At 41.1% G+C, this 60,948-nt stretch overlaps 2 protein-coding genes and 1 pseudogene across 4 annotated transcripts in view; all 3 read left to right on the forward strand.

The window, feature by feature from the left end:
* Positions 1-8,012, forward strand: part of ACTR6 (actin related protein 6) — a 19,121-nt gene extending 11,109 nt beyond the window's left edge. Inside the window, exons 7-11 of the mRNA XM_060245237.1 lie at positions 3,177-3,275; positions 5,117-5,195; positions 6,513-6,684; positions 7,259-7,397; positions 7,751-8,012. Coding sequence (XP_060101220.1) covers positions 3,177-3,275; positions 5,117-5,195; positions 6,513-6,684; positions 7,259-7,397; positions 7,751-7,880 — 619 coding nt within the window. The 3' untranslated portion in view covers positions 7,881-8,012. The remainder of the gene's footprint in view (positions 1-3,176; positions 3,276-5,116; positions 5,196-6,512; positions 6,685-7,258; positions 7,398-7,750) is intronic.
* A 4,552-nt stretch (positions 8,013-12,564) lies between these two features.
* On the forward strand, positions 12,565-59,815 carry SCYL2 (SCY1 like pseudokinase 2). 3 transcript variants are annotated; one of them, XM_060245238.1, is made up of 19 exons: positions 12,565-12,762; positions 15,992-16,196; positions 22,730-22,887; positions 23,734-23,878; positions 24,986-25,135; positions 26,058-26,279; positions 28,607-28,723; positions 30,700-30,825; positions 31,574-31,750; positions 33,237-33,248; positions 33,371-33,493; positions 36,931-37,044; positions 38,112-38,244; positions 45,182-45,300; positions 47,127-47,227; positions 51,201-51,267; positions 51,380-51,469; positions 55,920-56,039; positions 57,472-59,815. In XM_060245238.1, the coding sequence occupies exons 2-19, from the start codon at positions 16,020-16,022 to the stop codon at positions 58,090-58,092; spliced, it is 2,772 nt and encodes a 923-aa protein (XP_060101221.1). In that variant the 5' UTR covers positions 12,565-12,762; positions 15,992-16,019; the 3' UTR covers positions 58,093-59,815. The 3 variants fall into 3 exon arrangements, with proteins under 3 accessions (XP_060101221.1, XP_060101222.1, XP_060101223.1); XM_060245239.1 differs by lacking the exon at positions 33,237-33,248 and having other exon boundaries at positions 31,574-31,762; XM_060245240.1 differs by lacking the exon at positions 33,237-33,248 and having other exon boundaries at positions 12,566-12,762.
* Positions 46,331-46,458, forward strand: LOC132576718 (U2 spliceosomal RNA; annotated as a pseudogene).
* Positions 59,816-60,948: the final 1,133 nt, after the last annotated feature.

Raw genomic sequence — 60,948 nt, forward strand, 5'->3', positions numbered from 1 at the left:
TCTTATGTTCTTATGCCCTCACTGACTGAATAGCTAGGGAGGGGTAGGGAAGTTATGTTGTCTGAGGCTCATGGGCTGTTGCCATGTAGCTCCATGGGCTCACCCTCTCAGTGGTTACCCTTGACTAAAGGAATCTCAATCATCTGTGTTCTGTGCTACCAAGATGCACTTTGGTGTAAAGTGCTTTTCTCACACCATTAATAAAACTTTTAATTTTTTTCATAAATGTAGCTTTCTACATTTTTCTCTTACTACTGTATCACAATCTCTGCTTATTTTTCAACATGTTAATATTTTAATTCCCAGCCACATCATTCATAAGCAAATCAGACATCATGTCTGAACATTTTTATAGAGTTCATACTGCCTTTTAGTGTCCTTGCAGCTTAAAATGTTACAGCCTCATGTCATATTACAAATTTTATCATGTTGCAGCATCTTACCATTGCTCTGAAAATCCAGTCATGTTATACCAAATTGTTTCCAAATATCAGCATTACAAAAAAGTTTCAACTATCTACCTTGTCTATCATTGTAAAAAACCAATTTCGGTGATGAGATTTCAGAACTTAAAATATGTTTTATACTATCCCATGCAGTTAACAAGGACTCCTTCAAAGGGTATAATAGGTTGGTTCTTGTATTCCTCAAAAGCTGCAAAACACTAGATTGTCAAACTAGCCTCTAGTTACAATTAGTTGAGAAACCAGACAAAGAAGTGCAGTGTTAGCAGTTATTTTTCCTCTTATTCTTTGGTTTAATAATTAGTTTGTCTAACTCTGAACATAAGAGGGGCCCTGCTGGATCAGACTAATAATCCATCTAGTCTAGCATCTTGTCTCACACAGTGGCCAACCAGTTCCTCTGAACCAAAATCACACAGACACTAGGCAATCAAAAAATGGAAATAAAGTTCCACATAGATAATGTCTTAGCCCAAGTTCTCCAAACGGAGACCCAGGTGCTTTAATTTCTCCATTTCAATTTCTTTTACAAATCTTCAACAGTGGTTAGGCTAAGGAAATTAATATTAATAATCAATTAATGAAATCATTATACAGAAATTAATTCAAATTAATTTCTGTATAATAATTTCATTAATTAAAGCACCTGGGTCTTCGTTTGGAGAATCTGGGCTAAGACATTATCTATGTGGGATTTTATTTCCATTTTTTGATTGCCTATGTTATAGGTCATTCGTACCTATGAAGAAAACTCCAAACGAATGATGCAGCAACAAGCAGGCTTTTTTTAGAATACATGGTTTGCAAAGCAGGTGTGGTCTCTCTGAGGTCTGTATGCAATACAGCTCATTTTTAAGGCTTCCCGAAGCATAGCTCCCCTCCCATACTAGCTCACCCTCTAGCCAATCCTGGCTGTCGATGGAGGGCGTACAATTTACCTTGTGACCGACGCAGGATGACCCCATATGGACATTCCAGCCCCTTTGTACGGCATCATTAATACTTGCAGAGATAGCATTATAAGAGTTGGGACTTTCCATGACTAATGGCACAGAGGCAAAAATAGTTAATTGCAAATATTGAAGATTTAGCAAAGTTCCGGGACTTTTCTATGACTAATGCTAGCGAGGCGTTTTCTGTTTGTTCTAATCTTGAGTAACTACATGGTTGCTCTGTTTCACATGATCAGGCCCCTTGCTGACCAGGCCTGCAATGGTCTGCTTTGTTTCACATGTTCAGGCCTTTGTTGACTGGGCCTGTATTAACCAGTTCAGGGTGGTGTCCAGAGACCTATATTTCACCTCTATCACTGTCCCGCCCAGCCCGGGCGAGGACTACGCAAGGGGGACCCCCCGGTGCCTGCCAGCCGCTCCTGGCCCCCGCTGCCGCCCTGAGAGCCTCCCACACCTTCCCAAGCCCCCATGGCGGCCCCACCCCCCACCTGGGCTGAGGGGGTGCCAACAGCCGCCCGAACGACGCCTCTCAGCCAACGAGCCCATCTCCGAGTCCGAGGAGCCTGGCCAGAGCGAGATGTCGGGGAGCAGGAGGGAGAAGCTGAGCCCAGCGCTGGGCAGAGAGGAGGAGAGCCGCCTGAGTCGTGGCGGCGAGAGACGCCACACCCCAGCACGCTGCAGAGGTCTGGGACGCCCGAGGCACGCCCAGGCAGCCCAGCCCCGGCTCGCCTCTCCCGGGCGTCTGGGGCTTTGAAGGGGGGGAGGAGCCAGAGAGGGGCAGAACCCAGGAAGGGGGAGGACTGGGCCAGGGAGATAAAGGAAGGGAAGGAGGAGGTCAGGGAGGTAGCTGGCCGGTGCTTATTGAGGCTGCCTCGCGAGAGAGAGGGACAGGAGCCGCAGCACAGCCAGGAGGGGAACGGGGGCCTGTGGTGAAGTAACCCAGCTCCCACCCCTGTTTCTGAGACCTCCGGGGAACGCCCCAGAGAGCCCGGGAGGGGCGACGGCGGCGCCGGGAGACCGGGAGGGGTGCCCAGGGCGCGACAATCACCTAGTATCTGTGATTTTGATTTGGGTATTGTATTGTACTGTTACAGACACTCCATATTGTTTTGGAATACAACCTGTTCCTCTGGACAGCCAATAACAGAGCATAGAGATTAAGGCCTTCCTTTGATGTTGCCTCCTAGTGCTGGGATTCAGAGGATTAGTGTCTCTGAATGTGGAGGTTTTCCTCAGTCACCATGGCCAGTAGCCATTGATAGACTTATCCTTGGTGAATCTATTTAATCCCCCTTTAAAGCTGTTTATTCCTGTGACCATCACTACATCCTCTGATAGCAAATTCCATATTTTAATCATTCTCTGTGTAAAGTATTATTTCCTTTTGTCTGTCCTGAACCTACTACCCATCAACTTCATTGGATACCTTTGAGTTCTATTCTTTTGGGAAAGGGAGAAAAAATTCTTTGTAAACTCGCTCCACCCCATGCGTAATTTTATGAACTTCTTATCATGTCACCCCTTAGTCATCTCTTTCTAAACTGAAAAATCTTGGACTGTTCAGCCTTTTCTCATAGGGAAGGTTGCTCTAATCCACTAATCTCTGCATTTTGATTGAAACCTTAGATTAGTTATGAAAAAACTTCAGTCATAGGTAAATCTTCATTTAATTTAATTCTAGATAATAGATGGCTAATTAAAATGAGATAAAGGTAAGCATACATAGCCTTAGTTTCTGAAGTTCTTGTAATTTTCTTAGGCAACTCCATGTTATGGATGAAACCCATGTAATTAATCAAGTGAAAGAAGATGTATGTTATGTTTCACAAGACTTTTTCAAGGATATGGAAATTGCCAAGTATGTATTGTATGTTATATACTGTCTAAAGCCTATAAAAGTATTTGTTACTCAATATAAAGTCTCATTGACACTGAGAATGTAGAGTGTTTTACCTACTCCCCACCTCCATCCCCAAAAAGCTATCCAGCCCTTGAATTTAAGGTTGAGTCCATCAGGGCTTCATCCTAAAACCTGTTCTGATCTGAGCTCTGCCTGAAACATGGTGATATAGAAACCATCTTCAGCATGTGACCGTAGCCTTTAATAGACCACAACTAGATATCTGTGAGCAATGCAGATGTAGTATTTCCTTTCTACTTATCCACATCCAGTGTGGTATAAGAGTGTTGGACTAATATATTAGATCCAAATTCAAATCCCTACTTGTGCAATGGAAGCTCACTGTGTAACTTTGAGCCAGTCATACTCTCTCAGCCTCACATACTTCACGGAAGAAGATTGGAAGAAGAAAATATTGGATTTATATCCAATATTTATATCCAAAGTCTCTGACCAGTCACAATCTCCTTTACCTTCCGCCCCACACACAACAAACACCCTGTGAGGTATGTGGGGCTGAGAGAGCTCTGACAGAAGCTGCCCTTTCAAGGACAACTCTGCGAGAGCTATGGCTAACCCAAAGCCATTCCAGTAGCTGTAAGTGGAGGAGTGGGGAATCAAACCTGGTTCTCCCAGTTAAGAGTCTACACACTTAACCACTACACCAAACTGGTACAGAGTTCTTGTGAGGGTAAAACAGATGAGATGAAAATGATGTAAATTGTATTGGGTCTCCTTTGGGGTTAAAGGCGGGGTAGGAAAGGAAAGGTTCCCTGTGCAAGCACCAGTAGTTTCTGACTCTGGGGTGACGTTGCTTTCACAACATTTTCATGGCAGACTTTTCATGGGGTGCTTTGCCATTGCCTTCCCCAGTCATCTACGCTTTCCCCCCAGCAAGCTGGGTACTCATTTTACCAACCTTGGAAGGATGGAAGGCTGAGTCAACCTTGAGCCGGCTACCTAAAAACCCGGCTTCCACCGGGGATCGAACTCAGGTCATGAGCAGAGTTTAGGACGGCAGTACTGCAGCTTTTACGCTCTGCACCACAGATGAATTAAATTAAAAAATAAACTAGTCCTCACATAGTAAGGATAAAGATCTTCTAAAAGCATTTTTACTAGAGTTTTTATGCTGATTTAAGTGTTTCAGTCACTAAAACATCTGCACTATATAACATTTTTCCACATCATTAAGGTTCAGTATCTATATTTTCCCTTTAAGTTTTATCTCCTAATAGCCTCACTTTATCTGTCTCTTGTATCCTGACCTACTTTGTATACTACTAATGTAGTGTGACTACTTTTGAAGAATTCTTTATCCTTAGGGATCCACATTGCAGCAGTTATATATCTTATCAGTATAGGTGGGAAATCATCATGCAACTGCTGCCCTCTGGATTCCAACCATGCAGAAACTGTCAGCAGTTTATTCCACACCAGTGACTTTGAATTAGGTCTCATATTTTCTTTGTCCCACTTCTCTTATAATTATGCATGAAATAGCCTGTTCCTCCTCCATACACCTTATGAAAATCATCATCAAAATCATTCTAAGAAACCTAGCCTTACCTTTTCTGCATTGTGTGCTACTTATGCATCCTTATGCTTGCTACTGCTTTTCTACTATGTTATACCATTTGGCCAGAAGTAAAGTGACATGCAATATTTTTGCATCTTTTTGGGATGTCTTCACACTTTGAAAAAGCTGAACCTAGAGCCCTGTTAGGGCAAAATGAGTACATATTTATCAGTAGTGATATAGTTTATAATCTGTTTTGAATTTTGAAAATCTGTTCCAGATTGAAGGGGGAAGAAAATACAGTGATGCTAGATTATGTGTTGCCAGACTTCAGCACGATCAAAGAAGGCTTTTGTAAGGTATTTGTGTAAAATCATCTCTTTTTAAAAATAAAGTGCTAGAGAAGAACAAGAAATGATGTAGTTCTTCCTAAATAAAGGACTTCTAGGTCAGGAGTGGCCAAAGAGCCACACGGAATAAATGTCCGATGTCTGAGAGTTGCTAGACATGAACATCAGATGATTGAGAGCCGCAAGAAAAGAAGGAAGGCAACCTTAAGACAGGTGAAAAACCACATCAAAATGTTTACACAAATAGAATGAATAAAAACCTGTTAGAGAGAATTTAACCCTCTGGCCCTGTATCGCTACTCTTAATTCTTGCTTCATGTTTTTACTGTCCTCTCAACAGTGCAATCCTAAGAATATTTTCTGGAAATAAGTCCCTTTGAGTAGGATTTTGATTAGACATAGTTAAGATTGCTCTATTAATGTGTTGCTCAGTACATGGTGCTCAAAGATACCACAGCATTCTGGTTTCTTTTATCTTCTCATAAAACAGCCTAACAGATTTATCTGTTTTTATCCCATCTTCCTGCCATAGAGCTCTGGTCATGGTGCACGGGTCATCTTCGATTTCATCTTCACCATTCTGTAAAGTAGATTAGGCAGAGATTTGCATTCTTTGAGTCAATTGGAACTATGCTAGAATAAATTTTGTTATTGTTTAAGGTGCCAATGAACTCCTTTATTCTATTCAGCTGTACTCATTTTTATTCAGACTAGCACATTCTATCTATATTTACCCAGCTATGTTTATCTACTTCTGATGGCACTGAATGGACTACATTCACCCAATGTGTTTCCTGGATGGGTAGCATTTGAATCTAAATTCTAGTCCACCAAACCAACAACTCTCTGACTTTTCTGAGTGGAAAGGCAGGGTATACAATTCTTATATCAATTAATTGGTAGGAGAACATAAAACTTTCAGATTAGGATAATGTTACTGATTTGGGTTGTGCCAGTGGTACTTGGGAATACTTTTGTACTAGAAATGTTGGACATTGCACCCTGGATCTACTATAGGCCTGATTAAGTGCTTGCTCATGCTTTGTAAAGCTTGATTTATTGATTGCTTTGAACAGGAGATCTCCCATCCCATCAATTTATTTTTGAAAGTCTTCTCATTAAGTAATTTGTCCTGTGGCCCAAGTTGGCTGATATTTAAGAAAGACAAGCCCAAAAATATAGCTAATTTTTAGATCCTGATCGCTGTACAAGAAGACATGTGATTTTGTTTATAGAGTCATACAGATCAAGCCAGTGAATAATGTGAGAAAAACGAAAGCTGGAATGAGTTGTATTTTATATGTTGTTTATATCTGTTCTCTTTAGCCAAGGGAAGAAATGGTGTTAAGTGGAAAATACAAAACTGGTGAACAAATACTTCGTCTTACAAATGAACGATTTGCTGTTCCAGAGATACTCTTCCATCCTTCAGATATTGGCATTCAAGAAATGGGAATTCCTGAAGCCATTGTTTATTCAATTCAGAACTTGCCTGAAGGTAGCTGCATAAAGCAATGTAACGTTCTCAATGTAACTGTGGAACTTGTCAGATGTTCCACAGCCTGTTTTGTTTCAAAAGCTCTTATTCAAATCTGACCTGTTGTTACAAAGTTATAAGATCACAAATATAAAACATAGTTATTAAAAACTTACAACCTAAACTATCTTTTCCCCCTCTAAATTCAGCTATTCTTAGCCTTAAAGAAATCCACTTCTGAGATTTCTATCAAATTTAATAATAAAGGCCAGCTAAATTTCTTGTTAAAATGATATGACATATTACACAGAGAAAAAATGACATGACTTGTATATTACACAAAGAAAAACACTTATCAGAAGTTATCTGTATAATATATAGGCAGCTAAATTAAGGCAGTTTAACTGCACTACAAATTGCTTGAATAGTTCCGCTTCATTTTAACACTCCACTCCTAAATTTAGAGATATGTAATGTCCAGTATGTGACAAGATCAGGCACTGGCTTAAATGTGCAAGTGATTTTCATTCCAGGCTAATACAAGAAATAAAGTTCAATAGGTAATTTAGTATTCTGAATTATCTCTTTTCAATAGAGATGCAGCCTCACTTCTTCAAGAATATAGTTTTGACTGGAGGGAATACTCTCTTCCCTGGCTTCAGAGATCGTGTTTACTCTGAGGTTCGATGTCTCACTCCAACTGACTATGATGTTTCTGTTGTTCTTCCAGAGAAGTAAGTGGCTTTGCATTTCCCCCCCCTCAATTTTGTTTTATGAAGTTATTTAAATTTCCATTTTTCTAATATCAGTTTAAATGGCATCCATTGTGGCTCTACCTGATTATGGATTGGCTCCTATCAACTTTTATGTTGGTACAATAGGAAGACACCCCACCCTATCCCCCCAAAAACGATTAGGTCCTACACAGACAGAAGCATCATGTGGAATGGGGCTGAAACGAGGGGGCATGAGATCATTCTTTTAGTTGTGTCAGAGGGAAAGCTGTGAATACATATTAGCGCTTTTATCAATAATGTTTGTTTTTAATACATGACCAAATTTAGGATTGTTTTTTATTTCCTTTCAGTCCTATTACTTATTCCTGGGAAGGTGGAAAGCTAATTTCAGAAAATGATGATTTTGAAGATATGGTAGTAACAAGAGAAGACTATGAAGAAAATGGACATAGTATATGTGAAGAGAAATTTGATATTTAAGTGTTCCATTTCGATAGTGACATTATGTTGTATATATTGATCATTAAACTTGAAACTTTTCTTAAGGTGGACCATGTTCTGGCTGTCTTTTAGCACAATTGTACTATGTATTAAAGTACATATTCATACGTATGACTAGTTCAATGGTTTTATTGCTATTTCCAGACAATCAAATGCTGGCTGAACTTGAATAACTTGATAGATTCAGGTGGGTAGCTGTGTTGGTCTGAAGTAATAGAACAAAGTTTAATTCTGGGTGAATCCATAATATATTCATCATATCCATAAACTGCTTCAGTTAATAATATTACAATATTTAATAGCAAATTGAAACCACATGTTTCAATACTGCAGCCCACTTTTTTTTAATTGTAGAATATCAAGCAATTATTAGTACAGTAACTGAAGATAGATAGCAGTAGCAACATGCAAGAGCTATATTAGCCTCTGGTTTCTTAACTTTTTGTACAGATATAAAATGCTTATATATGGCAGTAGAAATAAAATTTAGTTATAAATCCATAAACTAGTTATTTCATAATCGTTTTGCCTTCAACCCTAACTTTATCAGGACCACCACAAATAAAGTTGCTAGTGAAAGTGATAGATGACTTTCACTTTCCGTGATGATTTTGCTTTCATTTCATCGTTCGGAAAAATTAATTTGATCAGAGATGTACAGTTGGCTTACATTATGGAATTGAACTTGGATGAAAAACAGGATAGGACTAAATGAATACAAGCTGAAGGAAAATAGGGCGAGTTCGTTAGTTTTCCACCCCTGCTGTAAACAGATGGACCTGTAACACAAGACCTCTTATAGGTCTATGTCTTATACCGTAAGTGTAACAGACTAGACTATGATCCAGTGTACCAGGTGGTAGAGGGGATCTTTCTGAGCAGACCTGCTAAAGCTTGCCCCCCTAGTGTGGCCAAGTGAACTGTGCTGAGCTGCCATAGTAGATTAAATCTACCTTTCTACATTTTGGTACTACATGCTTTAGCTGTCCCTGCTTAATTTTATTTATTTTGCATTCAGATGGGATCTTTTCAAAACACTGGTTTGATATTAGAGTTTTTCATGGTACAGCTTCCCCTGCACAAGGTCTTTAGAAGTTTAATTTGAGGGCACAGCATTGGACATAACTTTTCCTTAGTACGCATTAATGTACATAAATACTAAGGCATGCAGTACATCTCTGCAGTTTTGGTACTATGCACCTCTCCAAGCGGTAAGAAGTTCCAGGGATATCACTTACCATGGTCAGTTCCATTTTAAAGGCACACTGGTGACTTACAGTGTTTTGTAATATTGTACTGGTACAGAGAATGGGGAAGTCAGAGAGGCACTGCTACTACACAGATTCCCAGAGAGATTCTGTATCTTTAGGGTACTTCAACCAACTCAATAGTACCCACTCATGCCAGACTCAAAGTATTCTTTTTTTCACACACAGAAGTACACCTGTTCCTTCCCATTACCTAATTGATGCTCAGAGGGAAGACATCCACTCCCTGAGGTCACAGTTCTATGATGGGGAACAAGTCCTGTTCTACTCATTGTGATTTATATCTGAGTAAGACCTGCTTTAGATTTCTCTCTTAAAAACATTGTTTTTATATGCTCTGGCTGCTCCAAGGCATCAGTTTATTCTAAGCCCATTAATAACAACCAACAAAACCCATGATACTGTGTGACTACAGCACAGCAGCAATGTTAGAGCATAGTCAGACTCAAAGGGCATATGATGCAGCTGCCATATTGAAGCTAACCAAGTTTGGGTTTCATTGGAATCTTCAGTGGAAAAAAAGTATTTTGAATAATTAGACAATTATGTTCCTTTGAAATACATTTTTAGCCAAAAAGAAACAAATGAAATCTTAACTTTGCAGTCAATGGAGAATCAACTTGAAGAATAGCTAAATGCACTGACTATAATTTTCAGTAATGTGTAAGAATGTTGACTGATTCCTGTTCTTATGTGTAAAATCTTAGAACCATAGTATCTGTGTGAGACTGGGAGAAGGTAAAAGAAGCAATAAAGATATCCAAGCCTCCACAAGACAGAAGAGTGGCCTTTAATGAACAGCCCCATAGTCTTTCAGGGTCTTGAAAAGACCATCATAATCATGCTTTCCTACACCATTTTTACAATGCCCTTCTTGTGTATATGTATTTGACACTTCTCCTTAGCAGCAATATGGTGGTGAAAAGTGCCATTGTTCTCTGGCAACCCCATAGGGTTTTCAAGGCAAGATGTTCAGAGGTGGTTTGCCTGCCTGCACCTAGCAACCCTGGACTTCTTTGGTGGTCTCCAACCAAAGTAATAACCAGAGTCAACCCTCCTTAACTTCCCAGATCTAATGGGATCAGGCCAGTTTGGGTCATCCATATTATTTAATAGGCTTATATTCTGCCCTTAACCATAATGGGCTCAGGGCGGATCACAACATGAACTGAACAACAATAAAAACCTACAATTTAAATTTTAAAACAATACAATAAAATTAGAAACCAAAGACAATAAGACAACAGAACAAAATAAGTTGCAACTGAACAAAATAAGGCGAGAAGGGTACATTTCACAGAATACAGCAGTTTTCAGCCCAAGAAGATGGTAATAAGATACAGCACCACAAGGCTGTAAAGCAGGGGTGGCCAACGGTAGCTCTCCAGATGTTTTTTGCCTACATCTCCCATCAGCCCCAGCCAGCATGACCAATGGCAGGGGCTGAGGGGAGTTGTAGGCAAAAAACATCTGGAGAGCTACTGTTGGCCACCCCTGCTGTAAAGCATGATGTCACAACAAGGGAGGCCAACTGATGGAATAGTTGCTGGAATAGGACGGCCGCTGCCTCAACCAAAAGCCCTGCAGAATAGCTCCGTCTTACATGCCCTATGAAATGGTAGTAGCTCAGGTAGGGCCTGAATCTCCATAGGGAACTGATTCCACTAGGCAGGGGCCAGAGCCGAGAAAGCCCATCCATCCATATACTATCAATGAGTTCAACACATAGCCAATAAAATATTGATGAATAAAGCAGATTCATTTACTTGTAAGATGCACATGCCACCTCTCCAGACCTTGGTAAATGAAACACAACACAGTAACTAAAACCCAGTATAAAACAAATCAGCATAATAGTAATCAACACTTTTCTTTTTAAAGAACTAGGCATCAAACAAGTTTTGGCCAGGCAATTTTTTCATATCCAAAGTACGTCCACTTAAAAGGTTCTGCTTGTCATTTTGCCACCTATCTTAAGTCAGAGGGTTCAAACACACAGAAGAAAGGTTTAAATGCTAACCTTAAAAGGCTCTAGGCTGTGAAAAAGCCATTGTTTATTTAATTTTCCTTTTAAAAAATCCAACACTGAATTTGTCTTTTTCATTGCCACTGCATATCAAATTGTACTTGCCAATAAGTCATCCACCATTATGAACCCTGTATGTTCATAATTCAGAACTAATTGGTATAGATAGGATTTTTTTCCTCCAAAGTTCATCACTTTCCACTTACGTTGACCCTCATTATTTGCCCAGTTTGGAGACACCCTTTTGGAACTCTTCCTATATCTTCTGCTTTGGATTTCAGCATTCTGACTAGTTTAGCATCATCTGCAAATGTGTCTACTTCACATTTACCCCTATCATTTATGAATGCAGTCCCAATGTAGCTCCCTTATGGATCCAGTGGCTTACTTCTCCCTTGGGAGAATGCCATTCCATGTTCTGAAAATGCTCAGGTGTATGTTTGAATTTTACATAGGAATGCTACAATCTAAAGCATTCCATGATTTTTTAACTCCATCATTCACATTTGTTTTTGTATTCCGATTACTGTGAAAATATTTTGGTAACTGAAAATCCTTCTTTTACATCTGATTAAATGGCTTCTAACCGTCAAAAGCTTCAATAAATATAGATTCAGGTGGGTAGCCACGTTAGTCTGAAGCAACAGTACAAAGTTTGAGTCCAGTGGCACCTTTAAGACCAACGAAGTTTAATTCTGAGTAAGCTTTCATGTGCATGCACTCTAACAAGGGAGAACCGGTTTTGATTCCACGCTCCTCCTACATGCAGATGCTGAATGTTCTTGGGTCAGTCATAGTTGTCAGAGTTATTCCCTCAAGAGCAATTCTGGGGGAAAAGCTCTCTCAGCCCCACCTACCTCACAGGATGTTTGTTGTGGAGAGGGGAATGGAAAGATTATAAAACGCTCTGAGACTCCGAGTGAAAGGCTGGGTATAAATCCAACCTCTTTTTCTTCTTCTGATGCTCATAACTAAACTTCGTTGGTCTTAAAGGTGCCACTGGACTCAAACTTTGTTCAATAAACGTGTTAGCCTTCAAGAAGCCCTGCGAATTAAGTTATTAAAAATAGTTGCCGATCCTCTGCTACCGCTGCAACTAAACTCCCACCTGGAAAAAAAATCCCATCCCGATTTAGAAAAGGAGGAAAACCAAAAGCGCACGGGAAAGACAAAATAAGCAGCTACCAACAACCGAGCAACACTAGCTAGTACCAGGACTAGCACACCGCCACCACATACTCAGCTCGCCCTGCCTCAGGAGCCACTTTAAAAATCCGAGCGTCAAACTTGCCGCCATGGCCCGTGTACGCGCGAGGCGGTGGGCGGGGTTTCCTCCAGCCCGACTTCCGGCTGCAGCTGCCGCGTCCTGTTTTTCCTCTCAGTGACAGCGGCGGCGGCGATTTCTTGTCGGCGGAAGCGAAAGAGAGGGAGAGTGGCTGGGTGTGCTAGAGTAGACTGGGTTATGTGGGGTTGTGCTGATCTGGCCGCCGCCATGGAGTAAGCGAGCCGGGTCGGCGCTGGTCAACCACGCCCCACTGTGGGGGCAGCGCCCTTTCTTCAGGTGGAGGTGAGCCGTGGGGCCTAGCGCGGAGCCCTCGCTGTCGTTGGTGGAACTTGGGGTGGTTGGCCTGGATGCCCTGGAGAGGAAGGTACCACCCACTCCTCCACAAGCGCAGGGCCTGGCTGGCTGGGGAGCGCGGACAGAGGGGAGCTGGGGCCTCCACGTCATTCTCCATCCCAGGCAATTCGGACTGTCAGAGGACTGAAGGGGAGTGGTAAAGCACTGTCCTTTCTGCTAAAACGCCTTTAGATCCTCTTCAAGTGAAGAGGGAAGGGCTGCTCCAAGTCTCGTGGTGGGCTTGTTCGATATAGAAACGCTTACGGAAGTGTTGCTGACTTTATTCAACCACAGGGATGGTTTGCGTGTTTGTTGTAGTTCTAATTTCAGCAGTCAACATGTGAAAGGTTTTTTAAAAGCAGTTCTGCATTTAGTCATATGATTTACCGTACTTAACTTCCTGCCTAAGCTGTTGTAATAGTGCACACTCTCCAATATCTTCTGTGAATTAACAAAAGGTGTGATATTCAAAAGGGAATTTATTTGTGTGCATGCATATGTCACATCTCATTTCTTCACTGGACAAAGCTCATAGGAAGACAAGTGATTGTGTTAAGTCAGATCTCTTACTGTAAGGAAAATGGGTTTTTGTTGTAGAATAGGAGGGTATCATGAATCTCCTGTGTTTCATATGGCAGAGGCATTGAAAGTTTTATATTTTTGCAAATTTCCTGTGATAACTCATTTTTAGTTGCTCCCTTTCTCTCACCCCTTCTCCCATGGGCAAGAATCTATTTGGGATCTACCCCATTGAGAGTGAAACCTTTGTCATGTCTGTACTTCATTGTCAGAAAGCTCTAACTGGCATCAGTGTTCTGATAAATGTACACAGAATGCAATAAGAGCTGACTTTCCTGTAAGAGGATCCCACTGGAAAGTTGTTCTAAATTCTAGGGGCAAGATCCAGGACAGTATTTTCTTGTTTCCAGAAAAAAATGCCAGCCTGTGATGATTAGCATAGCTCCATGAATTCCTTTCTTTTTGCCATCAAATCATAGACAACTTGCAACAACCCAATAGGGTTTTCAGGGCAAGAGATTTTAGAGAATTTACTGGATTATGTGATCTCTGGCATATGACATGGTGTCATATCGTCAGTGGATAAATTGTAACCCCTTCCCTCTCTTCTGAATTTGCATTACATGTTTTAAAATTATAATTATTTATCCATTATAACCTTTTAGCAAAGCTAAACATGCCCAGTTATGTGAGCAAATTTGAGGGCATTTGGCTTTCAGATCCCTTGTCATCTTCACTAATCTTCCAATTGTTGACGTTTTCATGAAGAGTATATTTTCTTTATAGGTCAGCTTCTAAAATATTTAACAACCTTTTTATGGGTATAGAAACAGTCTCAGTTCAGAGGATCTACCAAACCATGGTTTAGCATCAGAAACAAACCATAAACTTGTATACTATCTTCTTGCCCATCTGTTTTCAGTTCAGCCATATCATCTGACTTGGCAAACTATTATTAGTGCTCTCTCAAAACCCAAATTGGAAACCCATTTTGAAAGATGGTTTTCAGTTATTGTTTGGAGGAAAAGTACTACCAATAGTTTGCTGATTTAAATGTCATTTCAAATTATGATTAGCACTAAACTGCAGGCTGAAATTGGCACTACATACAAAGGAGTCCATGAGTCTGTGGCTCATCTGTTTTACTCCATTTGGAGGATATTCTGAACCAAGCCAAGTTTGGCAAATCATCTGTGATGTTGTAGAGTTAGAACTAAAGAGTAACCCATTGAACTGGCAGAGATGCACAGTGCTCTTTTGATTTTTTTTCAGAGCAGTGTCTTATTGAAGGGTATTCTGTATTGACAGTATGATTCAGGTCACTCTGATTCCCAGCAACTCCACATAGTTTCTTATCTAAGCTATTTATTTTATTTGGAAATGTTTTATGCTGCTTCTCTGGGGAATGTGCCAAAGGTGCCTTACAAATAAAACATAATTAAAAATCTAAAACATTCTAAAAGTTAATAAAAACCAGCATTCAGAAACAAAGCCAGACATAAAATATGGAGCAGCTTAAATGGGTCTTAAACATTTCTCAAACCATAAAATGATGTACACTTGTAGAGTTAAGAGGATAAGAATCTTGTGTCTGGTAATTTACCTGAGTTAATTGGTAGAAATTGTCCATATGAGAATCTGACAGTAGTCAGAACATGTTTCAGTGTCTTAGTTAGTTACTTTGTGGAAGACAAGGCTGATAATCACAAAACTTGGTTGTAATTAACAAGAATGCAGCTATTGCCTGTTATAATGGAATGAGGAAAAAATGATAAATTAAATCCCTGATCTTCACTTCTCACATGTTCCAGGGGATCCTCACTGCAGTGGTTGAATGAACTTCTTCATTGGCTTAGACAAACTTTTAACTGATATCTTGATCTAGGCTGTCTAAGCATTGTGATGATTCTAATTCCCCAGTTTAAAAAAAAAAATTCTACTTGTCAAAGTGATTGATGTTTAACATCTAAATTTTAAGCAAACATATCCTTGTTGTCCTGAAGATAGATTCAGGTGGGTGGCCATGTTGGTCCAAAGCAATAGAATAGAATCAATAGAATCTGCACACAAAAACTTATACACAGAATTAAACTTTGTTGGTCTTAAAGGTGCTCAAAGAGCACTGAACTCAAACATCGTCTGGTTGTCATGAGTTAATAATGAAGGTTGAATTTTTGTCTTTCATACTGATTGATTCAAGTCTTATTCAAAAATCCACCAGAGAAAGGGCTTTCTCTGTTATGGCCCCTACATGGTGGAATCAGCTGCCGGAAGAGGTGAGGGCCCTGCGGGACCTTGTCCAGTTCCGCAGGGCCTGTAAGACGACCCTCTTCCGGCTAGCCTATACCTAGCTTGAGAACTTAACGTACTTGCCAGATCTCTTTTATATACATATGGATTATTTATTAATTTTAAGGTTTTATCTGTTTTATCTGTTTTAAATGTTTAACCCTTTACATGCCTAAATATTGTTTAATTTTATGTTGGATTCATTATTGGAAGCCGCCCTGAGCCATTCGTGGGAAGGGCGGGATATAAATTCTAAATAAATAAATAAATAAAAATGCTTCTTTCTGTTTGAGGACTGTGTCAGCATTATTTAGAATTTATGTCATTTTAGCAAAACAGCCAAGAATTTAAAAAATTCTTTTCTTTGTAGGCAAGTGTCCTAGCAAACAGTTGTCACAATGGAGTCTGTGCTAAACAAATTGAAGAGCACTGTTACGAAAGTGACTGCAGATGTCACTAGTGCAGTCATGGGAAATCCGGTTACCAGGGAATTTGATGTTGGCCGACATATTGCTAGTGGTGGCAGTGGGCTTGCCTGGAAGATTTTTAATGGAACTAAAAAGTCTACCAAACAGGTGAGGTTGTTAGAAGCAGTCCAAATACATTAACATTAGTTAATCATGGTAATTTGTAATTGTATGTGTGTTCAGGGTCATGCTAGTAGTTGGACATATTTTGAAAAGACAAGTGTTAGCCGTCTTCTCTCTATTTGTTTTTTATTTTCATTACTGCTCAATATTGATTGCTGGTACAAAGTGCTACATTTACACAAAGTGCCCAATCACCAGTTTTCCTACTTCTGCGCTTCTAGGTCTATAGAAATGGAGTAATGAAAGCCTATGACATGCACCTTGGTATACGTGATTTTAGCAGGGAGGAGTTGTCACCAGTGTTCCCTCTAAGCTGCAGAGTCTTGTGAGCCAAAAATCTGCTTTGTGAGCTACTGGTATTAAAGTTGTAAGCAACTGGCATTAACATTGTGAGCTACTGCATAAATTATTGTGCTCTGGAGTCATCCTTTCTGAGCTAAGACAAAAATGTGTGGGCTGGGGACTAAAAATCTGTGAGCTAGCTCATGCTAACTCAGTTTAGAGGGAACACTGGTTGTCACATGGTACTTTAATGTAGAGGTGTCACTGGTGAACAATGCTGGGACTGGTCATTGGTGGTGGATGGAGAGTTTCCAGGGTTCTATTGGAGTGTCTATCAGTATTGGTAATATTAATCTTTGTTTCTACAGCTGTTGTTACATGCTGCTGACTTCACTGTTGACACTTGCCCTGGTGTAGTAGCTGCCTTCATATTAAAACAATAGGACCACCTTGCCAGATCATCAGTGATAAAAAGAAAAGCCCAACTAAAAAATGTTTAAAATGTAATTTTGGCCCTGCCCTGGATAGCTCAGGCAAGCCTGTTCTCATCAGATTTTGGAAGCTAAGCAGGGCCAATTCTGCCAAATACTTGGAGGGATACCTCAAAAGGAATACCAGGGCTGGGACGCAGAGGCATATGTATCCAGCCACCTCTCTGAAAAATTCCCAGACCCCAGTAGGGATCACCAGAGGTCACCATGACTTCGAGCACGCAAGCATCTACACACAAAAAAAGTGCTAAAAATGTCATTTTGGTGGGCCCCAGATGTTTACTGGAATAAAAAAGATATAGCAGCATTTGAAAATGGGACTTAGATAGGCCTTTTCCATGAGATAAATGGATGATGTCCAGGCATTTAAGAATACCTGGCTCTTTTTTTAAAATAGGATTATTTTGAAAGGTGGAAATTCAAATAGAGAAATGCTGCAAGGAGGAGAATGAATACTTAACCTTTCCCTTCCCATCATTTTTCCCACTTCAGATCACATACATGATTTTTTTTTGCCCAGAGGATCTAAAATAGTTATACAAATATTTGAAAATTTGGAAAGGTAAAGCTCCTAAATAGAACAGTGTAGAGTAAGAAAAGTTTTAAATATGTCTTTGTCCTCTATCGCTTTTGCATTCTAAATTTTTTATTTTATGCTTTGCTTAAAAAACAGGTTACTACATAACTAACTTATTTAGATCCAAATGTTTGCATTTGCTATTATTCTATACACTACGAGTGTTAAGCTACCATTTTTGTTCAGTTCCATGGAGAGTGATGATTTGGCCTGAACTTCATTCTTGAGTTGTTTTTGCTACAGACATATTGTAACAACACAGAAGCCATGAATTTCCATTACTCTTAGGGTCTGCTTTTTTTTTTTAACTGACAGTCCTTTAACATCTGATTTAGAGATACTAGATCAAGCAGAGGATCTTTTCATAGCATAAAGATGCAGTAACAACAGCAACGCTTCACCTAGTAGATGGTTGTCTTTCATACCCCTGGTAAAGGCATAACAAGCTCAACCCTTTAAAAGTGTAGACATATTTGAGTATATTATGAAGAAAATTTCTGAAGAGGTAATGCAATCACAAACCTACATTCAGAATGGCAATCTTAGAGTAAAGGTAAAGGTAGTCCCCTGTGCAAGCACCAGTCGTTTTCGACTCTGAGGTGACGTTGCTTTCACAACGTTTTCACGGCAGACTTTTTACAAGGTGGTTTGTCATTGCCTTTTACACTTTCCCCCCAGCAAGCTGGGTACTCATTTTACCGAACTCGGAAGGATTTATTTATTTATTTATTTATTTGGGATTTATATCCCACCCTTCCCACGGATGGCTCAGGGCGGCTTCCAACAATTAATCAACATAAAATTTAAACAATTTCAGGTATAAAAACAATTAAATATTTAACAGTTAAAACTTTAAAACAGAATATTTCAATTTACTGTAAACAGATGGCTGGCCAGTTACATCAGTTGTCATTCTGGCTAGGTATAGGCTAGCCGGAAGAGGGTCGTCTTACAGGCCCTGCGGAACTGCGCCAAGTCCCGCAGGGCCCTCACCTCTTCCGGCAGCTGATTCCACCATACGGGGGCCATAACGGAGAAAGCCCTTTCTCTGGTGGCTTTCAGACGGGCTTCTTTTGGCCCGGGGATAGTGAGGAGATTTTGTGTTCCTGACCTCAGTGCTCTCTGGGGAACATGTGGGGAGAGACGGTCCTTCAGGTAGGCAGGTCCCAGGCCATATAGGGCTTTAAAGGTGATAACCAGCACCTTGTACCGGACTCGGTATATCACTGGAAGCCAGTGCAGAGTCCGGAGACCCGGCCGGATGTGTCCCCACTTTGGGAGACCCAGTAACAGCCGGGCCGCGGCATTCTGCACCAGCTGCAGTTTCCGGGTCCGAGACAAGGGCAGCCCCATGTAGAGGGCATTGCAGTAGTCCAACCTTGAGGTGACCGTAGCATGGATCACTGTTGCTAGGTCGTCGCGCTCCAGAAAGGGGGCCAGCTGCCTTGCCCGCCTAAGATGAAAAAATGCGGACTTAGCAGCGGCTGCTATCTGAGCCTCCATCTTTAAGGAAGGCTCCAATAGCACCCCCAAGCTCTTGACCCTGTCCGCCGCCATCAGCGGCGCACCATCAAAAGCTGGCAGGGGGATCCCCCTCCCCAGGCCGCGGCGACCCAAGCAAAGGACCTCTGTCTTCGTAGGATTTAGCTTCAGCCCACTCAGTCTGAGCCACTCAGCCACGGCCCGTAATGCCCGGTCAAGATTTTCCGGGGCGCAGACAGGCTGGCCGTCCATCAGTAGATAGAGCTGGGTGTCATCAGCATACTGGTGACACCCCAGCCCATACCTTCGGGCAATCTGGGCAAGAGGCCGCATGTAGATGTTAAATAACATCGGGGAGAGAACCGCCCCCTGGGGCACACCACAGTCGAGTGTGTGCCTCCGGGATAGCTCCCCCCCAATTGCGACCCTTTGTCCCCGACCTTCCAGGAAAGAGGAGAGCCACTGTAAGGCCAACCCCTGAATCCCCGCGTCGGCGAGGCGGCACGTCAGTAGCCGATGGTCGACTGTGTCGAACGCAGCCGACAGGTCTAACAACATCAGCACCGCCGAGCCACCCCGATCCAGATGCCGTTGAAGGTCATCCACTAGGGCAACCAACACCGTCTCCGCCCGTGTCCCGGGCGAAAGCTGGACTGAAATGGGTCAAGGACGGAAGTGTCCTCCAGGAAAGTCTGTAACTGCATCGCCACTGCCCTCTCGATGAGTTTACCCAGGAAGGGCAAATTTGAAACCGGCCGGTAGTGTGTCAATTGGGCCGGATCTAAAGATGGCTTTTTTAGGAGGGGTCGGACCACAGCCTCTTTAAGTGGCGTTGGAAAGTGCCCTTCCATTAGGGATCTATTTATGATATCCCGCACAGGATATCTAAGATCCCCCTGGCAAGATTTAATAAGCCAGGAAGGGCATGGGTCTAATTTACAAGTTGTTGGGCGAGCAGATACAAGAATCCTGTCAACTTCCTCCAGACTGAGGGGGCCAAAGCCATCCAGAGTATACTCCGAAGACAGGCTCGGGGCCTCAGGTTCGCTAACTGTCTCCAAACTGGCAGGGGAGTCGGGGCGGAGTGACGCGACTTTATCCGCAAAAAATTTCGCAAAAGCCTCACAGCCAATTTCCAATTCAATAGAATTTAACCTGCCTTGCGGCAGCGTTGTGAGTCCTCTAATTACGTCGAATAATTGTGCCGGGCGCGAAGTTGCGGACGCAATCTTAGCCGCAAAGAATGCTCTCTTTGCGGATTTGATTGCCATCTCATAGGCCTTCAAACTCTCTCTATAAGATGTTCGGGTCGCTTCGTCTCGAGTACGCCGCCATTGCCTCTCTAGTCGTCTGAGCCCCCGCTTTTGTTGCCGCAGCTCCCAGTTAAACCAAGGCGACGGTTTCGGGCGGGGGCGCAGAGGGCGCCTGGGTGCGATCTCCTCGATGGCCCTGGAGAGCCCATCGTTCCAGGACTCTACCAGATCATCCAGGGAATTGCCAGCGGGCCAGGTATCCCGTAGAGCCGTTAGGAACCGTTCCAGGTCCATCAGGCTCCGCGGGTGAGCTAAAATACGCTCTCCGCCTAAACGGGTTTTGGGTGACACCTCCATACGGGCCTTAAGGGCAAAGTGATCTGACCATGGCACTGCTTCCATTGCAATATCAGTCACTGATATTCCGGTCGCAAAGACCAGGTCTAACATGTGTCCCGCCTGATGAGTGGGTGTTGTAACAACCTGGGAGAGTCCTAGTGTCGCCATGGATGACACCAGGTCCATTGCCTGGCTGGATGCCACGTCGTCGGCATGGACATTGAAGTCACCCAAGACCAAAAGCCTTGGGTGCTCCAACGCCCAGCCCGCCGCGGCCTCCACCAGGGATGGTAAGGCGCCGGCCGGTGTGTTAGGCGGTCGGTACACCAGCTAGATCGCCAACCCCTCCCCAACATCCCACATCAGGCCAACACATTCAACGCCTGGGATCTCTGGAGCCGGAAGAGCCCTAAAGGAGTAAGCCTCTCGTATGAAAAGTGCCACCCCGCCACCCCGCCCGCTAGTCCGTGACTGGTGAAAGACCGAGTATCCCGGGGGAACGGTCTGGGAGAGAGCCACCGTCTCCCCCTCGCGCACCCAGGTCTCGGTCACGCAAGCCAGGTCCATGTCCTGTTCGGTCAGGAACTCCTGCAGGACAGAGGTCTTATTATTAATAGACCTGGCGTTGCATAACACCAGTGACGGAGGCGAGTAATTCAACCTGGCCCTACTACCTGTCACCGTCGGGATGGGACGAAGGCTGGAAGGGGGTCGAGCACTGTTATGTCTTGATCTCCTTCCTTTATAATTCTGCCTTGTCCCACCGTCATATCTTCCCCTCCCCAGGAGCACTGGAATCCCCAGGTCAATCATCTCCTGTTAATGTCCCCCTAAATTGATGGAGCCGTCCAACTACCCTCTCTTCCACCCCCTCCTCCCAGCTGATCTATCTATTTTAACTAATCTGCCGTTTACTAATTAGCTATTTAACTAAATCCCCTCTAAACTTCCCAGCAATTATTAGCTAAAATTTAAATTAATGTAATCTAAAGGCTTATTAATTATAAAACCCTCCCCAATAATTATCCTTCCTTAATCAATTTGCCACAGATCAATTTTTAGTTTCAAAAGCTCCTTAATCATAAAAAACCCTCCCAATGAATTCTTCCCTAATTAATTCGCTATAATTCAACTCTCACTTTAGCCAATAAATAATCTCCAATTTAAATAGCCTATAAGCCACAACTAATAATAAATAATATCTCTCAATTGGCAGTTCAGATCTGATGGGACGAGGGGATAGGGACAAGGGGATGTAAACAGTTGAGTAATGAGCAGTGGTTTTAAAGTGCTAGTGCCTATGAGTGCAGTGTTCTTATTTTGCCGTGTTCTTATCTTTTTCTTCTGGCGTACTGTTTCCATATGGAGCCTGATTCTTGTAGAGCGGTAAAAAGGGGGGGGGGGGAATTGCCGAGAAGTAGATAGCTGGGTAAGGGTCATTGAAATGTTCTTATGTTAGTTGTATGGCCGACTGGCCGACCGGCAGACTCGGGCAACTCCCTGTGCAGACTCGGGGGGCCCGGAGGGTATGAGCCCTCCGCGTCCCTTTCGTCCCACAGCCTCCGCCCTAATCCGCCTGTCAGCAACTCAATTCGGCCCTTCCGATATTCTTCCAGACCCTTCAGCCACCAATCAGTCCCGCACTCCCCCCCAGTCAAGGTCACACTCCCACACAGGGAGGGGGGTAAGGGGGACAGTCCCGCAGCTAGTCCGGCACTGTTATCATCTCCTCCAGCTCGCAGTTCAAGCCCGCGGCTCGGCTCCTCCAGCCCCCGACTCCGCTTCCTCAGCCTCCGCGACCGCCCCAGAGATGTCCAGCCATGGTCCAGCCACGGATGGAAGCCTGAGTCAACCTTGAGCCTGCTACCTGAACCAACTTTTGCTGGGATCGAACACAGGTTGTGAGCAGAGAGCTCCGACCGCAGTACTTCAGCTTTACCACTCTGTGCCATGGGGCTCTTAATCTTAGATTAGCAGTAACTAATTATTGCTTTAACATTCAAAATCAAAGCAAATAATATGTTATTCACAAAAGTTTTAAAAGACCAGTTTCTTGAATGTTCTTTTAATTATACTTTATGGCTTATTTTTTAGGAAGTGGCAGTTTTTGTCTTTGATAAAAAGCTAATGGACAAATATCAGAAATTTGAAAAAGATCAAATTATTGATTCTTTAAAAAGAGGAGTTCAGCAGCTAACAAGGCTTCGGCATCCTCGGCTGCTAACTGTGCAACATCCATTAGAAGAATCTCGGCAAGTTTTCTTTAACTAAAATAGTTCCTGATTTTTTAAAAATATGCTAATATTCATTTCATCTAGCTTGAATAACTTTCTGAAGGTGGTCTAATTGCATCCAGAGAATGAGCCTGCTTTTTTCAACTGTTTATAATTTAAGATATATCTTTAATTCTTGTTTTCTTGTTCTTGGTGTGAGGCAAAAAATCTATCCGGCTAATTCAAGAATGTTGTCAAAAAACCTCAAGTTCTGCACTGTCCCCTCAAGATTTTAAGCTATTTGGACACATCCTTATGGCTATGGGACAGTGGTGGCATGTCTATGCTGATTTCTGGGTTTGTCTGCTGTGGTTCATGTGGTGCTTCAATGTCACATAATGTCATAACAGAAAAGGCCAGCACCAGTTGCTATTTCCTGAACATCCTTTGTCACAATACCAAGTACACTTCCTTTTTCTGGTCACATTTCCTTCCCAGTTTATTTTATTTAGTATGAATATTGTGCGAAATGTATATTTGTAATTATATTTTGATACGTTTTTTCCCTGCAGGATAGTCTGATTGCTTCTCTGCCATAACAGTCTTAATCTCCCTACTTACCTAGTTTATTTTTATTATGAATTGTATTTGAGTTTTTTTTTTATTTGTCAGTTTTGACTCTGATCTGGAGAACTGGGTTTGATTCCCCTCTCCTCTACATGAGGTCAGCTGGGTGACTTTGGGTCAGTCACAGTTCTCTCAGAACTCTCTCACTCCACCTCACAGGGTGTCTTGTGGGGAGAGGAAGGAAATGCAATTGTAAGCTGCTCTGAAACTCCTTTGGGTAGTGAAGAGGGGGTATAAAACCAACTCTTCTTCTTTTAGGGACTGTTTGGCGTTTTGTACAGAACCAGTTTGTGCAAGTTTAGCTAATGTACTCGGCAATTGGGACAATCTTCCTTCACCTGTACCCTCTGACATCAAAGAATACAAACTTTATGATGTGGAAACAAAATACGGCTTGCTTCAGGTATTTATTTTAGATCTCTTTTATTTTCCTATCTTTGGTGAATAGAATATTTTGGCGTTATGAATAGTCTAACTTTATCAGCAAATTCAGCAGAGCCGTGCACATGACTAGAGTTCCACTGGTGTAAATATTTGCAGGAGTAGGACCTTGCATTTATTCTGTAGCACTTATGTACTTTCTTCCTTTTCCTCCTCTTATAGTTTCCAATTCTGTCTCCAACTTCTGGAATCTGATTAAGTAATATGAATCAGATCCCAGAAGATCGTAAGATTTGCCTAAAAACAGAAAATACTAGAACTGCTATTCTTGCAACAACGCCCCCCTCAAAAAAAACTTGCACAATAGCTACCTGTTATTTTATAACATAGCAATCTGCAGGAATTGTTTCGTCAGTTTTTATGGAGGGAAACTGCAAACCAGCAGCTGCCTTGTGTTCCCTAGACTTCTTTACTTATCGGTTCTTTAGCATGCAAGCCTTTCCAATATATGAAAGTTCTTTACATCTTTTGGAAAGCCATTGCAAACTGCTTTAATCTACTGTGAGCACAGCTGAATCCGAGAGAAGGAAACAAAGAAATGCTTGTCCCAGTCCAGGCTTGAGCTTTCCCACCTTATGAAAACTATTAAAGAAAACTGGTGGGGAAGGAAAAAATTCCCCTGCACCTTGTGAACACCCTTGGGATCATCCATGAAGTTGGTTTTAGCTCTTGTTTACATTTTTTCCATTCAAGTGAATAACATTTGCTTGGGGCAGGGAGGACTAAAGAGCAGCATATTACAGACAGTGTTAGGATGGTGAAAAATCTGGTCCCCTCCAAGGTGCTGGCTAGTTTGGCCTAGTGATAGAGTACTATTCCCAGCCCACCTACCTATTAAGACAAGCATATCCCAAATATTGTGTAACTAAATGGGTAAGATTACTTCATTTGGATTGTATGTGAAACATTTCAGCATAACTTAAAATCTTTTTATGTTTACTGGCTAATATATTTTTTTTAAGGAAGAAAGCTCTAGAGTAGCTCAGCATAGGAAAGTATACAAGTACTCAGCAACGTTAAAAGAGCACCATAAGTTATCCTTTGACATGGGTTATCTCCTTCCTTATAGGTTTCTGAAGGCTTGTCATTTCTACATAGCAGTGTAAAAATGGTCCATGGTAATCTTACTCCTGAAAATCTAATTTTGAATAAAAGTGGAGCATGGAAAATTATGGGGTTTGATTTCTGTATTCAGTCTACAAATCCATCTGAGCAAGAGGTAACAAGGTGTTTAACTTACTTGCCAAGCACACTGAAGCGATGATTGAAGGTCTGATACTTTTCTAATTGATTTTAGGCAAAGTGTAGATTTTGGAGAAGTGGAAAAAAGTTTCCTACCAGTTGACTTTTATGTGTTAAAACTGATGTGTCACCACAGAATGTAAGGAATGCTTCCACAATCTAGAATTAATTAGTTGGCTTATCCTAATGAAAACAAACCTCTTTGGAATAGGGCCTGACTTGTTAAAATATGTGAGATCTTTTCATTGTGGTGAAGAAAACAAAAAATAAAGCTTGTTGATCTGTCAGTACAAGTCCAGTTTTTAAATGTTAGTGTTTTTAAAAAAAAGATAGTCCCCTGTGCAAGCACCAGTTGTTTTTGACGTCACATCACAGACGGCTTTGCCATTGCCTTCCTCAGTCATCTACACTTTCCCCCCAGCAAGCTGGGTACTCATTTTACTGACCTCTGAAGGATGGAAGGCTGAGTCAGCCTTGAGCTGGCTACTTGAACCCAGCTTTCGCTGGGATCGAACTCAGATAATGAGCAGAGCTTAGTACTGGAGCTTTACCACTCTGCACCATGGGGTTCTTAATGTTTGTGTTTGTTATTGGAAATAAGCTAGCAAATATCCTCTTGCTGATCCAGAAGTGCAAAAGACTGCTTCTGTTTATTGTCATATATTAAGTAAACAATACACTTCTCATACACTTATTTGGAAATACATAAATTAAAAGTTAGGTGGCATCTGAGTAAACATGAGGCTTATCTGCCAGTATGAGCAGGTTAAGATCTTCCCTCACTTATTTGTTACAATTGATGTTAACTGCTGTCGGTATTAAGGAGTATTACTTCAATAATTAGATTTTCAAGTTATACTTCGGAGTTTTGTATAACATTCTTCATATTGGTCTTGCAGCCTAAATTTTCTTGCAAAGAATGGGACCCGAATTTGCCATCTTTGTGTCTTCCAAATCCCCAGTATTTGGCACCAGAATACATCCTTTCAGTGAGCTGTGAGACAGCCAGTGACATGTACTCTCTGGGAGCAATTACATATGCTGTGTTTAATAATGGAAAGCCTATTTTTGAGGTCAACAAGCAAGATATATATAAAAGTTTCAGTAGACAGCTGGATCAGGTATCTGTAATTAAGACTATATGATTAATCTGTTAAATTTGTATTTGAAAACATTAGTATTGTGAAGGAAGAGCTAGAGTAGTGTTTGGCCACTGTGAACATTACTGTAGACCTTGATATGCTAAGCAGGGGTTCTCAGGCTGGCCTTCAGCTATAGCTGCAGAAAATGCACAGGAGCTGCTTCAGGCAGCCCCATCAGTTATTAATCTGAGCACAGCCTGTCCTATTCAGTGTAGAAAAAAATTATTGAACTTGCATGAAGTAGAAGGCATATCTATAGTTAAGAAAACCAGTGAATAGGACATGTCTGGCCAGTGTTTGATGGCTTGTTATCCTTGGGTGTCATGCTCAATTGTGTTGGGTAAGGGTTGCAGCCAGGGCTTTTTCTCTGAGGAAATGCAGTGGAGCAGAATCCGTTTGTGGATTCTCAAAAAATGTTTAAAAGTTCATGAGGTATACCCATGTGTTTCTCCTTCATCTCCCTCTTGAGAGTTCCAGCACCCCTTTAAAAAAAAAAAAAAACCTGGCTGCAGCAATGGTTCATTTGCACTACTTCCCACTTTTTTGCCCTCTACCTCTCTTTCTCAAGTCTCCCACCTCTGACCTCTGTGCTGCAGTAGTTTCCAGTATTTCTTCTGGGCAATCAGAAACTGCTTTGAGCCACAGGAGTTCCAAGTCAAGGCTTATTTGCTTTACACACCCTGTTGTTCTGTGTGTATCAGAAAAGTCACAATATTATCTGTAAGCAAAGTAAGTTAGTTATGAATGAATGAGTATTCATCCATGGAATGTTAGGATAATTCTGCTAAGAATAAAAAGCTATTGATAAAATAGAATAGACTGTGTAATGGAATACTCCGCCTATTTTGCTTTTTGAATTGAGAGTAATTTTATTGGAAGCAACATTTCAAAGACAAAAGTTCATGTTCCTCTTAGATGGCTTGTTCAAGAAGAGGAGATACTATCCTACAATGTCTGAACATAGAGCAAGGATTTACAACTCATACAGTTACCTGGGCTGAAACCAGCTTTGAATGGAATGAAGGGGACTGTATTGTGAAAGTATGACATCACTGGGGCCCACCCCCTGCTGCTCTCAGGCCTTAACACATACATTTCAGGGCTTGGGATGCTGGAGATTTGGCAATATATTTGTCTAAGCCATTGAGACAAAGATCAGTGTCTTGTTTGGTAGATAAACTGCAAATTGCTGACTCATAAAGTTTCAGTTAATATCAGGGTTATGCAGGAAAGGGAGAGGAGTTTTAACCCTTCAACCTTTAACTGGTCCCACCCTTATGGTGGAGAGATAAAGAACAGGAAGGGCAGGCTTCCATCAATGTGTGTGTCTGCCCCACTCTGTAGCTTGGACAGCCAGCTTGGTGGTGGCAATGTGCTAGCCTACTCCCTCTGCTGCCAACTCAATGGCAACCATGTGTGATCCTGCCACTGCAACAGCTGAAAGAGCCAGCCCTTGCTTCCTGCTAAGGCGGTCCCTGGGGTGTAGAGGTTTAGTGATTCTGGAGCCCCACCCAGGACTTTTGCCCTAGGCCCCAGAATAACTAGGACCAGCCCTGGTTTCAAAAACATGGTTAAGATTTGCTGACCATTTCTGTTTGCACTCCTTCATTGGTATCCAACTAGCTCCTTCTCAGAGCTGCATCTGATCAGGGATATAGTGTCCAGCAGTGTTTGCTGAATCACCAGCTTGGTGGTTCTTATTGACAGCATCCAATGGACAGCATTATTGATGTAACTGACACAAATTTGAGCAGACTTCAGAGGGTGGTGGAAGACAGGAGGACCTGGCGTGACTTTGTCCATGGGGTTACAAAGAGTCGGACTCAACTGTGCGACTGAACAACAGCAAAAAGGAGCCAGGGCAATGGGGAGAGAGAATCTATTGTGAGTTACTAATGACTATGAATGATCATATCTGCAATCATAGGCAATTTGAAAATAATAAAGTAAGTTGTGGCTTGTGATATTTCTGAAGTCTATGGTGGACTCAGAGGGAATTCCAGAGATTTGATGGAGTGCAGAACTCCTTGCCTCTCCCTTTTCTGGTTAAAGCAGGATCAGTAAATACATTACTAATGTTTACAAACTCATTGTATACATATGTATACAAAAATATTCCTGTTTGCTTAATTACAAAATAATTATGTAGACTGTAGAACTCCGCTTTTCATGACGCAGAATTTCTTTTGTTGGTAAAGAACTTTGACATTTTTAATGTAGATTGCATACAGTTTATAGGGTATATATGTTGTATGCAGGATTTTGTTTAATATTAGTGGTGATGTTTCATTTACCTGTTTATGCAGCTTAGTCGCTTAAGTTCCAACACTTTGCAGAACATCCCAGAAGAAGTCCGTGAGCATGTAAAGCTACTGTTAAATGTAGCTCCTGCAGTCAGGCCAGATGCAGACCAAATGACTAAGGTGAGCAAGCAGAAACAGCTACTTAAAATAGTTGCACATCTTAAATAGTTGCACATCTTAAAAAACTGCTTTGATAGCCAAAATGAACTTTTAATGTTTTTTTGAACATCATTCTGGTGTTGAGAGTCCTTAAAGGTCTGTTTATTTTCCCTTTCTTCATGAGGTTAAACTTTCTGTTTTATTACCCAAAGTGGATCACAGGAGCTGTTCTAACACAATGTGCTTTTTAAAGATGTTGTTTTGCTGCTATCTAGAAAATAGGTCATATTTATGAAAACACAGGAAAGGAAATTTCCTGTAGCAGCCACCTTGGCTATCATACAAGTCAGGTTTGTGCTTCTATGCTTTTAGTGTTGTAATTTACCATCAGGAATACAGTGCTTTGATGACAAAAGATTTATTTGTTATTGCACTTATACCCGCTCTCTCACATGAACAGGCTCAGAATGGGTAACATGATAAACTTAATATACATTCTAAAACACTGACAATTCTAATAAAATAAATTGATAAAATGCAATCAACAACGCTACTAATAGATGGTGTAAAATCTCAGAGGAAGTATCTAAAAACTGTTTGGTACAAAGGAGAAAGGGGGAGGGGAAAAGAGAGAAGGGAAGGGAGACCAGTCAAGATGCAAAACCATCACTGCCCTCAACCATACACTTGGCAGAACAACTCTATCTTACAGGCCCTGCAGAATTGCAGGCCCAGATCTCACCTGGAAGAGTATTCCACCAGGTCGGAACCAGAGCCAAAAAGGTCCTGGCTTCAGTTGAAGACAGCCAGACACTCTTGGGGCCAGGAATCATCAGGAGGTTTTTATTGCTTGAGCATAGTACTCTCTTGGGGGTATACCAGGAGAGGCAGTCCTGATAATATGCTAGTCTCAGACCATTTAGGGCTTTAAAGCACCAAAACCTTGAACATTATCTGGTATTCATATAATTCATTGGAAAAACCTGATAAAAAACAATAACTTTTATTCAGTGCCCAGGAAAAGGAGAAATAAGGAGGTTCTGCAACAAAGTTTAAAATGATTCATTAGTAACACACAACTTTCGTTGAGTTCGTCAGCTAATAATGTTTTAGTGTCAACTCCTGGGTGCACAGAACAGTTAACAGCCAAGCTTTTATTCTTGTGGTAAAGGCTAGCCTTCTCTCAGCCTTAGCATCCTCATGGTAAAAATAGGAGTTCCTCTGAGAAGTTACAATTCACTAGCCAAATAGGAGTCAAGTTGCATTTTTAAGACTAACTTAGTTTTATTCAGAACGCAAGCTTTCGTGTATTCTCTAAGCACACTTCATCAGACGAGCAATCCGGTACAGTGAGCAAAGCTGGTAGTGAGTGGCTCAGAATGCAAACTGACTACCAGCTACATGTGTCTTTGCTCACTGTACCGGATTCCTCATCTGATGAAGTGTGCTTAGAGAGTACATGAAAACTTTCATTCTGAATAAAACTAAGTTGGTCTTAAAGGTGCAATTTGACTCCTATTTTGTTCTACTACTTCAGACCAACACGGCTGACTACTTGGATCTAATTCATTAGCCAGTTTGCCTCAGACATAAGGATTTGAGACAGCTACAGCTTCTTCCTCATATATCCATTATACTGCTTTCTTTTCCACCAAAGGCAGAATCTGAAAAAGGATTTTCAGCCTTCTATAAGCCCAAACCTTATCATCAAACATTAATTGGTTTAGCCTATTTACACACAAGGCAGACTCCTGCTAACATTCTGGTGACACAAACCTCATATGAGCTGACTGGTTTCTCTGTCTCCCACCCCTTCTTCAGCTCTCTTTGGATTTCAGTTGGTTGCTAGCTACTCTCTACACTCTGCGAACAGGCGCACAAGAGATTGGTGATTGACAGAAGGGTGCAGGACTTCTGTTGCAATATCCCATTCATGAATTTTGGAAACCCTATCTTGAAAATGCCCACTGTGATAACTTTGTTTCTTTGTTTTTAAGATACCCTTCTTTGACGATGTTGGTGCAGTGACTCTACAGTACTTTGATTCTTTATTCCAAAGGGATAATCTTCAAAAGTCACAGTTTTTTAAAGGACTGCCAAAGATTTTACCAAAATTACCTAAGGTCAGATTATTTTAGTAGATCCTTGCTATGATATACAATACCATGTGTGTTGTGGTTGCGGCTTGGATGCATGCTTTGTCAGTCCATCACAGACTGTATTTTTGGGAAGGGTTAGAAGAAGACTGCAGATTTATATCCCACCCTTTTATCTGAATCAGAGTCTCAGAGCGGCTAACAATCTCCTTTATCTTCTTCCCCCACAAGTGGGATTGAGAGAGCTCTCACAGAAGCTACCCTTTCAAGGACAACTTTTGCGAGAGCTATGGCTGACCCAAGACCACTCCAGCAGCTGCAAGTGGAGGAGTTAAACCCAGTTCTCCCAGATAGGAGTTCACACACTTAACCGCTACTCCAAGGGCCTGAAGAATATAATGTTCTCATTTAATGTTGTAGTTGAAAATTCTGTTGCAGCAGACAGCACCTTATTTTTAGAAGTCTCCAATACTTTTAATTGGATTTTAGGAATAATGTTGGTCTTGCAAGTTTCCTTCATTCAGAATAAGGCCAAAGAAAAGCTGGCTTCTAGAAGTCAGTGAACACTGAGAATAACCCAGGGTATGAATCCCTGCTAATATTTTTATGCAGTATTGGCATTCATGGAAAAGCCATTGTATGTGCAAGTGCTTGGGCTGATAATGTGAAAGCTTCTCCATTCTTTATATTTTTTTGACCTTTTTATAAATGTGCACGTGTTGATTTTTAAAGAGAACCCATTTACCCTGTAAATAATGTGTCTATTTTCTTTTAGCGTGTTATAGTTCAGAGGATTTTGCCTTGCTTGACCTCTGAATTTGTAAATCCAGACATGGTACCTTTTGTTTTGCCTAATGTTTTGCTCATTGCGGAGGAGTGTACCAAAGAAGAATATATCAAGTTAATTCTACCTGATCTCAGCCCTGTTTTTAAACAGCAAGAACCAGTCCAGGTATGTGTGTGTGTGTGTATGTATGTGTGTGTGTGTGTGTGTATATATATATATATATATATATATATATATATATATATATATATATATATATATATATATATATATATATATATATTTCCTTAAACTTCATTCTCCTTTACCTATCCAGAGTTTTCCTAACAGCACTGATCAAGTGCTAAAATATCTTAACTGGTTGTCTGTCTCAGTGGGAAGCAAACTAAATTTCTTATCTATAGCTTCATTTGCTGTCTGTTTCTGTGGAATTTTTACCATGGTAGTATCTTCCAAAGCCAGTAGATGATATTTTGTAAAGGAAAACTGTTATCCCAAGGTACCACTATAGTAGCCCCAATTAAAAATAATACTTTTAAAAGGTAAGCAGAAGTTTTGCTTTTTCTCCTGAATATCTTGTACCATTGCTTGGTACTGCTCTGTTTTGATTGGGGAGGTCAGCTAGATAACCACTGGGGTTTACATTTCTTCTTTTCATCTTCACCTTAAAAAAAAAAAAGTAATAGCTGGAATTTTAAAAGCACGAAATACATAACAGGCATTGTTCTGTGCCTTTGTTAACCTGTTCTCTATGTTGCTTTAAAATTTTGTAAAACAAACAAATGCCTCCCTATGATATACTTGCAAAATAGAACATAAATATTGCATAGGATTGGGCCTTATGATTCCTGTCTACTTGTGCAAAATGCCTTCTACTGTAAGAGGTTCTGCTGACAAAAGAGGCAAGAGAGATGACCTCATTCACTTCATCCTCTTCACTGTGACCAGCTGTGTTGCACAGATTCTTATTATCTCTGTGGGCCTCCCAGTTCCTCGCATCGACTTTTTGGCACACACAGGTAGCTGCTGGTGGAAGGAAAAGTGGGAAGGATTTTCTTTTGTCAGCATATCCTTACTAATGCTACAAAATATCCAACCCATTGAGTGAAAATGTCACCTACTTCTAAATTAAAGTATTTTTTTCCACTAAGCTGCTTGAGTACTTACCCAAAGCATCCAGACAGAACCAGCTGTTCTAATAATCTAGGATTTCTTTTTTGCCAGAAATAAAACCTATAAACCATGGTTTCTTCATGTTTCCAATTGTAAAATTCAGTGAACTCTTAGTTTATTGTGACAGTGTAGTGTTGCCAGCCCCCAGGCCCCATCTGGGGATTCCTGGTTTCAGGGTCTTCTCTCCTCCGCGAACCAGCTGGCCAGCGGGGGGAACCTCTCTGCTAAACAGGGACATTGCACAATGTCTTTGCCCACCCCTGAAACCCCCCAAATCTTTCCACTGGACAGGTGAATGGACCCGGCAATTCTATGCCAGTTCACTTTAGAGACTTAGTACTCTTGGGCATTTAGTGTTAGCAGCTTTTGTCCATCAATCTAACATATGAAGATTTGTGTGTGTGATAATAACTTTCTTCCTGTGTGTGTTTAAAAAAATAAAGTAATGTTTGGATATTCTTGTTTTCCATGCTCACAGGCTAGCAACATGGTGAGTGCATGTAGTCTGTTTCCTTAACTATTTGAGTATATGAGTAAATACCAAATATTGCAATAAAAGCTGCTAACAAAAAAATCCTTGGCACATCTAAATGTTTATTATTTAAAAAACAGATTCTGTTGATATTTCTTCAAAAAATGGACTTGCTCCTAACCAAAACTCCTCCTGATGAAATAAAGAACAGTGTTCTACCAATGGTCTATAGAGCCTTAGAAGCACCTTCAATTCAGATACAGGTATGATAACTTCATTTTTCCCAGTCTTTACCACTGAAGAAAAAACCTTATTTTCTCTGTCAAAAGGAACCTTTTTACTGTTTTTTTTCCAGAAGAAGGGAGTTAAGCCCAAGAATATTCTCTAGTGGCTTTTCTTACCTACCATTCCTCTGTTGAATGTCATTTTCCTCTCATTAGAGTTAGCAAAAAAATGCTAGGGGAAAGTTGTTTCAGTTTTTTGGCAGAGAGCATTTTTTCTATGGCTTCAAAATCTCTATGAATTTTAATTCTCTGTTCCATAGTCACAGCCACTACTGAGAAAGCTCTTGTCGCATTGTACTTCCAGTTGTGGTGGAGGGGTATGCTTCCACATGCAGTAGGTTCCTGTTAAGTAAATTCTTCAGATACTGTGTATCTCTGCCTAGGGACATGCATTCAGCAGAGACAAGGCAGTGTTTTTTAAGTAATGTATTTTATCTGTTTTATATTGTAAATTTTAATATTGTTTTAATGTTAAATTTCTGATAGAATCCACCCTGAGCCTGCTTTTTAGGAAGGGCAGGATATATAAATCTAATAAAAGAAAAATAAAATAAATACATCAAGATGAATAACTACCTCCCAAAAACCCCGTATCGGTATTTTTCAGGTATTACATCAGCCCAATATAGATCTGAGGTCTATATTCGGCTACCAATATAGCCACGCCCCCAAATAGCTGATTTTGTTCCATTTTTGTTCAGGTGCTTTCATCTATACTGAAATCCCTGACCATTTAAACCTAACAGCTGGGGAGTGGAGCCACAGCTGTTCTGTTTACATGCCTGGTAGTCATTTTAGGGTTCCTTTTCTCCCCTGCTCCAGAGCGGGGAAGCAAAAGGAGCACTGAAATGGCTTCCTCCCAGGGAAACTGATCAGCCCAGCAGGTCTGCTTGTCAGATGACAGGCTTCCCAGGGTGGAGACCTTAAACCCCTCTGCTTTGCTTACCCCTGCTCTGCACCAGGGGAAGCAAAATGGAGAAGTTAAATGGCTTCCTCCCAGGGGAAGCCGATCAACCTGGTAAGTCATCTGTCCACTGCTCAGCTTCCCTGGGAGGAAGCCTTTAAACCTACTTTCTCTTCTCCTCCTGACACATGCTGGCTGCTGCAATACAATTCAGGGAGGGAAGGGCAGGTATTTAAATTTTAAATACCTCCCTTTTCCTCCCTGAGTTATGTCTCAGAAGTGGCATGCATCAGAAAGTAAAGGGAAGGCATTTAGAATGACTGCTATCTTCCCTTCACTCCCTGACACCTGCTGCCCCCATGGTGCAACTCGGGGAGGGAAGGGAAGGAGCCAGATGTGTTCAACAATACCAGTTATTTCCCAGACTTAGAAGTATACTAATATTTGGGGGGGTTCATATAAAAATTGTGTGTGTGTGTGCACACCCCTATATTCTGCCCCTTACACTAAAGGTTCAAACCAGCACTTTAAATTGGGTCAGAAAGATGTTGAGGAACACCATGATATGGTCTTTGTAGCTAATTTTTGTTAGAAACATAAACAATGTTGTCTGAACAAGCTGTAGTTTCTGGTCACACTTTAAAAGCAGCCCTGTTTATGTCTGCTGAGGTATTATGTCTGTTGAGGTACCTCACATGGTTATCACTATACAATATCCATGATAAAACCAAAAATTATTTTAAAAGTCAATCTGAAAATTCACTTGATTTAAACAAACTAGAGCAGATTGTCTAAGTCAGTCAAAGTAGAAGCACTGTTTAGGAATTATCAATCCGAACAAACGAAAAGGGTTTTCCTTTTGGCATCTCAGTTAAAGTAACTGCATCTCACAGATCTGTTAAGGAAGAGTGTTTGTCAAATAGGGTTGCCACCATTGAAATGTTCCTGTTCCCAGTTGTTGCCTAACTTCTGAGGATATGGGTAGGTGACAAAAGGCCTCTGATCCGAATAAATGAGTGGGCTCAGGTGGGACCACATGATGCACTACAGTAGCCTAATGCTGGACATAATTAAGCTTGATCATCCTTTTCCAGGGAATAGTGCTACCACTGGCAAAGTAGCCCAGGCTGAAAACACACTCCTTCCCATCACTGCTGCTTGCACATATAAATCTAGTGGTGGCTTCAGGAATGTATTGCACATTTTCAGCACAGCTCTGTATCATTGTGCTGCATGTCTACTATAGCACAGTGCCAAAAGGGGCTCATTATTTATACTTTGGCTCCTTGGCATGAGTAATGGCATGGTATTTTACTCCCTGTTGGATTCCTGACAAAGATGAGCCTGTATAAAGAATTCTGGCACAGGTCACATTTTTCCTCAGGATTGTATAATGCAAAGTCTAAAACTTTTCAGGAAGATAAGGAAGTAACTTTGTTTTGAATGCTACTTACTACATTATGTATTAATTGTGGTAGAGACTTGTTTGATTATTGGCTTCTGTGACAGGCCCTTTCTAGAAACTGAAAGGACCCACATTGCCTCTTTGATTAAGCTGGGAACTCTGGTTGGTTTTGAAGATAGAACTTTCCCCTCAATCAGGATGTTTTTAGGGTAGGAAGTATAAAAGCTTAGGGTCAGTGCTGTTAGGTAGGTTTTGTATTTAGCCTGAAGAGTACAGAAGTCACTGAAGCAGGAGGTTTAAAAAAACAGTGAAGAAGAGTTATTTGCGTACAGGTTATGTGATAAATTCTCTTTCAAGCTTAAAGTTACCAGATTTGTTCATCACCAAAGACAGACCTCTCACTTCTGTCTTTCTCCAGAGGTAGAGTTAAACCACTCTGCCATGGTACCAGACAGATATAAATACAAAATTATCTGCTTCCTTGCTGAGACAGTTCCCAACTTTAACTGTCTGCCCTCCCCCTCAGGCAGCCCTTCACTTCTGTTCCCTGTGCTTTCTCTCTCCCATCCCCCCCCCCCCTCTGAGAGGAGATTGGACACTGGAGCAGCACTTCTATAGGCTGGGGTACTGCTGCACTCTAGCTTTGGCATCTCTTTGTTAGCTCTTGCATTTACGTATTAATTGCTGCCATTCATTCATCTTACCAGCCACCTGATCCTATTTCAGCTGGACATGCATCTTGGCCCCTCCTAACTGGCAGCCCCCACCCTCTCTTTTCCTGCAAGCAGGACATGAGGAAATTCTGTTCCACTGTTTGAAGAAGTGCGCTTGTACTTTGATTAAAACTTTGTTGATCTTAAAGGTGCCACTGGACTCAAACTTTGTTCTCTCGGGCATGACAGCCTCCTGTCCATCACAGCTTCTTTTGGCCATTTGTTACCATCCGTACAGTTATGTTCATAACATCAGTAAGGGAACTTTGCATCATTGTTTCAGCTGTATAGTAAGAGCAGGAAAAAAATTGTAGATGGAACATTTCAAATTTAAATGTCAAATTGTGTACTATTTATTTTTAGATTAGAATAATTGTGGTTCTTCCATTTGCAGGAGCTATGCTTAAACATAATTCCTACATTTGCTAACCTTATAGACTATCCATCAATGAAAAATGCACTGATACCAAGAATTAAAAGTGCATGTTTACAAACATCATCCCTTGCGGTAAGTTAACTTCTGTAACATCCAGAAGTCTTTAAGTTTTTCCCCCTTTGGCTTTAAAGAAAAATCTTACTTTGGTTTGCTTTTTAAAAAAAGTTCAGGCGGCTTTGGCAAATAATCCTCTATAGCATCAAATTGTGTGGAGTTCCTTTATTTTGTGTTAAAATGATCAAAACAGCCATTTAGAGGTTTTAAAACTTTCTTTTACTTGAAGTCTTTATGTGTAGAGGTCAGTGATTGTTGGAACTTTTCTAATATGAATAGTAGAACACTGAAGTTAAAATAAAACAAGGATTAGGGAAGGCTGCACGATTATGGGTATAAGTGAAAGAAGCGTGTTAACTCCCCTGACCTTTCCTAGATAACTTCAGCATTGATGCAGTCTGGGTAAAGTCTCAAAGTAAGTTTGAGAGGGACAGGAGGATTCATGTGCAAAGAGAGAGAGAGCATTCAACCTATAACTGAAGGAGCAGGATGCAGAATTATTTTTACATCTGCCCAGCAGTGATCATGAAGGTTAATACTGCAAATTTAAAATAAATTGTTCTAATTAATGTACATTCTAAGTTACATTGAGGTTGAGAATTATGTTTTTAATTATGTTATTTGTAATAAGGGATGGTAATGCCAGAGGTTGAAAACAGCATCCCCAGCTCACAACTCACAACCTTGCACTTTTTAACTTATAGCATCAGTTGTGTTGCACATTAACAGTGTTTTCTCTGCCCCTGCTGAGTATAACTGACTCCTGAGGCAGGGAAGCATGCAACATGGTGACATGACAACAGTGGGCAAGTAGTACTACACATGACAGAGAGAGAACTTGTAGCAAATATTTTGTTTTCAGTGAAGCCAAAGAGCTAGCATTGTTTTGGGGGCGTCCTGTAAAAGTACTAAAAATTCAAATCATTTAAAAATTATTTTTACATGTTTAATCTCAATGATAGTTTGTATGGACTAGTTTAGAATTAGAGTCCTTGTGTGGCTTTTGATCTATTTTGAAAAACATGATTGGCTCTTGTTCTTTATGTTATGTCTTTTAAAATAAGTGTGTCTTTCTTGTTTACTAGGTTCGTGTAAATTCCTTAGTCTGCTTGGGAAAGATTTTGGAATACTTGGATAAGTGGTTCGTACTTGATGACATTCTGCCCTTTTTGCAACACATTCCTTCCAAGGAGCCTGCAGTTCTTATGGGAATCCTTGGTAACACTGCTCCCCCCTTGCTTTTTTGTGCTGTCTGTAATGTCTCTGTGGTATTTGTGTTTGTGGCACCACCATTGATATGTTTATCAAACCTGCTAATCATTTATTCATTAATTTAATAAATTGTTCTCAAGGTACTTTGGAACCAAGAAGATAAAAAATTCAGTGTCTGTTCTACCAGTGTCACATAAGTAAGCCAAATATCTTGTCAAAGGAATCTTTTTAGTTGTTTCTCAAAAACATGGGAGCTATCAAAACTTCCTTTAGCATTCTACTGTTTACTTATTTTGTTAGATTTGTATCCCGCTTTCCCGCAAGCAGGCTCAGGGCAGGTTCCATCATATGTTAATAATACTTAAAATCACAACATTTAAAATTCACAGATTAAAGCATCTAAAATTCAGCACAGTAATCAGTGCCATAGTAATTACAGTAATCTTGGAGTTGACACTTTAAAAAATCCTATTGTTTGTTGCCAGTCAACAGACTTCTTGGGGGAGGGGTGTTAGATAAAGCAAGGCTCCTGAAGATGCCCTTGTTACACAGGCAAGTCTACATGGAAGGAAGAAATCTTTAAGGAACTCTGGGCTACAGCTGTTTGGGGTTTGAAAGGTTAAAAAAAAACCCTAGAAGTCAAGCAGGTGCCAATGTAACTGTTAAAAATATACTCCAGAAGGCTAAACCCTGCTACAAGTCTGGCACTCATAATTTGAACCAGCTATAAAGTTAGCCCATAATAGAATGCACTGCAGAATCTGGAGGCCATCAGAGCATAACTGACTAGATCTAACCTAACCCTATCTGTCAGAAGAACGGTACAATTGACAAACCAGTTGCAAACAAATACCTGGCTATGATTGCCACCTGAACATCTTGATGTTGCTCCAGATTCAGTACTTTCAATTTTAATCTGGGATTTTAGAGGGAACACTGCCCTGTGTAAAACACCTGATGCATTGTCCTGACCAGCAATATTTCTGTCTTCTCTGAGTTATGTTTTGTTGTTCTGTCCAGTCCCTCACTGATTCTATAAGCTGGTTCATTGTGCCGTCGATTCAGATCTCTGGACGATTGCATTTAATGGCTTCATATTATTTATTTATTACATTAGATTTCTATCCCACCCTCTCCGCAAGTGAACTCAGGGCAGCTAACAACATTCATTTCATAAGTTAAAACCTATAAAAAACCAATAAAACATATTTACAATTTTAAATTTTTAAAAACCATTTCATGGTGCTGCATCGCTACAGTATACAATACAAGCGAGTTCTTTCCAGATGGTGATCACCTAGTACTCTATATGATGTCAGGTGGCAGCTTTCTCCCTCTTAGATATCAAAGGCCTGTCAAAACAATTCGGTCTTGCAGGCCCTGCAGAAAGTGGAAAGATCCCGCAGGGCCCTTATGGTCTCCGGGAGAGCATTCCACAATTCTGGTGCTGCCACTGAGAATGTCCTAGCTCACGTTGAACATAACCTAGCCTCCTTTGGTCCAGGGATGGACAATAGATTTTTTGTCCCTGAACGCAGTGCTCTCTGGGGAATATGTGGAGAAAGGCGGTCCTGCAGATAGACAGGTCCCTGACCATAAAGGGCTTTAAAGGTCAATACCAACACCTTGAAGCGGACTCGGAACACAATAGGTAGCCAGTGCAGCTCTTTCAGCACTGGCTGAATGTGCTCCCATTGAGGGAACCTCATTAACAGCCGCGCCGCAGCGTTCTGCACTAGCTGTAGTTTCCGAGTCAGCGTCAAGGGTAGCCCCATGTAGAGAGCATTACAGTGATCTATTCTCGAGGTGACCGTAGCATGGATCACCATTGTTAAGTTGCCGTGCTCCAGGAAAAGGGCAACTGCCTTGCCCACCGAAGATGAAAAAGGCGGCTCTAATAGTGGCTGCTACTTGGGCCTCCATTGTAAAAGAGGACTCAAGGAACATGCCCAAGCTCTTGACCTTAGGGCCTGGTATCAGTGACACCCTGTCAAGAGCCGGCAGAAGGATCTCCCCCGCCCCCCCCCCCCCGGACCACTGCAGCTCAGGTAGAGAACCTCCGTCTTCGTCGGATTCAGCTTTAGCCGACTCAGCCTGAGCCAAGATGCTATGGCTTGAAGAGCCAGGTCTAGATTTTTCGGGGTACTGTCGGACTGGCCACCCATCAATAGATAGAGCTGGGTGTCGTCTGCATATTGGTGACATCCCAGCCTATACCTTCTAACAATCTGGGCAAGGGGGCGCATATAGATGTTAAATAACATCGGGGACAGAACCGCTCCCTGTGGCACACCACATATAAGTGGGTGCCTTTGGGATGATTCCTCCCCTATCACCACCCTTTGTCCCCGATCTTGGAGAAAGGAGGTCAACCACTGTAAGTGCAACCCTGAATTCCCACATCGGCAAGGTGGCTAGTCAGTAGCTGATGATCAACCGTATCAAAGGCGGCTGACAGATCTAATAATAACAGCAGTGCTGAGCCGCCCTGATCCAGGTTTCTCATGAGATCATCTATGAGAGTGATCAGAACCATCTCCGTCCCGTGACCTGGTTGAAAGCCGGACTGGAATGGATCCAGTGCGAAAGTGTCATCCAGGAATCCCTGTAGCTGAGTTGCCACGGCCCGCTCTATAACCTTACCCAAAAAGGGAAGGTTTGATACTGGCCAATATGGCCGGATCTGCAGATGGTTTTTTCAAGAGGGGATGGACCACAGCCTTTTTAAGAGGTGTGGGAAAGATCCCTTCTACCAGGGATCTGCTGACAATACCTTGTAGTGGCTCACGTAGCAGTGCCAGGCTAGCTTTTATAAGCCAGGACGGGCACGGTCCAACCCACAGGTCGTAGGGCATACAGCAAAAAGGATCCTGTCGACTTCCTCCAGGCTGAGTGGATTGAAGGAATCTAGAATTGGACCAGAAGACGCATTCTGTGCCCCAAGTTCTTTCACTATATCAACTATGGTGGGAAGGTCGTGTCGGAGCGACGAGACCTTATCTGCGAAAAAACTCGCAAAAGCTTCACAGCCAATTTCCAATTTTCTAATGTTTGGTATACCTTGCGGTAAAGTTGTTAATGACCGAATTATACTAAACAATTGTGCTGGGCGCAAGGTCGCAAATGCAATCTGGGACACTAAGTAAGGCTTCTTTGTGGCCCGGACTGCCATCTCATAGGTCCGCATAAATGACCTATAAGATGTTCTCGTAGCTTCGTCGTGAGTGCATTGCCATTGTCTCTCTAGTCTTAATCACTGTTTTATTGATCGCAGCTTCAGGGTATACCACGGAGCGGATCATGAATGAGGATGAAGAGGGCGTCGGGGGGCGATCTCGTTGATGGCTGTAGAGAGCTGGTTATTCCAGATCTCCACCAGCTCATCCAGCGAGTCACCAGAGGGCCAGGGATCCTGTAAAGCCATTTGAAGCTGCAAAGGGTCCATCTGGCTTTGTGGGCGAGCTAAAACTTGCTCACCGCCTAAACGGGGTAGGGGTGGAATATCCATACAGGCCCTCAGGGCATGGTGGTCAGACTATGACACTGCCTCGGCAGAAATCTGATCCACTACAACTCCCGCCACAAAGATCAGATCTAATGTTTGCCCAGCGCGATGCGTAGGCGCTGTTATATATTGGGAGAGCCCCAGTGCTGCCATGGAAAGCACTAGGTCCGTCACCCACGTGGAAGCACGTCCTTGGCATGGACATTGAAGTCACCCAGGACTATAAGCCAAGGATGCTCCAATGCCTAGCCTGCTACAACCTCCATCAGGGACGGTAGGGCACTGGCCAGTGCATTAGGCAGACGGTACACCAGCCAGATTACCAAACTCTCCCCCACATCCCACATCAGGTCAGCATACTCCATGCCCACGATCTTTGGCGGCGGAAGCACCCTGAAGGAGCAATCCTCCCATATGAAAAAGCCACACACCCCCGCCCGCTATTTCCGAGCCTGGTGAAGAACGGAGAACCCAGGTGGGGCCACTTGGGAGAGAGCAACTGTCTCCCCGTCCCGCACCCAAGTCTCTGTCACACAAGCCAGGTCCACGTCCTGCCTGATAAAGAAATCCTGCAAGACTGAGGTTTTATTATTTATGGACCAGGCATTGCACAATACCAGGGACGGAGGCGAGTGTTTCCACTTGGCCGCCATATTCATATTGATATAGTATGAGTGAAGTCATACAGTATGGAGCATATCTTTCTTGAACCTGGCTTCTAGAAAGGATCAGAGCATTCACAAAACTTACTAAATCCATCCATCCTGGATATTTGCTACAGAAGGGTACTAAGGCCTATCACACTGTATGTTTGAGTGGTCCAGAAAAGTCTCTAAGAACGTTTACCTTGTCCATCTCTTAGCACAGATCATATAGAAGAACTATTAGAGCAGTCTTAGAAACAGTGTCTGAATCAGACTGAAAAGGACCCTGATACTGGTATCAGCCAGGAATCTTTGGAACTGCACCATCACCATGTGCTCAAGAAACTTTGACCAAAAATGTGATGTAGGAGTCTATTCAATAATTGTTGAGATTACTGACATCAAGTATTGGTTTTTTGGGTGTGGCCTTGTACTGACCTTCAGGGCCATACCTCAGTTAGACATGTTAGCTGTTGACTAAATTTGAATTCAGAGGATGAGCAAGGATTGAACATACATATGATGGGACTTACTTCCTCAAGGATCTTGTTGGGGTTGGATAAGCAGAAATTATCCATGAAAATAGGTCAAATGGAATTTGGTATCTAAAATAACATTTCATTGGATAGGACTATTCATGACATATTTAGCAACTTGGTGATAATGGCTCTATTTTATCCAGGGGTGAAGATGCAAAGACTCACAATTCAGAAAATCTTTGACTGGAATATCTCTAAAGAGATGCAGGGATCATAGAGAAGCTGTTTTTCTTAACTATCATTGCCACAGAGTAGGCTCTAGGCTGAACTCCAGCTTTTCCTTGAACACAGTCAACATAAATTTTCTACCATTAATACTCTAGCCATTTCCCCAACCATTTCATTGTCCCCAACTGTGGAGAGGTTGATGACTTAGCTGGTAAAGTATCTGTTCAAGATCCTGGAGAGCTGCTGATTGTTGGAGGAAACAATACTCACCCTGATAGACAATTTAATGTGTCCAGCTTCTCAGTGAACCAAGGAACGTTACAGATGTTATCAGTCGAGAGTATATCCAGGAACAATAGTATCAACTGTTACACATTCCAAAGATTTCTTATAGGTTTAACAAGACACCAACCAGTAAATCTCAAAGATCCATCAAAAAACTACAAATTAGTCATCCTCTGGAGAGAGACTATTCTAACTGGTGGTCCTCCCCTGTAGTCCTGTAAGTTTGGACCTATGGAATAGTGATCTGGACATAAAAGAATAACTGTAACTGTGACACACGTACTCAGATCACCATATTCCTCACCTGAACAAAAAAAGATCAAGGGTGTATGTGTTAGGTGCTCTGCAGTCACTTCTGACTAATAGCGAACCTATGAATTAACATCCTCCAAAACATTCTGTTGTAACAGCCTCTCTCAGGTCTTCCAAACTGAGGGCTGTGGCTTCCTTGATTGAGCCTATCCATCTCATGTTGGGACTTCTTTTTCTCCTGCTTTCAACTTTTCCAAGTATCATTGTCTTTTCCAGTGACTCTTGTCTTCTCATAATGTGAGCAAAGTATGATAACCTCAGCTTGCTTGTAGGGAGTGCTCAGGCTTGCTTTGATCTAGAGAACTCACTTATTTGTCTTTTTGGTGGTCCACAGTATCCATAAAACTCTCCACCATCACATTTCAAATTAATCACCTTTATTCCTATCAGCTTTCTTCATTGTCAAGCTTTCAGACCTAGACATAGCAATAGGGAAAACCGTGGCATGAATTCACTTGACCTTGGTTGCCAGTGACATATCTTTACACTTAAGAATCTTTTCTGGCTCCTTCATGAGTGCCCTTTCCAGTCTCAGTCTCCTGATTTCTTGATTGCAGTCTCTCTTTTGGATGATGATGCAGCCAAGGAACAGAAAATCTTGAACAATTTCAGTTTCTTTAAAAACAGAATAAATGGTCGTGAAACAAAACCATCACACACTGGTTATAGCACACCTGTTTCTTTTAAAATTAACTATAACTTTCCTGTAATCTATGAAAAATGCTGATTTTCTTCTGAAATTCACTCACCTGCTTCAAGACTTAATGTAAATTTACAGTATGATGTCTAGTGCCCCTTTTCTGAATTCAGCTTGAACATCTGGCATTTCTTGTTCCATATATGATAATGGTCTTTATTGTAGGATTTTTAGCATCGCTCTAGTTGTGTGAAAAAGTAAAGTGATGGTCCAGTAGTTGCTATAATCTTTTATGTCTCCTTTTTTGGAATTGGAATATAAATTGAATATTTTCAGCCTGTGGGCCATTGTTTTGTTTTCCATATTTGCTGGCATATTTTTAAGGGAAGGGGAAGAATCTCAGCAAGGTGTAATGCCATAGAGTCCAACTTCCAAAGCAGCCATTTTTTCCAGGGGAACTGATCTTTATCATCTGCAGACTAGTTATAATTCCAGGAGCTTTCCAAACACCACCTGGAAGCTGGCAACCCTAATTTCTTAAGGTTCAAACGTGTAGAGATGGCAGGTTTCACAAATGCTATTTGCCCCCACCCCACCTGCTTTGCTTTTCTATGCTGGATTTCAGTACTAGTCTCTGAAATGTATCATTCTAATAGAAGCTATAGTAAGTGTATGTTTGTGTTCTGATTCCACTGGGGTCTATTGGTTACATACTTGACATTTTCAAATTTGCTGTGCAGTCTGAGAAAATAAGTATGTTTAATTGAAACTAGTTGTTATTTGAGCAACATGTATTGATAACAGTTCATTAAAATGGAAAGATCTGTAGGTAATGTTTAATGTTTCATTACAGGTATTTATAAATGTACATTTAGTCATAAGAAGCTGGGAATTACAAAAGAGCAACTTGCAGGAAAGGTGCTGCCACATCTGATTCCTCTTAGTATTGAGAACAATCTTAATCTCAATCAGGTATGGTTTTCACGTTCTGTTCCTATTCAAAACGTGTTTACTCATCTCGTTAATTTCAGCGGAACTTCCTTCCAAAAAAGGAAGAATGCACACCAGACAAGAATGCACACTTTTTGTTGCTTTTTTATTTTTATTTCATTAGATCTCACTATGATAAACTAAACTTGATGATGATGTTTCAGTGTTATATAAATATGGTAAACAGTTATCTGTTTCCCAGTTCAGTCCCGAATGTACTTTCAGTTTCATATTGTTCAGGTACCAGTGTCTTCTATCCACTCAGCCACTACAACTTCTCACTATCTGTCATATAAAATGCATCTCCTCCTAACAAGGAGGAGACATGTATATGTCAGTTTAATGGTCCTCTAATTAATAGACACTGTAACACACAAGTTTCTTTTCCTGTTTTACAGATTATCAAAATGACTGAAGATCAAATGTATGTTCCTAAAAAACGGCATTTGATTTTTTTTTCAGTGAGAGTATTATGTTTAGATTACTAGTATTTATTCAGTCTTAAAGATCTGGGATCCACAGAGATCGGCATACATATATCTCATTCACATATTCATGGTACATATTAAATTGTAAAGTTGGAAGGGACCTCCAGGGTCATCTAGTCCACCCCCCTGTACACTACATGAAATTTAGAACTACCTCCCCGCCATGTGCCCAGAGACCCCTGCTCCATGCCCAGAAGATATGTGGTCAGTTTTTCTGTTCTGTAATGGGGGTGCAGCTCCAGAGGTACACTTTATATAAAACCTAGTTTGAGAGCCAGTTTGATGTAGTGGTTAAGTGCGCAGACTCTTATCTGGGAAAACCTGGTTTGAGTCCCCACTCCTCCACTTGGAGCTGCTGGAAAAGCCTTGGGTCAGTCATAGCTCTTGCATAGCTCAGCCTCACCCACCTCACAGGGTGTCTGTTGTGTGGGAGGAAGGTAAAGGGGATTGTAAGCTGCTCTGAGACTCTGTGATTCGGAGTGAAGGGTGGGGTATAAATCCAGTATCATATTATTATTATTATTATTGCTTCTTGGCCTATTGGCTAAGATCAAGTATAGTAATAAAACCTAGTTAGAATGCTGTGTGAGGACTTCTGCCGAAGTCTGTAATATCTTTAGCATGCAGTACCACTATTGAAAGGTAAACCACAAGATGGAACATGTCCCTGTTTGTCTGTTTGGGGGGCTTTTTTTGTTAATTATACGGAATCATAATTGCAGTAAATTTCTTAGCTTTGATGAAAAATTAATACACCTCTACTTTCTATAAGAAACTAACTCGAGTACGTTTTGCTAACATGTTAGACTTGCTTCTGTCTTGTAGTATAGGTTTTCTCATAGTGGTACCATCTTTAAAATATAAATCTGCTTATTTTACAGCCTATTTTAGAGCTATTTCTGCTCATTGTATTAAAGGTAAAGGTAGTCCCCTGTGCAAGTACCAGTCATTTCCGACTCTGGGGTGACGTTGCATCATGACATTTTCACGGCAGGCTTTTTTATGGGGTGGTTTGCCATTGACTTCCCCAGTCATCTACACTTTCCCCCCAGCAAACTGGGTACTCATTTTACCGACCTTGGAAGGATGGAAGGCTGAGTCAACCTTGAGCTGGCTATCTGAACCCAGCTTCTGCTGGGATAGAACTCAGGTCGTGAGCAGAGAGCTTGGACTACATTACTGTAGCTTTACCACTCTCCGCCACAGGGCTCCTAGCTCATCGTATTGGTCTCTCTTAAATCATTCTGGGTACCTTTATTTAATGCTAGAAAGCTATTTTGTTTAAAATGATCCTCACTTGAGAAAATATTTCTTTCCTAGTTTAATTCCTTCATTTCAGTCATAAAAGAGATGCTAAACAGATTGGAAGCTGAGCATAAAACCAAACTTGAACAAATTCATATCATGCAAGAGCAGCAAAAGTAAGTGCATAATTTCTTGTACTTACAGTGAATCAGAAAATCTCTTGCTGTTTATATGCTTGTAATTTTCTGTAGTCCTTGGCATTATTTCATATTATACCATTCTAAATACTGCACTTACACTGCTTAGCTTTCTGTTTCTTTTCAACAGTAAGGTTTCTAGTTTGCCTTTCATGGTGATAGATTCTTAACAATATATATTTTTTCACATTCTCGGTGTGGGTTTCTGTCCTGCCGCTTCTGTGAATTCAGAGTACTTTTTTGAGATTACAACAAACTTGTTAAATTGTTGCTTAACCAGGCCAGCAAGTGACGTTCACAGTTGAATAGCAAATTAAATCTAGATAGATCCAAGCAGGCAGCCATGTTGGTCTGAAGCAGTTGAACAAAGCAGGAGTCAAGTGGCACCTTTATGGTACATAGCTATATATGGCTTTCCTCACTGTGCTGGATTCCTCATCTGATGAAGTGTGCTTAAGAACGCACAAAAGCTTACATTCTAAATAAAAATTGGTTGGTCTTAAAGGTGAAATTTGACTCCTGCTTTGTTCAACTTAAATCTAGGTTTTTCATTCTGACCATTTAAATCATACTGAGCTAACTTATTCATCATAGTGTGTTGAAAGGAAACCAGAGGGAAACTGTTTAAACAATCATTCCAGAATGATGTATTATATCCAAAGACTTCTGCCAAATGAGATAATTCTTTCACACCAGAGGATGCTCTTCCTTTATTTCCTTTATTGTTATTTAACCAATGTGGCTTGTGAACAACTATTTGAAATATATAGGTTTGTGTCCTGTAATGGAGGCACATTTTATTGGCGCAAATGCATTCAGAAGCAGGAGATTTGAAGTCTCAGTGCAACGTGCTAGGATCAGAGAATCATAGTGTTGGAAGGGGTCTCCAGGATTATGTAGTCAAACCCCTTGCACAATGCAGGAGATTCACAAATACCTCCTACACTCAGAAAATGGCAAAAACCCCTCCAGGATCCTTGGCAATAGTAGCCTGGAGAGAAATTGATGCCTGACCCCAAAGTGGTGAACAGCATTTCCCTGGGTGTATAAGAAAGTGCCATGAGAACTAAGCACTGATGCAACACTTCCTGCCTTTCTTCTCATGATCTTCCTAAGTTCACAGAATCAGTTGCTGTCAGATGGCCATCTAGCCTCTTTTTAAAAACTTTCAAAGGGATAAAAGCACAAGTCCTCTCATAGATCAAAAACTGGCTATTTAATAGGAAACAGAGTGAGTATAAATGGGCAATTTTCACAGTGGAAGATGATAAGCAGTGGGGTACCACAGGGCTCAGTACTGGGTCCGGTGCTTTTTAACTTGTTCATTAATGATTTGGAGTTGGGAGTAAGCAGTGAAGTGGCTAAGTTTGCGGATGACACTAAATTGTTCAGGGTGGTGAGAACCAGGGAGGGTTTTGAGGGATCTGTCAAGGCTGGCCAAGTGGGTGTCAGTGTGGCAAATGAGGGTCAACATACCCAAGTGCAAAGTAATGCACATTGGGGCCAAAAATCCTAACTATAAATACACGCTGATGGGGTCTGAAACTGGCGGAAACTGACCAAGAGAGAGATCTTGGGGTCATGAAAATGTCAAGACAGTGTGTGACTGTAATAAAAAAAGCCAATGCTATGCTGGGAATTATTAGGAAGGGAATTGAAAACAAATCAGCCAGTATCATAATGCCTCTGTATAAATAGATGGTGTGGCCTCATTTGGAGTACTGTGTACAATTCTGATCACCACACCTCAAAAAAAAAATATTATACCGTTGGAAAAAGTCCAGAAAAGGGCAACTAGAATTGTTGAAAGGTCGAAACACTTTCCCTATGAGGAAAGGTTAAAGTGTTTGGAGCTCTTTAGCTTGGAGAAATGGCGACTGAGGTGTGACATGATAGAGGTTTACAAGATTATGCATGAGATAGAGAAGGTAGAGAAAGAAGTACTTTTCTCCCTTTCTCACAATACGAAAACTCATGGGCACTCAGTGAAATTGCTAAGTAGTCAGGTTAGAACGGATAAAAGGAAGTACTTCTTCACCCAAAGGGTGATTAACACATTGAATTCACTGCTACAGGAAATGGTGGCAGCTACAAGCATAGACATCTTCAAGAGGGGATTGGATAAACTTATGGAGCAGAGGTCCATCAGTAGCTATTAGCCACAAGGCATAGATGGTACTCTCTGTCTGGGTTAAGTGATGTTCTGTATTCTTGGTGCTTGGTGGGGGGGGGGCAACAGTGGGAGGGCTTCTAGTGTCCTGGCCGCACTGGTTGGCCTCCTGATGGCACCTGGGTTTTTTGCCACTGTGTGACAGTGTTGGACTCGATGGGCCACTGTCCTGATCCAATATGGCTTCTCTTATGTTCTTAGCCCACCATCTCCTGAGAGCCCCTATTCTACTGAGGAAATGCTCTGTCAGCCAGAAACTCTTCTGATTTAATTTCAGCCCATTGGTTCTGGTCCTACCTTCTGGGGCAACAGAAAACCATTCCACACCATCCTCTGTATGACAGCCCTTCAAGTACCTGAAGATGGTTATCATATCACCTCTCAGTCGTTTCTTCTCCAGGCTAAACATACCCAGTTCCTTCAGCCTTTCCTTGTTGGATTTGGTCTTCAAACCCCTCACCATCTTTGTTGCCCTCCTCTGGACACGTTTCAGCTTGTCGCTATTCTTCAAATTGTGGTGCCCAAAACTGAGCACAATACTCTACATGATGTCCAGAGCAGAGTAAAGTGATACCATCATGATCTGCTGATACAGTCCAAAATCTCATTTGCCTTTTTAGCTGCTACATCACACTGCTGACTCATGTTCAGTGTGTGGTCCACTAAGACCCCTAGATCCTTTTCGCACAAGACAAGTCTCCCCCATCCTATAATGATGCATTGGATTTTTCCTACCTAAATGCAGGATTTTTCATTTACCCCTGGTGAAATTAATTTTATTTGTCTTATCCCAGTTTTCCAGCCTGTCAAGATCATCCTGTATCCTGTCTCTGTCTTCTACTGTATTTGTGACCCTTCCCAATTTAGTATCATCTGCAAATTTAATAAGTATTTCCTCCATTCCTTCATCTAAATCATTTAAAAATCAAGGACAGATCCGTGTTCCTGGCTATCTAAAGGCGCCCCTCCAATCAGCTGATCAGCAGGTAAAACCACGCTGCACGGCCCTGCTTACTGTCAGGACCAGCATCCTGAAAGGGTGGCCTCACTGCTGCTGACTCCTCTCTACTTCCTTCCCATCCAGGAAGTAGAGAAGAGTCAGCGGCAGTGGGTCCACTTTTTCAGGATGCTGGTTCTGACAGACAGTGAGCTGGGCCGCATGGCATGGTTTTACCCGTCGATTAGCTGATCAGCGGGGGGGGGTGCCTTTAGATAGCTGGGAAAGTGGCGCTAAAGCCTGTTCCGGCATTGAAATAGACATGGGGTGGAGAAAGAAGGGGGGAGGAGGAGGCTCGTGGGGAGGGGGGAGTCGTGGGGGGCACTGTGGAGGGGGACAGCAGGCAGTAAGTCTGCCTAGGGTACCATGGAGGGTCAGGCCGGTACTGCTTGTATGACAACCTCTTTTGCTTTTATTTAATTCTGTTTTAATCTTTCTTAGGATGTGACCTGCCCTGAGCTCACTTGCAGGGAGGGCAGGATATAAATCCAATAACAGAGTGTAAATTTATTTATTTATTCATTCATTCATGTTACTGCTTGTCAGCAGCAATATTATCAGCTGCCTTGATTTTATGCAAAAAAATGTTGGTACATGTGTTCTTAAGACTCCATAGTGACCAAAAGTTGTAATAGAAGCACATATTGATTATTGTTGTTCTGAATTTCAGATTTGTTTGTTCTTTCCATTTATCATATTTAAACCTGTAACTAGCATGTCTTACTAGACTGATTTCATGAGTAACTGTTCTGTAGTACTTTTAACAACTGTATATTGTGCTTCAGATCTTTGGATATAACAAACCAAATGAGCATACCTGAAGAAACGAAAGCTAATAATCCAGGCAATCAGGTATGCATCTAACTTTATTCAATTAGCTACTGTAGAAATTTAATTTTGTATTGTATGTGATTAATCTAGCCTTCTTTAAATCTGTAAATCAATACAATTTTTATTTGAACAGATTGACAAGGTGTTTACCAATCTAAAGACAGATATCTTAACTGCTGGATCTGACTGTAAAGAAAATGGACTGTTGAAAAATCAGAGAAAGGTGAGATTTATTGTATTATGTGTATGAGGCTGATTTATATCTATAAGCTTGTAAATGGAATGTAAAAACCCAAACTAAATTGAAAGTCTCTTGGCTTACTGAAAATCCTTACCAAAACCAGTTTAAAACAATCTTGGCTGCTGTTACATTCTCTCTCCTGGCTGGTTTAGCAACCCTCTTTGTATGCAGAAGCTAGAGTGGCAGGTAGGATTTTAATAAATAGGAAGGTACTCTCTGTTATTGGGCAATAGTGTGCTCTGAGGCACTTTAGAATAGTTTCCCAGATGGTATAGAAATTTTCTTGTCTATTTCAGCTACAGTCCTCATGACTGCAGAGAACTCAGAAAACAGCAGCCAATTGTTACCAGGGCTTTTTGTCTTGTTTTTCAAAGTCAATTCCTCATATTTTCAGTCTTCAAGAAAATGCCAATTTATTGACCTACTTAGCATATAGCACAATCTTAATTATAGCTTTGTACATGTTTGTTCAGATGGTTATTTGCCTTTTATATATATACCTGTTTGGTCTTGGGTTTGCATCTGTCTAGTCCTTGAGGATCTTTTCTTCATGTTTGTTCAGGACCAGTGTGGTATGTTAGGATAGCGTGTCAGATTAGAATCTGGGAGACCCATTTTTGAATCTCCACTCTGCCATGGAAGCTCCTGGGGTGGTAGTCACATAACTCTCAACCTAACTTACCTCACAGTGTTGTTGTGAGGATAAAACAAATAAGAGGAAAACTGTGTGAGCCACTTTGGGTCCCCATTTGGGTGAAAGCATAAAGTTATTCCCATAGGTACCAGGGAATAAATCTTATATATATATATATATATATATATATATATATATATATATATATATATATATATATATATATATATATATATATATATATATATATATGTTGCAGTTTTACTTTCTTAAAACTGGTGATGTGTGGTTTACTAGGTATAACCTGCTCGTGGCTGATTCTACTGGCCCTTGTCTCTTCAGCCTCTAATTCACCTCAGGACCAGCACCTGAGGCCGAAGCATATTCACATTACCTTTTCATACAGTCTGTTTTATTTTTAAAATGTTTCAACACCCTTTTTTCTCACCTGGGATCCAGGGCAGCAGAGAAAGAAAGCAATAAAATACAACAATGAAGTCATTCATACTAGTCAGGTTGCCCAGTTATATCGGTTCATAAAAATGCCTATTCCCTTTCAAATGCTCTTCTAAAGAACTCTTTTGCATCTCTTCCTAAAAGACAACATGGATAGAGCCTTCCTCAGGTGTGATGTTCTACTGTGTGATATCAGTCACCAAAAATGTACTTGCTAGAGCACATTCAATTCTTAACTTTGTGCAGAAGGGGACATATAACAGACTCTGTTGTGAAGATCTCAGTTGTCATACAGGCATGTATAGGGAAACATGGTTCTGCTAGTCTGCCATGCTATGAAGGGCATCATCTATTCAACATAGCTACCTTCTTGTTACAGGGCTACTGCATTATGGACCAGTTGTAGTTTCTGAGTAGGGGTGTACAATTTTTTTAATCTGTATTTTTTGGTTCAGATCTATTTGACCTCCCAAAATGTCAGTATTCCCAAAAAATCCCAGATCCCAATAACAGTATGGTATTTGGATCTGGGATTTTTTGGAAAACCTGGATTTATCAGGTTTAATTGACCTGAGAAGAGAAATACTGGTAGGAAAAAAAAGTGTAAACTGCACTGCAGGAGAAACTGGACTGGGACGGCTTCTCCTGCACCACACTATTAAACACAATGCAGGAGAAGCTGGCCCCAGGATCTGCTGTGCCACAGCTAGCAAACTGCTCCATGCAGCTCAACCACCTCAAGCTGAGCCAGTGGGAACAGTCTGCTTCCACCAGGACAGCTGATCCGCAGGCTGTCTTCTACAGTCCCTTTAAACTTTAAAGGGACTGCACTAGAAGCCTGACAAATAGCTGAGAGTGTTCACACCTCTCTGCTGTTTTTGAATCTATCAGTAATTCCCAAATACATCTGGGATTTTCTTGGGGTTTTCTTTCCCCCTGAGAAAACCCAGATACATTTGGGAAGCTGAAATATACCCAGAAAATACCAATAAGATATTTTTCAGGTATATTTTTGGCTCAGGTAGAAGAAGATGAAGAAGATATTGGATTTATATTCCGCCCTCCACTCAGAGTGGCTCACAATCTCCTTTATCTTCCTCCCTCACAACAGACAGCCTGTGAGGTGAGCGGAGCTGAGAGGACTCTCCCAGCAGCTTCCCTTTCAAGGATGACCTCTGCCAGAGCTATGGCTGACCCAAGGCCATTCCAGCAGGTGCAAGTGGAGCAATGGGGAATCAAACCCGGTTCTCCCAAATAAGAGTCTGTACACTTAACCACTACACCAAACTGTGTAGCCAACCACTACACCAAACTGTGTAGCCAAACACACCCCTATCTTCAAGAAGTTATCTTCAAGAATAATCTTGAGACTGTATGATTATAGGGATCAGGATGACTGAATGAGCTGTCTCCATGAAGGGAGATAGTCTCCTGGCCAGGTACAACTGGAAAAAGCACTCTGAGTCAGTATGCTCACATATTTGTCTAATAAGATGTAGTAAGACTTCGTAGGCTTTTCACTGGATGAAATGACCCACCCTATCCAGAGTGGTGTGATCCCCATTCCCTGTAGGGCATTATCTGTACCTTAGCAGCAACATCAGTCGTTGTGCTGAGCATCTGTTTAAGGTGATGTGCCACACTTGCTGAGACTGTCTGCTGTTTAAACCTCAGTGGACAGTAGGAGAAGCAAGAGAAGAAAAGCTACTTGCCTCCTGGTTTTGGTTAAGCTTCTTAAAACTGGCACCCATTAGTAAGATGCAGGTTTACTTTAATTGCTGAAGCTGCTAAAGGGAATATAGCAAAGGAAAGAGGAACTGAAGGAGAAAGCATGAGGAGGCAGATAAAAACATTCCTCAGCATAAATCAGAATGTATGAAAGCACAAGAAGGGCTAGAGGGAAGAAGAAGGAAGGTAGAAACATAGAGTGTAAGAAAATCTGAGGAGAGGAGATTGAAATTCATTTATTTCATTTATATGGAAAACATGAGGAAGAAAGAGAAGCAATTTATGTAGTGACAAGTGGAGGACCAACAACGAATTGTGAAGGCATCAATGTATCCAGCTCTCTCACTATTTCTACTTTTCCTTCTCCAGCAGCTCCCATAGCTTCTTCCCTTTTTTCTTATTAATTCCCATGTTACTTATTCATTTGTACCACTCTTTTCTTTCCAAAAGTGAGTTACATCAGGCCCGTAGCCAGGAAATATTCACTTGGGGAGCCCTGGGGAAAGTGGTGCCCCCCCGCCAAAAAAAGCCCCAGATGTGTACTGACATCACAAAAATAGTTCTTGTAGAGGTGGGGCACCTTGATAATTGTAAACTCTGGTGTCCAGGAGAAAGGGGTATGCAAGCCATGGGAGCCTCCTTCCATTCCTTCCAGAAGCTTCTTCCTCTCAACCTTTACGAACACCCCCCCCCCCCACATACACACACACACTTTCCCCTTCTCAACCACAGAGAACCACACTTACTCAGGAGTCAACCCTGCTGGCTGGCTCTTCTGTGGGGGGACTTAAATAAAAAACGGGAAGTCGGGGGACCTGAGCTGGGAGGAAATCTCGGGACCTTGGCAGGAAATGGGGGCCCCAGCATAGCTACAGGCCTGAGATACATTGTTCTCCTCTCTTCTGTTTATTCTCAAAACAGCCCTGTGAGGTAGAGTAGGCTGAGAGTGTATAAAGGAGCCAAGGTCACCCAACAATTTTTCATGGCAGAGCAGGAATTCAGACCTGAGCCTCCCAGATCCTTGTCTGACATTCTACCCACTACACCAACTGGCTGCTTCTCTCCTTCCCACCAGCCAGCCTCTTCAGCTTTCCTTCCCTTCCCTGGCAGCGAATCCCTAGGAAAGGTCTGGCTGAGTTGTGCAATGACAACTTCTGGCAGGCCAGGCTGGGGCCAGCTGTATGGTGTCAGCTGTATTGTAGCAGGTTTTCTTTTTCAGGGGACATGACACTGGAAGGGCATGGAACCTTTCACACACACCCCGCCAACCTCCCCTGGGCTTTGTTTTACAGAAAACAGGGTCTGAAAGATTTAGCAATATGGTGTGGTTTCCTAGCAATCTTCAAAATGGCCGCTGAGAGCTCAGAAGGCATTCATTTCTTAAAGCTATTGGCATTTCTGTTATTGTGAGGGGTTTTTAGTTTTCTTGGGAGTATATAGAGAAATTTGAAATTTTCCTGCAAACCATGTTGCAGATCTGTTTATCATATCCTCTGTGACAAAATTCAGAATTAAATAGGCAATTTTGCAAACTACATGACACAAAGCAAAGGTTTTATTCCATTCTAGATGTATGTCTCTGAAACCTAGTGATCTTTCTCCCCCTTTTTAAAGGGTTCGCTTACACTTGAAGAAAAGCAAAAATTAGCGAAAGAACAAGAACAAGCACAAATACTCAAAAGCCAACAACCACTTAAACCTCAGCCTCACACAGTTAGTGCTCCAGTCAAACAGGTATGAATGCAATATCATAATAGAGCTTTTCATGGCAGTATTTGGACAGATTCTGGTTAATCACTAAGAAAATATTCTGTCTTACGTTATATTTGTAAATTTCTTCACTTTTAAGCTTGCCTACCATCTAAAGCAGATGTTTTATGAAAGTTCTTGGAATGCAGTAGATGAAATAAAGAACTTTTTAGCAGTTTAATCCCTAATTGAAGACACTAAACTTAACCTATATTAAGGAATGAATTGACAGTTTCTTTGTGGAGGTGTTAAAAGGCACCCCTGCTGTAGAACAACAGCAAACCAAATAGAAGCAGGCAGCTACAGTATCTTTTGTGCACAATCCCTGCACTTCTCTATTACTTATTTCATTGTTGATGCCATCCCATCTCTCCCTTCTCTTTTTCAAGTTAGTGCAAAAGCACTGAACGGATGACAGTCTCCCACTCTTCATTGTCCCACAGTCCAGCAGTCTCCCTCTCCATGTTCATAGCAGAGCCACAGTGTTAAACCCAAAAGCACTGTGGCTCAGCTACAAAAAAGAAAAAGCCCATTTAAAAAGCTGGAAAGAATTGGAAGAAAAGTGGAGCTCTGCCATTTAAGGCAAATCTCATTCCTCCCCTGCCCCCCTCCTAACTGGCTGTGGGCAGAGTCTCCATCCTCAGCCACCCTACTTCCCCCCCCCCCCCCCCCTATATTTTGAACTGGATAAAATGAAGTTTTCCTTTTGATTTAAGCACAAAAGCCCTGGGGAGTCCCACAAGTGACTCTCAGAATGAACATGACATGTGGAAACTCCCAAGAAGCACAGGGGCCTGTTCTTCTCCATATGGGGGAAAATCCCTGTGTGGAAGCTGCCTATAGCCCCAATCTTTTTTGTGTGTGTTCATTAAGTATTGTCCGATCTTTTCCAATATATGGCAACCCTATCAATCTGAGTCCTCCAAAATGGCCAATTATTAACAGCCTTGCTCAGGTTTTGCAGACTATGGGCTGCGGCTTCCTTGATGGATTCAGTCTATTTCATGTTATGTCTTTCTTTTTTCTGCTCGATTCAACTTTTCCTAGTATTGTTTTCTGTTCATAATGTGACCAAAGTACAATAGCCTTATTTTAGCTTTGCTTGACTATAGATGCTTTATTTTTGCTTCCTGCTGCCAAATAACACTGTAGCAGCACCTAGTCACCTGTAAGCATTGCAAGTAGTACAAGCACTATCCAGAGTAGGTGGAGACATTATCTATGTGTTCCATCCACAGTGAAAGCATATATAAATAACAGTATGCATCCTAACCAAGCTAGCCACCTACAGTGATATATCCATATACCTTGTTCTTGTGAATTTATAGAGTTGTTATTAGTTCCTTAACTGACAACTATTGGTAATTCATGTTGAAAAGTGTTTTAATTACACTGGTTTTGTGCTTTTTTTTTTCAGACCAAGGACTTGACCGATACTTTGATAGATAACATGGCATCATTGGCCAGCCAATCTTTCAACAGACCTAAAGTTCCTTCTTCAAATAGCTTTTCTTCAGTTCCATCTATGAATATTGGAGTAGGGTTTTCATCTGTTGAGAGCACTAAGAGAAATGGACTAAATGCTAATGTAGGATTTCAGCCTTCAGGATTCAGCATGGGGGTTGGTACCACAAGCCAGAATTTCTTCAGCAGTGCTGCAGTCACCAATATGAATATGTTGCCTACAGGCAACATGCCAGCTTACAGCGCTATGAGCACTACAGCTGCAGTTTCGCAGCCAGCGCAGCAAAACAGGCCACCAGATATGTCTGCTTTAGATAGCCTGTTTGGTCCTCAGAAACCCAAAATCAGTATGAATCAGTTATCACAACAAAAAACAAACCAGTGGCTTAATCAATTTGTACCTCCTCAGGGTGCCAGCAGTTCTCTTCCGGGGACACAAATGAATGTAATGGGACAGCCTGGATTTGGTTTACAGGGAAATCCTTTCTTTAATCCTCAGAACTTTACACAGCCAACAAACAACATGACAAGCAGCAGCTCTGCAAGTAATGATTTAAAAGACCTCTTTGGTTAATAGTTGTTATCATGGGCAAATTGATTGTGTAGACATCTCTTTATGTCCGGTAGAAACTGGCTTGAGAACTTCCGTCTAGCAAAACAGACAAGAAAAAAGCTGTTTCAAGGATGAACTAGTAATATGCTTCATCTTTTTGGGCACCAAGAAGTTCCTATCCCCTTCAATGGTTTTGAGGTCAGTTTCATCAGTCCAGGTACCCAGAGTTATAAAAATTAGGAACTGCATACCTCACCACTTCAGGAATTTTGTCTTCTAGTCACTGTGTAATCCTACAAATAAACATCTTACAAATAAAAGGAAATAGATTGTATTTTACTGTTGGATTCACCAAATGCACTACATATATGCCCTTGTCTCTTGTTGATCTTGTAGTATTTGGATTAGGAATGGATTTAAAAAGTTATAAATACGTCTTGGTATAGGATGGGTTGTAATTGGATGCATGTATTACTATGCAGCTACTTTAAATGTATACAGATAAATTTTGAGAAGTACAGAGTCATTTACCCCCTTGTAAATTGATATCACAAGTAGCACATTAATAAAGTACATCAAAAAAGAGAGAGAGATCCTTCTAACAGAGGTGCTCTTTGTTACAAAACAAATATTGCCTGGATGATCATACAACATAACTTTCCTGCTGGTAACCTATGCTGAAGTATCAGCTCCTACAGTGGAAGCCATGTGGTTGGCATGGTGACCTTAAAATCCTATCTAAATATGTATGGTAGCTTAATCATGCTTATATTTATATTTGAAACCTGGATATTGAAATAATACCAGTGCAAATTAATTAACAAGAACATGTTTCAAATTCTACAAATTTCATTGTGTTAGAATTTATAAATTACTTTCATTATGCTTAAAACGTTGGCATAACTGTACAGAAAGAGTTTGGATAACTTTATGCTGCTGACTATTTATGAGACAAAATGAAGACAAGGAGCATATTTGTTATCAATTCAGATTAAAGTGAGCTCTGTTTCTTTAGTTTAAATGGATATATTTCAAAGAAAGTGATGGGAACCAGTCTTCTATGACAAGGTTATTGCATTTAGACCAAACTGTTGTTCTGTATGTAGTTTCAGAGTCATCTGCAAACTTTTGTAATACCAAGTTTGGAACAAATAGCTGTTGTTGCATGTTTTGATGTACTGGTCCAAATCCAAAAGTTTCCACAATCTAGATGCAGTAGTATATCCTGCTGATTAGGTAGGAAAGGGTATTTCACTTCTCCAAGATAGAATCTCTGTCCACTGCTTATTTCTACTGGGCTTTAACTATTTCTTTCCTAGGAATTTTGGGACCTTTGTTACATATAGCAGGCTATTTTGAGAAGGAAAGAATTAGTTACCTTTTTTATAGAAAGCCTACACACTTTATTTTTCAATATAATTGAAAAATATATTGAATAAATTATTTCCATTTCCTGCTTAAGAAACCAAAGGCCTTATGCTGTAAATGTGAGTTGTATTTTGTTAAATTATATTTCCCAATTTTAAGCAGTAATAATGCTTAAATGTATCTAAAGAACTTTGTATTATAGCTGCTGCCTTAGTACTCTTACTTTGTATCTCTGGGACCAGTGATAACATTGTGTTCTGTTTTAAAATACTTGTGGTGTTCATGTGCTGTTGATACTCTCACTGAATTATGCTTAGTTAGCTGCATAATTTGTGCATAAAATTAAGACCATTAAATGTTAGGAGTATATATAGTTCTTTGGTCTTCAGGTTTCTTAAAACTTAAATTTCACATAGATTGGTATAGATTGCTCAATGTTATGACAACGTGGTTTCCCAGTTTTTTTTTTAAAAAAAGACAAATCACAGCAACAGCAAGCCTTTATTGGCATAAAACAAATTTAGCAGTAAAATAGCAATATAAATAATATAAAATCCTAGATTATTATTGGATAATAACATTGAAGAGGACAAATCAAACAGAGTGCTAAAACAGAATTCATCTGGAATACAAGTTTATGTAACAAATTATAGATTTATTGTAAAATCATATACCCATATATAGGGATTTCCTTGATAATCTATACTTGTAAGTTTTACACATTATCATTAATTATTTGTAAGGATTTAGATTCATAATTTATTTACTCTTGTCAGAGAAAGATTTTCCTTGTGCATGCTAATCTGTATTTTAATGTTGTATTACATCCCAGGAAATTTTACTTTGATCCCAACAAAGGCACTGACATTCTGTGTCAGTTTCTCTGAAGGTTTGATTTAAAATTGAAGATACCTTATAATGGGAAAATACCTTCATCTCCAATCAGAGTTAGTGAAGTACAAGTATAATGATATTTCTAGATCCAAGCCATGTTGGTCTGAAACAGTTGAACAAAGCAGGAGTCAAGTGGCACCTTTAAGACCAATCAGTTTTTATTTCGAACGTAAGCTTTCATGTGCTCTTAAGCACACTTCATCAGACGAGGAATCCAGCACAGTGAGCAAAGCCATACATAGCTGAGCAGAGCTATACATAGCTGGTAGGCAGTGGCCCAGAATGCAACATGGTACAGATTTAAGAACCAATGACAGTGAAGTAAAATTATCTGGTAGGCAGTGGTGTAGAATGTAAAATGGTACAATGACAGAATAGTAAAATTGACAAATTGAGAAAACCTTCTTTGATCTGAGTAGCATGAGCATGCGAAAGCAACAAAACAGTAGTATGTCAAAATGTGAGATTGTCTGTCAATGACAATGGGAGATGGGTTCAATATATGTAATGGGATAAGCAACCAAAGTCCCTGTTTGAGTGTGTCAATACAGCTAAAAGAGAAATACATTGGATAGTGATGTTCTTGTCCACCTAATTTACTTTTTAACATGTAAA

This window comes from Heteronotia binoei, chromosome 8, assembly GCF_032191835.1.
Source record: "Heteronotia binoei isolate CCM8104 ecotype False Entrance Well chromosome 8, APGP_CSIRO_Hbin_v1, whole genome shotgun sequence".
In the NCBI taxonomy this organism is placed as follows: Eukaryota; Metazoa; Chordata; class Lepidosauria; order Squamata; family Gekkonidae; genus Heteronotia; species Heteronotia binoei.

What these genes read in the sequence shown, in the direction of transcription:
- SCYL2 (XM_060245239.1), top strand. Translation starts at nt 16,020, where the DNA reads ATGGAGTCTGTGCTAAACAAATTGAAGAGCACTGTTACGAAAGTGACT. An exon ending in CATCCATTAGAAGAATCTCG is followed by an intron (nt 22,888 to 23,733) that starts GCAAGTTTTCTT and finishes TTCTTCTTTTAG; the next exon opens with GGACTGTTTGGCGTTTTGTA. An exon ending in TTAGTGCTCCAGTCAAACAG is followed by an intron (nt 56,040 to 57,471) that starts GTATGAATGCAA and finishes TTTTTTTTTCAG; the next exon opens with ACCAAGGACTTGACCGATAC.